This window comes from Nomascus leucogenys, chromosome 20 (genome assembly GCF_006542625.1).
Source record: "Nomascus leucogenys isolate Asia chromosome 20, Asia_NLE_v1, whole genome shotgun sequence".
Lineage (NCBI taxonomy): Eukaryota > Metazoa > Chordata > Mammalia > Primates > Hylobatidae > Nomascus > Nomascus leucogenys.
Genome location: NC_044400.1, coordinates 75660862 through 75732950, shown reverse-complemented (window position 1 = coordinate 75732950; position 72089 = coordinate 75660862). Strand labels below are relative to the sequence as shown.

General features: G+C 46.1%; 1 long non-coding RNA gene across 1 annotated transcript; it reads right to left on the bottom strand.

The window, feature by feature from the left end:
• Positions 1-17590: 17590 nt before the first annotated feature.
• Positions 17591-54270, bottom strand: LOC115831911. The gene is made up of 3 exons (XR_004027405.1): positions 54086-54270; positions 44476-44645; positions 17591-17759 (listed from the first exon to the last, which is right to left on the bottom strand). It is a non-coding gene; the product is annotated as an uncharacterized LOC115831911 (long non-coding RNA).
• Between the last annotated feature and the right edge of the window lie 17819 nt (positions 54271-72089).

Below are 72089 nucleotides of genomic sequence, written 5' to 3'. Positions count from 1 at the left end.
CCCTTTGGTTTCTAAGATTTATCTAAGGAAAAGAAACAAAAATTTTTAAAGAATCTATATTCCCAAGCCCCACCCCAGGCCTTCTGAATCTCAGCCTCCAAATATAAGAGTTCCAAAGCTAGGCTTTTACAGACTCTCCAGGAAGCTCTCAGAAGAGACCAACTCTGCTCCTGTAGACACCCAACACTGGAGAATGCTGTGCTCGGAGTTCTTTCCAGCCCTGAGATTCTAGGATAAGGCTGCCAATATGGTGATCCATGGGCTCAGTCTTGGGCTGGTGTTTGATTTAACAAAGCAGAGTTGAAGCAAGAAAATAAAAATGAAAAAGAAGATCAGAATTCATTCAGCTAGCAAGAGGAGCACCAGCTTTCTCTTTAGCTGGAGTCTCTCTTTCTGACCGCAGGAGATTGTATAATTCTTTAATTCAGATTGGGGCGGAAATAGCTTTCTCTAATGGTGTGGGTGCTTTGAAGAGCAATTAAGAGCTATGGTACATCTTTTTTTATTATTATTTTAGATTTAGGGGATACAGGTTTGTCACATGGGTATATTGCATGATGCTGAGGTTTGGGTTTCTATTGATCCTGTCACCCAAATAACGAACATAGTACCCAATAGGAAGTGAGCCATTGTTCATCTTTAACTGGTAGAATAAGACAGAGGGTTTATATTCAGGAGGGGTTTCTGCCTGGTACCCCTCACCTAATTTAAATGCATCCAGAAAAAAAAAAAAAGAAAAGAAAAAAACAGAAGCAAGCAGCTTAGATGATCTCCTTTTTGTTCAAGAGCTCCAACACAGTGGATATCTCATCACAACCCACAGCAAACCCACTCCAGACCACCTGCGGGTCTCTATATGTACCTGTGCTGTCTCACATCTCTGGCTTTTGCATGGACTTCTGCTCTGCTTACAGTGTTCTCATGCTCTCTCTGTCCTTTCATTCCCTCCACCTGTTACACCAGCATTCATCCACCCACGTGTACCTAGTGATTACAGGCTCATCCTTCAAGGGCACCATTTCCACAAGGAGCTAATGACTCCTCATCATTTTTCCCACTGTCCCTCAAGCCTTCTCATTGATAAATCAAAGCCCAAATGTGTGGCAGGTGTCTTTGGGGATATGTGATTACTTTCTCCTCTGGACTCAGTCCTCTGAATGCTCCATGGGCTTCCTTTGTGGCTCTAGACAGACTCCTTACCTCTGCCATGCTGCCCTGTGCCCAGGGGATTGCCTCCATCATCTGTGTCAATTGATTTCCCTTGTCCTCTGGCTTCCAGCTGGGTTCAGGCAACAGGAAGCATTAGCAAGATCTGCAAAGGAAGGATGAGGAAGGCCCCGTCCTTCTGGGCCTCAGATGCACAAAGTCTGTGCTGCTGTAGAGAAGGGTGCAGCTCATGTTAGGTGGCCCTGCCCAGAGCTTTGGCTACAGCTAATACTGGGTCCCGTAACTCTCTTGCCCCAGCCCTTTAAGTCAAGTGAGAAGGTCTCCCAGTGTTGCTAGTCTCCGGGTGCTTTGTCACATCTTGCTGGTTTCCTTTGAAACAGTCCCTTGGGCTGCCCTGTGTAGATGTGCCTTCCATTTCCTGGTAAGATCCTGATACAAGAATATGTAGCTTTGAGGAAGGAGGGCACCTTGATACTTCTCAGCTGGGGTTTCAATTCTACCTCTAGTCTGAGAATTTTTAACTCTGTTTCTGACCCTCTACTAGTAGAATATTGGGAAATAATCTTCTTGATTGTCTTGGAAGTGAGTCACTGAGGTTCCTCTGTTTAAGACTAGCTTGTTGATGTGGGTAAAGAAACAGCCTGAGACTATAGAGTGTCTTCTTCCAGAACAAAGGGTGGATTTGCTCACAGTCTTGGAAGATAAAGATAGTGTTGCTTTCCAAAACAAAGAGGATGAAAGTTTACTGCAGATTATTAAAGATTTCAGTTGCCTAAGCTCAAGGCTCCTCACCTAAAATGCAACCTGTGTAGGCATCACCTGCCCTTCCTCATGTCACCTTATGGAAATCAGGGCTTGGGGAATTACACAAGAAAATGAGGATATTCTGCCTGCTTCTATCTCATCAGTAGTATACTGTCCTTTGTCTCTGATCCAAGAGTCTCATGTCTTCTGCAAGCATCCAGGAAACTGTAATGGGCTCACTTGTTAGCTTGCAAGTAGGGAGAAATCCCAGACCCTATATAGTTCTTTACACAGGTGAACTCATAATGCTGGTAAAAGGCTAAAAGGCATAAACTGTAATCTCTCCACCCCTTCCTTTAATCAACGCCTAAGAATAGAGAGATACCTGTCTCTCCAGTGCCCTCAGTGGACTAGGTATAATGAAAATCATACCCCTTCCAGCTTTTGCCTGTCCTCTAAGTTCAAGAGACACTATGAGGGTGACATGAGTTAATATACATAGTGGATATAAATTATAGTCCACAAAAACATCACTCTCTTGGGTGTCATCAAGGAAGGAGGTATAGATTCCCAGTCTTTTATAATTCACTACCTCTGCCCCTTTCCCAGCTTCAAGGTCTCTCTCTTCCCTCCAAATGCTTCCAAAAGCACTTCTTTCTCTCACCTTCCCATCAGAGTTCAAGCTTCTAGAAAAAAAAAACAAAAAACACTGAGTCAAAACTTTTCAAGGTGATGAATATGTTCATTATTTTGATTGTGGATATCACAGGTATATACATATGTCAAAACTTATCAAATTGTACACTTTACCTATATGCAGTTCATTCTATGTCAATTATACTTCAATAAACCTGTTGTAAAAGGCAGCAAATCCAGTAGTCTGGGGGACAGCTTCTGCATTCAGGCTTATAACACAACCATCTACAAAAGCAACAAAGAGCAGACACATATACCTTGTTAGTGTGTGAAGGCTAGGCTGCTCTAGTCCAAGCTTCCCAAAATACAGTGGTTCAAATAAGATAGAAGCTTTTTCTTCTGTCTCATGATAGTCCAGGGGAAATCAGGCAGCCCAGGGTGGGCAAAGGCCTCTGCTCCACAGGTCACTCAGGTCCCCAGCTTCCTTCCATTTTGTTCCATGCCCACATGAAGAAAGCTGATCATCCATGGCTATCCATGATTACATTCCAGGCTGCAACCAGGGGAAAGAGAGAGAATTTGGAAGGCAAACAATTTGCATTTAGGAAAATGTTGCTGAAATTGGCACACGACATTTCCACTCATATTCCACTGGTGAGAACATAGTCTCATGGCCGTATCTTACTGCAAGGCAAGCCAGGAAACGTAGTCTCTGGCTATTAAAATCAGGGAGGCGGTTTCTCTTAATAAAAGGAAATAGAATGTGTACTGGAGAGCGGTTAGCCATCTCTGCTCTAGAATGTTTGGGACAGAGAGAGAACACAAGTCTCCATAAATTCTATTGCCACACACTCAATAAATTGTATTGTCTTAAGAACTACAATGTGTTTACCATGATGAGTGGTAGATTCATTTCTTGGGCTGCTGTAACAAAGAACCATAGACCAGGTGGCTTAAACAGTGGCAATTTATTGTCTTATAGCTCTGGAGGCTAAGAGTTGGAAAGCAAGGTGTTGGGAGGGTTGGTTCCTTCTGGAGGCTGTGAGGGAGGATCCACTCCACACCTCTCTTCACCTCCTGGTAGCTGCAGGAGTTCCTTGGCTTGTAAATGACCATCCATCTTCTCCCTGTGTCTTTATGTTGTCTTCTTTCTGTATGTGTCTCTGTCTCTCCATGTGGCTTTTATTAGGTAGAGTCTTGCTGTGTTACCCGAGCTGATCTCAAACTCCTGGGTCTCAGTGATCCTCCCACCTCAGCCTCCTAAGTAGCTGAGACCACAGGTGCCCATCATTGTGCCCAGCTTGGCTTTTTGAAAAAATAAGGACACCAATCTCAGGAGGCTGAGGCAGGAGGATTGCTCTAGCCCAGAAGTTTGAGGCTGCAGTGAGCTGTAATTATGCCACTGCACTCCAGCCTGGGCAACAAAGCAAGACTCTATCTCTAAAAGAGTTCTAAGAAGAACACCAGTCATTAGATTTAGAGCCCACACTACTCTGGTATGACCTGATCTTAATTATTAATAATTACATCTGCTATGAACCTATTTCCAAATAAGGTCACATTCTGAGGTACTGGAGGTTAGGACTATAGCATATAACTTTTTGAGAAACACAACAAGTGGGAAAAGAACTGAATTTGAAGGCAAGAACCTCGACTTCCTGTCCAAGCCCTGCATGGCTGGCTGTGGAACCTTGGACAATCACATGAAGTCTGATCTCATTCGCCCCACTTGCTGATGATGAAATAACCACACATTCTTCAAGGGCTGAGGTTAGAGACAGAGGAAATGATGTCTGCAACAGCAGAGAGCCAGCCGTAAAGGGCGTGTGGCTCTCGCTGGTCTGTCTTCCACTCTTCTCTCATTAAAAGGTCAACTCCAAAGGAAGACAGAGCTTCAGGCACTAGCCTCTCCTCTCTTCCTGGAGCACAGTCTTCTGAATTAAATCTGGAAGAAGATTCTCCACACTACTCAAGTCAGAAGGGGCCTCTTAAGAGAGAAACTACCACAGGGCAAAATACCTTCGATTCCCTTCAAGGGGAAAAAAAATCCCTTTTGGTCTGCAGATGGGTAATTGTATTCACTGTTTCCAAATGTCAGAATGCCAGCCTGGGCCAGCTTTCCACTAAGATCAAACATGCTCCTCAGGGCCTCCCCTCTACTGGTGTGGATGCGCCTTTAGCCATGGTGGAAAAGGCTGATTGCTGAGTGGAGTGGCCTTGGTGGACTGCACTGCTCACACAGCAAAGGAGAGATTGGACGTCGACCTTCCTGCTAGGTCACACTCCAAGGAGTCACACCCAAACCCAGGAAAACCCTTCAAGCTACCAAAAATATACAGTCTTCATTGCCCAATATGAAGAAGTAAAAACTGGAATATCTCAGGGAAATAAGGCAAGCAAGGTTGTCCAGTCTACATTCTTAGTTTTGTGATTAAAGATCAGACTAATTGTATTAGTTGTTTTCACACTGATGATAAAGACATACCTGAGATTAGGCAATTTACAGAAAAAAGAGGTTTAATAAACTCACAGTTCCACATAGCTGGGAGGCCTCACAATCATGGCAGAAGGTGAAAGGCACGTCTCACATGGCAGCAGACGAGAGAAGAGAGCTTGTGCAGGGGAACTCCCCTTTATAAAACCATCAGATCTCATGAGACTTATTTACTATCATGAGAATAGCACAGGAAAGACCAGCCCCCATGATTCAATTGCCTCCCACCAGGTCCCTCCCACAGCATGTGGGAATTGTGGGAGTTACAATTCAAGATGAGATTTGGGTAGGGACATGGCCAAACCATATCACTGACTCTTTCCATGAATTGATATTTGTTATTAGTTTTAGAAATTAAATTAGTTAGTAGCCTAGTGTTGATGATGGTGGAGGGCCCCAGTGTATGCTCCTGGAGGGTGTGAAGGTGGTATGAACTTTCTAGAAGGCACCCTGCAAATGGGCTATCAAAGCCTTTTGTGCCTTCAGGCTAAGGGAAGAATCAGACCAGCCTACAAAGTGGAAGGTGGTTTGTTCTGACTGCTTATAACAGCAAGGAATGGAAACACCTAAACGTCCAGGGATGGATGGCCCTTCGGGGCTCATCTCCAGTGGGAGCTCACGTGGGAAGGCTTGCTGACAGCCCCAGCAGGTTCAGGCTCCTTCTTCTCTGGTTCCGAAATCTCTCGCACACCTCCACCCTAGCAACTGCTTGCATTAGGATCCTTTCTGGCATGTTCTTTTAGCTTCACCAGGGGTGGGCAAACCACAGGTGAGCCAGGCCATCACCTGTTTCTTCCTTCCTTTCTTTCTTTCTTTCTTTCTTTCTTTTGAGACAGGGTCTGGCTGTGTCACCCAGGCTGGAGTGCAGATTATAACCCTGGAGAAGAGTGGGTTAGAAGAACCTCCCACTGGCCCCAGCAGCTGCCCAACAAGCTGGTCTCTCTCAACTGTATCATCCTTTAAGAATTCACTGGGCGCTGTGGCTCACGCCTGTAATCCCAGCACTTTGGGAGGCCGAGGCGGGCAGATCACAAGGTCAGGAGATCAAGACCATCCTGGCTAACATGGTGAAACCCTGTCTCTACTAAAAATACAAAAAATTAGCCAGGCGTGGTGGCAGGTAACTGCAGTCCCAGCTACTCATGTGGCTGGGGCAGGAGAATGGTGTGAACACGGGAGGCAGAGCTTGCAGTGAGCTGAGATCATGCCACCGCACTCCAGCATTTGAGCAAGTCTCAAAAAAAAAAAAAAAGAATTCACATCCACTGAATGTAAACTAGCACAACCACTATGGAAAACGGTGTGGAGATTCCTTAAAGAACTAAAAGTAGAACTACCATTCAATCCAGCAATCCCATTACTGGGTATCTACCCCAAGGAAAAGAAGTCATTATATGAAAAAGATACTAGCACATGCATGTTTATAGCAGCACAATTCACAGTTGCAAAAATATGGAACCAACCTAAGTGTCCGTACACCAACAAGTGGACAAAGAAAATGTCATATATATATACATATATATATATATATATGTATATATATATGTGTGTGTATATATATATGTGTGTATATATATATATGTGTATATATATATGTGTGTATATATATGTGTATATATATATGTGTGTATATATATATGTGTATATATATATGTGTGTATATATGTGTATATATATATGTGTGTATATATATATGTGTATATATATATATGACAGAGTACTACTCAGTCATAAAAAGAAATGAATTAATGGCATTTGCAGCAACCTGGATGAGATTGGTGACTGTTATTCTAAGTGAAATAACTCAGGAATGGAAAACCAAACATCATATGTTCTCACTCGTAAGTGGGAGCTAGGCTATGAGAATGCAAAGGCATATGCATAACATAATGGACTTTGAGAACTCAGGGGGAAATGGGGTGAGGGATAAAAGACTACAAATTGGGTGCAGTGTATACTTCTTGGGTGATGGGTGCAACAAAATCTCACAAATCACCACTAAAGAACTTACTCATGTAACCAAATGCCACTTGTTCTCCAATAACCTATGAAAATAAAAAAAAAATTAGAAAAAATATTTCACACCCATAGCTTGTCTCCATTCATATTTACTGTTAGCATTGATACTTCCCATGCAGCTGAAAGAACCTTGAAGCAGAGAAATCTACCTAAAAGGCCAGATTCGTCTCATGAATCAATATTTGTTGATTGTTTACCAAATTAAGGTAGTAGCCCAGTGTTGATGAGGATGAGTGTCTGAGATGCCCAGAAGAAGTATATGCAAAATTTCCTTGGAGATGTATCTCTCAACCTTAGCTGCAAGGTATGTCTGCTGAAGATAAGCTCACACACCACAATCACAAAACAGTGGGAACAAGCTGACAGACGCAACCAAGTGCAAATAACAGAACTATCATAACCTACTGTTTCTCACCACTTTCCTGACAACACCTGATTCCAGCCACCACCTCCTCTACCTGGGATGACTGATTTTGCCCTTGTTGTCACTGCAGTGTCTTCACTTTGGCCATCAGAGTGATTCTGTTAAAACATAATCTGATCATGTCTCTCCTCTGCTCAAAATCTTCCAAAGCCTTTTCCATCTGATGCAGAGTAAAAGCCATGAGACTTTGCATCCCCCAACCCCTCACTGTCTTTCAGTCCTCATTTTTTATAGTCCCACTCTCTCTCACTCTAGACTCAAGGGCATCCTGTGTTACCCAATTACTCCAGGACTTTACTATTTGTTTTACTTATTCCATCTTGTTTATTCATCTTGCTTGTTGTCTGTTTTCTCTGTTATATTGTAAGTTCAAAACAGATACTTTGTTTTGTTCCTTTGTCTCTGGTATCTAAAACAGTGCCTAGCACATACTAGATGCTCAGTAAATGTTGAATAAGTGAATGAATGAATGAATGAAGACAAAACAAAACCACTGCAGAATTTGAATAAAAGATAGAACTTGCTCATACTAATGCTTTAGAAAAATCACTCTTCACATTAGGACTGCAATTATTGCTCACCTACTGTATACATGTATGGATTTAATTGCCATGGTTACCATGTGAGGTCAAGGGGAAGGAAACTATTTTTATCCCTACTTTGTAGATGAGTACAAAATGCTTCCATGATTTAATGGCTCACCCAACTTCATACAATTGGTGGGTCTGAATTGGACCTATGCTTTAAGATTCCTCATTCTGACTCTTACTTTTGTATTTACCACCCTTCCCCTAGATTCAAGTTTCAGTGTGAAATACCTCTTGAATATGAAGGATTTAGAGCTCGAAACCTCAAATCAAATGTTACTTAAACACCAATCCCAGGGATGAAATGTCATTTAATGAGGTGTCTCATGGCAGGATTATCTGTGCAGATATTTCACCAAGGAAGGATGGGAGGTGGGAAGTGGCTGCCTCCGGAAGGTCAATTTTGATGTGGTTGAGGTGAGGTGGGAAGCTCACCCAATGGGACATAGAAATCCTACCCTCCAGCCCAGCTCCACCCCCAACTAGCTGTATAGCAGCTGGCAGTTTCCCTGACCACCCTGGGTCTGTTTCCTCATCAACAAATAGACAGAAGCTCAAACTAAAGTAGTATTATGTCTTTCCCAGCCCTAAAGGCTGTGCTTAAGGAATTGATGGCTGAGTTTGGGAGACCAAAGTGCTGGTTCACTTTCTCTATTAAACACTTCATTGACAATTTTCCTGTGTGTGAAATAAACCTAAACATACTTCTCAGGCTCTCCAGCAACCCTCATAACTCTTAACCACTCACATTGTTTGACTGACCTGATACAGAGCGCCATGCTTAAAGCTCAGGGTTGGAGACCTGGGCTTGAATCCTTACTCCACCTCTCAAGCTAGACATCCCTCAGTGAGTGAGTTAACCTTCCCTCATCTGGAAAGGGGAGATCATCCCAGCTCCACCTGTGTGGAGGGGAACTCAATGGAATTAGTGCCATAAAGTACTGGGGACCCACCCATTAGAAGAAATTGCTTTCCATCATTGAGAATCATCAGACCCTCGGTTGGGGAGGGAACATGATTCCAGGACTCACAGTGTTGTGATGGGAAGACCTTCATCAGTTCATCTCCCTGCTCTGAGCCAGAGTCCACCAGGAACACATTACATTTGTGCTTTTGGCATGAAATATCTGGCTTTAACAACACAGACTTGCAGAGAAATGAAAGGACAATTTGCAAACATCAACATCCAAAGGCCCAAGGGGATATTGCCAGCCACACAATCCATCAAAAATAAACAGTGATGGATTTTATTGGGAAGATGTGATTTGTTAGCAGAGTTTTATCCTGAGAATGCTTCCTGAGGCTTGGAGGCAGGCCATGTGGGGAAAGGGCTGCAGAATCCCTACCCACTTCCCCAGCTCTTTCTCACACCCTTTGCTTCTCTGCCCCACTGCACTGCATCACACCTACACTCTGTCACTTCCAGCACCACACAGGTCATTCTCTCTGGTGGACTGCTCCCCTACCCCATCGGGGCAAATTCTCCAAAATCAGTAGATCAGTCTCTGTTTAAAACTGACCTCTGGCCAGGTACAGTGGATCATGCCCGTAACCCTAGCACTTTGAGAGGCTGAGGTGGGATGGTAACTTAAGGCAAGGAGTCCAAGACCAGCCTAGGCAACATAGCAAGACCCTGTCTCTACAAAAAAACATTTTTTAATTAGCTGAGTGTGGTGGCACATGCCTGTAGTCCCTGCTACTCAGGAGGCTGAGGTGGGAGGATCACTTGAGCTGAGGAGGTCATGAGCTGCAGTCCTGCCATTGCACTCCTGCCTGGGCAACAGAGTGAGTCGATAAATGATAGATAGATAGATAGATAGATAGATAGATAGATAGATAGATAGATAGAATAGACAGATAGGTAGATGATAGATTAGATAGATAGATAGATAGATAGATAGATAGATAGATAGATGATAGATAGATAGATAGATAGATAGATAGATAGATAGATAGATCGATCGATCGATCGATCTGACCTCCCACAGGACAGGCCCCATCAGGTTGGCGCCCTCTGGGTTGGCTCTCTTATCTGCCTGTGGATGCTGCCTCGTAGCACTTTTCACACTGATGGTTCATAAATGATGTGTATAATTCACTGTTTGGTGTCCACCACTCCCATGAGATAATAGAGAAGGGAAGAGCCGACAGAACAGGTGACTGTCCAGTTTACTGCTGTCACTGAGCCTGACATTTAGTAAGTTCCAAGTTGTCACATGAACAAATGAGAAGGAAGAAAACCAATATTTTTTGAGTTCCTCTTACAAGCTATTGTCTCATTTCTTCCTCCTTACCTTCAGGGAGGTAGAGCTTTCAGATGAGAAAACAGACTCACAGAGACAAGAAAGTAGTCCAAGGTCTCCCAGCCAAGAAGAGAGGGAGTCAGGAATCAACTCCAGCGTGACACAAAACCTTTCCATGACCCTTGCAGTTCCATCCTCTGGGATTCCAAGTGATCCTCTGTAGTCTGTGAAGTCACTCTGTTAGGGGCCTCCACATTCTGGATATTAAGTGGGTATCAAGTCACTGGCATAAGGAAACATTCATGGAACACAAGTCTCCCTTTTCTTCTCAGTCCTGTGCAACTTTGAGAGTTTCACAATTTGCTTGAATACATCTTGGCAATTTCAGGGTGTGGAAAGGCTTCATCCCACTTTGCCTGACCCAGGAGTGGAGGATGGAGGAGGCTGAGAGGGGTTGGAAATGCCTGACCAGACTGAGCACAGAGGGGTGATCTGTGGGGCTCTCATGAAAGCAGACAGGGCTTAGTGAGGCAAGGCTTCCGTCGGGCACGGGCAATTCGGTGGGGTCACTGAGGCTTCAGTGCCAGCACAATGGCGTTCCGGGAGGCCAGCTGGAGGGAAAACAAGATTACACAAATCCCCCGGCTCATGGACTCATCAGGGTAATGAGGCTTGATGCCTGCTGCTTGGTGGTAAAAGAAATTAATTGTGGCTCCCGTGCCTGCCTCCCACTGCAGAAGATGGAGCCTCTGGCTGCACATTTGTGGACCTGCTCCTAACACACTGGCCTTAACTGTGGCCTTGAGAGAAAGTCTTCCTCCTTCCTTCCACCCTCCATCCATCAAATATTATGAAGCAGTCAGTCCTCCCTTTGAAATTTACCTTCTACCTCTCTGACCTTGACAGGAAGCATATACTATGTATAATGATCGTGATGACCAACATTTGGGTGTTTACAATGTGCCATTCACATGCCATATGCCATATAATGCCCACAACAATCTGATGAGATGGGGACTGTTATTATCCCATTTCACAGTTGAGGAAACAGAGACTTGGGGAAGGAAGTAACTTTCCCAAGATGCAGAGCCAAGATCTGAACCAGGCATCAGAATTGCAGTGGGAGCACAGGACAGATGTCACAAATGAGGCCCTGGACTAAGCTCTCTGTCTCTCAGAGCTTCAGTCTTCTCCTCTCTTAAGTAAGTAGAGAAAGCCCCATGTCACAAGATTGGCATGAGCGTGTGAAGTGGAAATGCATGTGGAGTGGGATCCCTGCATGGGACACAGAGTAGGACAGAAGAATGGTTTATGGTCCGACAGTTCATGGAAGCAGGAAGGGTCCAAAGGTCAAGGTACCTTAAAGCCTAGTGGCTTCAGGGTTCAGGCAGCTTTGGGATGGAATCCTGGCCCACTGACCTTGGACAAAACTGTAAGCTCCTCAACTGTGGAGACCTAGCTATAGGCTTCTTAATCTGTTTTCTGATGCACACCCCGGGGGATGGCACATAGGATGGGTAGGTGAGTTAATGGATGGGTAGGTGAATGGATAGAAAGAGAGATGGATGGAAGGATAGATGAGTGGATGGAGAGATGGATGAGCAGATGGATGGATGCATGTATACATGCATGGATGGGTGGGTGGATGGATTGATGGATGGATGGATGCATGGATGGATGGGTAGATGGATGGAAATATGCATGGATGGAAAGATGGTTGAGTGGATGAATGGATGGATGGGTGGATGGATGCCTGGATACATACATGGAAGGGTGGATGGATGGATGGATGGATGGATGGATGGATGGATGGATACATGCATGGATGGAAGGATGGAGAGAACTCCAGAACTACAAGGAGGTGGCTAGCTCAATCCACCCATTCCTCTTCAAGTGACCAGAAGCCTGAAGTGGGGAAGTGACTTGTTCAAGATCACACAGTTAATTAGGTCCAAGACTGCGAGATTCTGGCCCATTTCACTATGCTCCTCCCTCTTTTTAAGTTCCCTGGTGTCATTTATTGCTTCCTAGACTTGTAGCACAGAAACTAGATTATACCACCCACAGTCCCTGCCCTTTGCTTGGCGATCTGGAGTAGGGAAGGGAGGGAACACCTTTGTTTCTGGCTTGAGCTACACGTGGTGCTGCCTCAGTCAGTCCTCATCTTATGAATCCTCAAAAGATAGGAAGGTCGGTTCAGGTGAGTCTTGCCCTCACCTGGACTCTAACACAACCCAGATACTGGAAGACTTGAAGTCAGCAAACTTGGGGTCTAGCCCTGATTCTGTCACTAACTGGTTGTGCAACTGGGCAAAAGTCACTTAATCTCTCTAAGCCTCCAAAATAACATGTGAGGGCCATTCTGTCTCTTCTATGGTTTATGGTTTATGGATGTTGGTGAGACATAACATTCCAGGGCAAAGGTTTTCCAAAGCCATCCTGGGGGCTCAGGAGCCCAAAAAGGCAATTCAAAAGAAAACTGCCTACAAAAAAAGGGAGGGCACAGAGAGCCCTGGTGCCTTCTGGAAGGTTCCTCACCTATAAAGCTTCTTCAGGAGCTGAGGGAAGCTTTGCACGCAGCTCCAGATGATGGGCTTCCAGGCGCCAGGCTGCCCAGTCACAGGAGAGGTAATGAGGCAAAGGCCCAGTTCCACCGTGCCTCTTATTAAAACAGTACAAGAAACTGTCTAAACACTGGCCAGCTGCCAAGGCCACTGAGGCCTCCTGCAAGTTTGTCATTCCATGAGCTGAGAAGAGAGAACCATACTGCCGCAAAACGGCAGGGAATTCTGCCAGTCAGGGCACTTCAAAGACACTGATGTCCTTATCCAGCAGATGCGGTGATTCCTACAGCCTGCACAGAATGGACTTTTTACCCTGGAAGGCCCACTTTAAACAGACGCGAAGGAAGGAGAGTTAGAGCTGAGCGGGAGCAGGAGCTGGGAATTGGGGGAAGCCCTCAGGCTAAGGTCAGGGCTAGCAGGGGGAAGCCACTGAGTCAGCAGAATCCTCCAATCCCTGTCGCTATTCATCAACCACCACTAGGGGACAGGGTCTGATGGGGATCCATTGTCATTCTCACAAACGGCCTGTAGAGCAGGTGCTCAGCCTAGCCCCACCTCACACAGGAGAAAACCGAGGCTCCAAAAATAAGGAAATTGCAACAGGCTTTCCAGAGGTGATTCCAGAATTTAAATCTAGGTCTGTCAACTCAAAGCTAGTGAGTCCTCTTCTCAGCCTGCACTATTCCTGCTCCTGGCCATGGCAGGACCCCAGAAGCCATTTAGTGACCCGAGGAGAAGAAGTGTGCCCCCCCTCACTTCCCACCATCCAGGTTGAGTAGGTAGGCATTCCCACAGACTGGTTGCACCAAAGGGAAGGCGGCCAGCCTTTAGGAGCAATCAATGCCTGGCCCACAGCATCCCACAGCCCAGAGCTCACTGCAGATCACTCTCAAACAAGCCCATGAGCTCCCCTCTCTCTGGCTGCAGGGGCTTGTTTGGCTTGGCACACAGAGCAAGTCGGGAGTGCCAGGAAGTGAACATCCTAGGAGTGACCCTCAACCAATGAGGGACAAGAGTTGGGGGATAAACACGCCATGCTCCTCACTCTGCATGGGACAGCTCTGAGCTGCACCTCCACGTCCTCCTGCAGGGGCTCCCAGGGGGCTAAGCCCCAGTTGCCCTCAGCGAAGACTGAAGACCTGACCATCTCCGCCCTTGATTGACTTTCCCTCCCTTCCTGCCTCACTTTCCTTTCCTTCCCTGTGCTTCCTGGATCATCACCAAATAAATTGCTTGAACCAATCCTTGTCTCAGGATCTGTTTGGGGGGAATTTAAATTTAGATACCATCCTGTGAGTAACAGGTGCCATGCAAAAGAGGAACCCCCAAAAGAAAGAGGCAGGGGTAGCTCCAGGCCACACTGTCACTCAAAGCCTCACCTCTGACTCATTCTCAACTTCTTCCTGCCACTGGATTGCACTTTTTTTTTTTTTTTTTTGAGACAGAGTTTTCCTCTTGTTGCCCAGGTTGGAGTTCAATGGCACCATCTCGGCTCACTGCAACCTCTGCTTCCCGGATTCAAGCAATTCTCATGCCTCAGCCTCCCAAGTAGCTGGGATTACAGGCGTGTGCCACCATGCCAGGCTAATGTTGTATTTTCAGTAGAGATAGGATTTCTCCTTGTTGGTCAGACTGGTCTTGAACTCCTGACCTCAAGTGGTCCATCTGCCTCGACCTTCCGAAATGCTGGGATTACAGACATGAGCCACTGCGCCTGGCCTGCACCTCTTTCAATTATCTGGGTACCCACCTGGTGACATGTTTCCACTTTCCTTCCCACTTTGTGTGATGGTTAATTTTTCTTTTTTTTTTTGAGACAAAGTCTCGCTCTGTCACCCAGGTTGGAGTGCAGTAGCACAATCTTGGCTCACTGCAACCTCCACCTCCTGGATTCAATTGATTCTCACGCTTCTCAGCCTCTCGAGTAGCTGGGATTACAGGCGCATGTCACCACGCCCGGCTAATTTTTGTATTTTTTGTAGAGACAAGGTTTTGCTATGTTGGCCAGGCTGGTCTTGAACTCCTGACCTCAGATAATCCACCTGCCTTGGCCTCCCAAAGTGCTGGCATTACAGACGTGAGCCACTGCGCCTGGCCATGATGGTTAATTTTATGTGTCTGCTTAACTAGATCAAGGGGTGTCCAAACATTCTGCTAAACGTTATTTTTTGTGTGCCTGCCAGGTTGTTTCTGGATGAGATGAGCATTTAAATGGGTGAACCGAGAAAGGCAGGCGGGCCTCCTCAGTGCGGGTGGGCCTTGTCCAATCTGTTGCAGGCTCAAATAGAACAAAAGGTGGAAGAAGGGAGAATGTGTCCCTTTTCTTTGCCTGACGGGTTGAGCTGGGACTTGGGTTTTTCTTGCCCTCAGGCTGAGACTTGCACCATCAGCCCTCCTGGTTCTTGGGCCTCTGGACTGCACTGAACTCCACTGCCAGCTTTCTTGGGTCTCCAGTGTGGGGGATTTCTCAGCCTCCATAATCTCGTGAGCCAATTCCTCATAATAAATTTTGTGTGTGTGTCTGCGTGTGTGTATGTGTGTGTGTGCGCATCCTATGAATTCTGTTTCTCTGGAGAGCCCTGACTAATACACCTTGCCACAGAGATCAGACTTTGGGGCCAGTTCCAAGGTCCCTACATCATGTTTTCTGCCCGGAGTCACTCAGGTAGGTGCTATCCCTCGGGCCCTGAGCCCAGCCACGCCTTCCCCTGGGCCAGCCTTCTGGCGATAGGATTGCCAAATGTGCCTCATTCTCACTTATTTTCCTCAACACTCCCGGGCATTTTACTCCACAGAGCAGCATATGTCTGCCTTGGGCCACTGGGTGGACAGTGATATCATTTAACAAAGGGGACACCCAGGGTGACGAGCCAGTTTAGGGAAGGAAAAAGTGTTGAGTGGGAAGTCCCGAGGGACTGCTGGGAGAAATGCCTTAGGGTGGCTCAAGCCATAAAGCTCAGGCTTAGCTGACTGAATGGATCTGAGAGGTTTTTGCCCAAACAGCTGGTGGGCAAAGCCATCAGAGTGGGTGAGGGTCCCCAGAGGCCAAACCTGAGACAGATTTTGAGGGGTCCGGAGTTTATACAATTTGGAGAATGGGGAAGTGCTTATTAAGAAACAAGGCCAGGTGTGGTGGCTGACACCTGTAATCCCAGCACTTTGGGAGGCCAAGGTGGGCAGATCACCTGAGGTCAGGAGTTCAAGACCAACCTGACCAACATGGTAAAACCCTGTCTCTACTAAAAATACAACAAAATTAGCCAGGCTTGGTGGCAGGTGCCTGTAATCCCAGCTACTCAGCAGGCTGAGGCAGGAGAATCGCTTGAACCCGGGAGGTGGAGGTTGCAGTGAGCCTAGATTGCATCTCTATACTTCAGCCTGGGTGACAGATAGAGACTCTCTCAAAACAAACAAACAAAAAAAAACAGAAAGAGAAACAAAACCCAGAAAATTGTGAAAACAAAATTGCAAGGCCTTTCTCAGACCTGGGTAGAGACCCATGCAAGTGAGGGACACTGAAGCTTAAGCTTCACGCTTCACTGTATACTTACCTCTGAGTGAGGTCTAACAGACAGGTACATTGTAGTGACATTACTTTCTAACTTTCTGTCTCCATCACTAGAGTGTGAGTGTCTTGTGTTATGGAATTAATTATGTCAGGTTCACCTGTAGCCCCAGGGCTTTGCACAGTGAATGGCTCTATCAGCAGAGTTCAGTCAAGGAAACAGAAATGTGTCTAGGTATTTTTGGCAGCAAGGTATTCAGTATGAGGAAATAAATAGGTGCTAGAAAACTGTTGGATGAGCTGGAGGAGTGAAAGTGATAAGGCTGTTACTGGGCTTTAGGCTTCAAGGTCACTTTGCTTTGATTCTGAACTCAGGATACTGTAGGCAATCCCAGCTGATGCCCCACTAGTCCCTTACCCATGAACTGATAGAGAGTATGACCACTGCAAAGCTCACTCCTGCCAGAGCCTGCCCACCAGCTGCCACTGCCAGAGCAAATTCTTTCCAAATGTGCACACGTGCTTCTCATTGGCAGAGCCTAATTTTTTTTTTTTTTTTTTTTTTTTTTAGACAGTGTCTCACTCTGTCACCCAGGCTGGAGTGTAGTGGTGTGGTCTCGGCTCCCTGCTACCTCCACCTCCTGGGTTCAAGCAATTCTCCTGCCTCAGCCTCCCAAGTAGCTGGGACTACAGGTGTGCACCACCATGCCCAGATAATTTTTGCATTTTTAGTAGATACAAGGTTTCACCATGTTGACCAGGATGGTCTCAATCTCCTGACCTCGTGATCTGCCCACCTCGGCCTCCCAAAGTGCTGGGATTACAGGTGTGAGCCACTGCGCCGGGCTGGCAGAGCCTAAATTTTATCCAGAAACTTAGCAGCAAGGGAACATAGGAAATACATTTCATCCCCTATGAATTAGCAGGGTTGGGAAGTTCATAGGAAGGGATACAAATAGATGCAAATTGTCCAAAGAAGACATTTAGAACAATGGCACAGAGTGGGTGCTGTATGAGTTATTGATCATGGTGTAGGAGATTACCCCAAAACTTAGTGGCTTGAAACAACAGTTATTATCTCATGGTTTCTGTGGGTCAGAAATCCAGGCACAGCTTATCTGGGTGCTCTGCTTCACAGTCTCTGGCTGATGCCATCAAGGTGTGTCAGTCCAGGGGCTGTGATGTCATGGGAAGACTCCAAGGGGGAAGGGTCTACTCACTCAGTGGCTGTTGGCAGTGTTCAGTTCCATGTGGCTGCTGACTGGGGGCCCCGGTTCCTCACTGATTTTTGGCTGAAAGTCACCTTCAGTTTCTTGCCACACAGCCTCCTGCTGGTTTCATCAAAGGACACAAGCCAAGAAGTCAACAGAAAGAATCTGCTAGCAAGACAGAAACCATGGTCTTTTTAGAACCTAACCACAGAAGTGACATCCCATCATTTTTGCCATATTCTATGGTTAGAAATGATTCGCTAGGTCCAGCCCACAGTGAAGGGCAGGTGCTTACACAAGGGTGTGAGTACCAGGAGGAGGAAATCATTGGGGTCATCTTTGGAAGCTCTCTGTAATACTTGGTGAACACCTGAGTGAGGAAAGACCAAGAGCGAGAGGCAATGGAGTCTGGTGCTCCAGGGGGAGGCCTCTGGCTGTCCACACACAGCTTCACATGGTCATGGTGTCCCAGTGGCACCACCTGGAAAAGGGTTCCCAGAGGTGGCCAGGCTGGAGAATGGAGGAAGACTGCTCCACTGGGACCAATGCATATGACATGGATGGATAAACTGCATGTCAAATTCTCTTCTGTTTTGTTTGTTTGTTTTGAGACAGGGTCACGCCCTCTTGCCCAGGCTGGAGTGCAGTGGTGTGATCTCAGCTCACTGCAGCCTCAAACTCCAAGGCTCAAGTGATCCTCCCATCTCAGCCTCACAAGTAGTTGAGACTACAGGCGCACACTGCCATGCTTGGCTAATTATTTTATTTTTATTTTCTGTAGAGATGAGGTCTTGCTATGTTGCCCAGACTGGTCTTGAACTCCTGGGCTCAACTGATCCACCCTCCTTGGCCTTCCAAAGTGCTGGGACTGCAGGTGTGAGCCACCACATCTGGCCCCAAGTACCCTTTTACAATGAGAAAGGTAACTGGCACGGGGTCCAGAAGGTGGAGTCAGCCAGATGTCTTGTGTATGAATCACTGTCTCAATTTGATTTAATCTTGCCTTCTCCTCTCCTAAAGTTCCTATCTCCCCTTGTCTCTTTTATCATTTTATGTCACAAAAATCCACATGGTAGATAGCTGTGACTGAGGGGCTTCATTTGGACACACTCGTGTGCTCAGCATCCCCCAGGCACTGTGCTAGGCAACGGGAATACAGACACGACACGAGTAGGACATTTCTCCTCCTGTTTTCACGGTCTTTGCCGACCCTGGTGGAGACGTGAGCACAGACAGGAGGATTGAATATGGGCAGAGCCAACCAAGGGAGAGGCCCTGAACTCCAACTCGGAGAGGATAAAAGGCCTCCAGAGGAAGCGACCTGGGAGAGGAGTCTCAGAGGTTAAGAATTTAGTCAGGGAAAAAGGAGAAAGGACTCTAGGGAGAGGAGACAGCTGGACAACAGCAGGAATGGGGATGAGAAATGGGGAGATAGGGAAGCAGACATCGGAGGCAGTGGGAGAGCTCACATTGCAACAAACCAGGGAGCTGCCTCTCTAGAGGTTGACTGGGCTGCCCTCTTGAAATCATTAGAAAGAATGCAGTGTTCGGGGGCACTTTATTTTAGGCTTTGTTTAGACTGAAAGGAAAAGCAAAGATGGTGGTGTGATCCTTAATGAAAGCCTAGCAGACCGGGCACCAGCCAACTGGAAAGCAACAGTCCACTCCTTGGGAAAAGCAAACAGTCGCTCTGGGCCTTGGTGTTTCCATCCATAAATGGGGCTTCCTATGTTATACAGTTACTCACTTGATGGAAGCACTAGGGATGAATAAAGACGAAGTTCCCAGGCAAGGTAAGTCTCCAGGGAGCTGTCTCCATCTTTCAAAAGGCCTTTGAGGTCCTCAAGATGAAAGAATCTGTGGACATGAAATTCTGTGATTCTCCAAGAACAAAGTGCCCGGACCAATTTGTAAGCTATGGAAGAAGTGACTCTGGCTTGAAGGGAGAGATGTTGATGGAGCGTGGAGCCAGGGAGGAGGGAAGACAGGAACACGATGGGAACCCACAGGTGGTTTATGAAGGGAGCCCTCAGAAACAGAGAGGGGAAAATCAACGATATCACAAAGAACAGAATGTGCAGCTGTCATGGAAGTTGGTGTTTACAAATGTATTTTAATGGCATGAGAATGTGTTTGATAAGAAGTGAAGAAAAGGAAAAAGAGGCAAAATTGCATATGTAGTTAGGTGATTATTATCACAAATATATATACTTACATACATGCACATGTGTACACACATACATATATGCATTATATAGATATAGATACAAATGTAGATATAGCTGTATAGACACACACACACACAGGGGAAAATGATTGGATGGAACTTTGTGTAAAGGAAAACATCCAGGTAGTGGGATCACAGATTTTTATTTTACATGTGATTTTTTTTTCAAATTTGCCAATTTTTTAAGGAAGGGCATGGTATGCTTTGAAATCAGAAAAATGTTTAGAAATGCAGAAAGAAAAAATGGGGCGGGGGAGATAAGGGATGAAAGCTGGAAGTGAAAGGAAAAAGTATTTTGGAAAATAAGAAATTCAGTCCATTTCCCCAAACATTTCACTTAACCACACGCTGCATGCCCAGTATAGCACAAGCAGAATAAGATAAAAAATCATGCCCACCCAGGAGCTTCAGTCTGGGAGAGGCTGAAAAGTAACAGGCTGTCTAGTACCTGTGGTGTGTGCTAGGGCTAACAGGAAGCTGTGCAAAAACAAAGGTGACCACTCAGTCCAGGAAAACCCAGGAAGCCTTCCTGTTAAGAGGCAACACTTGAACTGAGACTCAAACAAGCAGTGGGAGATGGCCCAATACAGCAAGGATGATGGGGAGGGATGGACAAGGGGAGATAGACATCTAAAGGAGGGCTAACTTGTGAATTCTGTCAGGAGACAATTAAAGAGTGTCCTTCCAGCCGAGCCAGCCAATATGTGGTCCCCAGCGTCAACCCACATGTCTTCAATCTCTGGGGGTTAGGAGGTTTATTTGTTTAATATCTTCACATATCAATAGCGTCCTATTGTTTTAAAAGGCCTTTGGATGTTGTCTCATTTTATCCTCTGACAGCTCTCTGATGTAGATATCATCACAATTATCTTTTTATACATGATAAAATTGAAACTTGGGAGCCTGGAGGGAAGCAAATGAAGCCATAAGGGCGAGGCCCTGATGCAATAGAATTGGTGTCCTTGGGAGAATAGGAAGATGCCAGGAGTGTGATGCACAGGAGAAGGGCCATGTGAGAATGCAGCAAGAAGGTGGCCTTCTGTAAGCCAAGGAAAGAGACCTCAGGAGACACCAACTCTGCCGACACCTTGATCTTGGACTTTCCAGTCTCCAGAACTGTGAGAAAATAAATTTCTGATTGTTTAAGCCACCCAGTCTGTGACACTTTGTTACGGCAGCCCAAGTAGATTGATACAGGTTCCCATATCAGCTTTATCACTATTAGCTGTGTGACCTTGAACAAGTTGCTTAACCTCTCTGTGCCTCCATTTCCTCAACTGTAAAATGAAGTGGCCAACTTCATAGTGCTGTTGTAAAGAGTATGTGAGTTAATATCTCTATATAAAAAGCACTAAACACCCCTGGCACACAGTAGGTAGTAATAAATAAGGGTTATTTACTATTTTAGTGACCTGCCCAGGGTCATCACACTCTAGCCAGTGCATGGAACAGAAGCTCAGACTTGAACCTGGGACAACACCTGCTTCCCATTGCTCCCCTTAGGTGGATGTCATAAAACCCTTTTGTTTTACAACTATAGAAGCTGAGTCAGACAGACACTCAGTGGTGGAGCTGAGATCTGTCTGGACCTTCCTCTCGAGGCTCCGCTTTCTTCCTCATGGAAGAAAGTTTTGGTTCATTTTTGCCCAAGGGAAGAAGCACACCCGAGCACTGAGGCAAGTCCTGCCAGAAGGCACCTGCCACCCACCCAGGCCTCCACCTTAGAGGCATCCAGACCCAGGAGCCAGTCAGTAGACCCCACAACTGACCAGCCTCCCAGCAGCCTGCATGTTCCTTACAGTCCCAAGAGACCGAAGCATGTGGTTGAGATACCAAGTGTTAATTTACAACGAGAAATGAACTCTCCCATGGCTGGACATCTAGGCTGCCCCTGTTTTTATCCACTCACTCGGTAAACGCTGCCGAGCATCTGCTATGCTCCAGGCCCTGGGGATGAAATGGGGAGCGATGCAGACTTAACCCCTGCCCCCACGGAGCAGGGAGCCTGAAGAAGGACATGCATTTTAATGAAAGACCTGTGCACGTTCATGTAAATTATGTAACCAGAGTTTTGAACACAGAGGATTCCTGTGGTGTAATCAGAAAAGCAGCTGCAGTTTTGTTTCTCGAAGTCCCTGCCTGCCTGCCCTTGATCCTCTGCCCCGGTGAAAACACCATAATTCCACAACTCTCCCGCGCCTTCTTAGGCAATAGAAAGTTCTGCCATCACTCTAAGCCATAATCCTGGTTTCAATTCGGCATGAAATAGCCAATCCCAGGTAATAGCCAAAACTCAGAGCTCAATTTAAACTTGGAATTTTCTTCTCCCTAGCCCAGGCTGGCTCCAGATGGGGCACCTGCCCAGGAAGGGCAATCCATCCTCCTTTGCCCTCTCACTTTCTCCCATGCTGGCTGTTCTTCCTGACCTCACCAGGGTCAAAGTGGGGGAGGGGTAGGCACAGTGGTTCACGCTTGTAATCCCAGCACTTTGGGAGGCCAAGGAGGATGGATCACTTGAGGTCAGGAGTTTGAGACCAGCCTAGGCAAACATAGTGAAAACTCATCTTAGCAAAACAAAAATAATAATAATAATAATGACATTTAAGTTAAAAGAAGGAAATAAAAAATATAAAGGTCTTTGCCCTGTCTCTGGAAATGGATGGCTGGGAGTTAAGTCTGCAGCTGGGTCCTCGGCCCCTAGCTCTCCTGCCTTCCCATCCATTGCACTCCATTCCTGCTCCTGAAACAGGCATAGCTGGGAGAGTCTGGCTGGGAAGGAGAGTGGCAGCTGTCACAGAGGTCAACCGACCACCACCCTCACTTGTCACCTAGACCACCTGACCTGACCTCAGATGTCCCTTCCAGCCAGAGCATGCAGAAGCGACAGCCCCAACTGAAACATGGCAGAAAAAAGACAGCTGCCCCTCTGCTCACGATGAGCTGCTTGAAGGACATCCTTGTTTTGCTTGAAGCTACAGGACTTCCTTGAGCCTCCTCCACTGAAGGCCCCTAGGATCAATCCCACCTCCCTGATGAGGAAACTGAGACCCAGTAGCAGAAAGGACTTGATCAAGGATGTGGCTACTAAAGGGCCAGGGTGGAGCTCATGACTTCACATCACCTGCTGTGAGGGGATGACTTGTGTTCCCCAAAAAATCTATGTGTTGAAGTCCTAACCCCCAGGGCTTCAGAATGTGGGTGTATTTGGAAATAGAGCCTTTACAGAGGTAATTAAAGTTAAATTAGGTCATTAGGATGGGCCCTAATCTAATCTGATCAGTGTCCTTATAAGGAGAGGATTTTAGGACACAGACACACAGAGGGAAGAACATGTGAGGACACAGGGAGAAGGGGGTTGTCTGCAAGTCAAGGAGACAGGCCTCAAAAGAAACCAACCCTGTCGACACCTTGATCTCAGACTTTTAGCTTCCAGAATTGTAAGAAAACACATTTCCATTGCTTAAGCCCCCAAGTCTATAGTACTTTGTCATGGCAGCCCCAGCAGACTACTATCCCCATCCTGCCCTGGGCATACATCGTCTTATTTTATCTTCACAAGAAGCCCTTGGGGTAGATATGCTATTCCCATTCTATGAGTAAGCCAGCTGAGTGAAGTTACTCTTGAGTTAACTTAGCCAATGAAACTATTAAGAGGGAGAATCAACAGAAATCAAAGGAAAGGCTGGACACAGGGGCTCGCACCTATGATCCTAGCATTTAGGGAGGCAGAAGCAGAAGGATAGCTTGAGCCCAGGGGTTTGAGACCAGCCTGGGCAACATAGCGAAATCCTGTTCTCCACAAAGAGAAAAAACAAAAACAAAACAAAAGACAAAGAAAGAGAATGAAAAGGAAATAAAAAGTGTAAAACTTTAAAGAAATAGGCACAGTACTTTGTTCTACTGTTAGAGTAACCCCGTCAGCTAACACATCACTTAGATAAAAATTAACATAGGATGCTCAAGTCTGCAGGACTTTTTTCAGCCATGCTGTCAAAGTCAAATTTCTCAGCTTGGAACAGCCATACAGTCTCCCAGATGAAACATAAGTGCAAAGAGCTTTAAATGCCAAAGACCATGCTCCGTCCACAGTACCTCCCATGGCCGCCCCCTGCTCAGATAATTCTGGGTACTTTCACATCCAGCAATTTTATGGAAACACAGACATTCATAGGTGTATGTATGTAATAAGTATATATAAAAATTATATATTTATTAATGTAATAATATATAAATGTATGTAATGTGACCACCTCTGTCCTGGATGCCGTCTAAGGATCATACTCCACCTAAGCAAGGCAGCACGATGTGGAGTTTTCTACAGCATTGGAGTCCAACAGACGTGGGTATGATTCTGGCCCTGGCAGTTCCTAGCTCTGCCTCCTTGAGCAAGTCACTTGCAAGTTCCAGGCAAGGCCTGAAGATGTATCATGGGTTTGCACTTCCTCTCTATGCATTTCTGCCATCACCCTGAGAAGAGAGTCCCCAAGTGGTTGATGTTCCTTCAGAGATAACAAAAAATGAGTATACACAGAGCAAAGCCATCCCAGCCAAGCTCAGCCACCAGACTCCCAGCTTGAAGGAGAACCGCCCAGCTGAGGCCAGCCCAAATGCACTGCCCCAGATGACTTCTACCCCCATAAGAAGTAAATATTGATTGTTGAATGCTTCCGAATATTGTGGTTGTTTGTTACACCGCATTACCAGGCAATAGTTGACTAAAACAGGCTATCAATGGGACTTAAAAATAGTTGTACATCATCACACACAGCTTTAAATTGGTAATCAGTTGCTCCTGGTATATAGCTTGAGAGAGGAAGATAGGCCCTTTGCCTTTATAACTAAAATCCTAGTAATGACAAAACCAACAGTGAAAGTCAGGTGGCATAGACTCGGAGTCCAAAACCAAGTGTCATCACCCAGTAACTAAGTGACCTGGGCCAAGTTACTCAACCTCTCTGTCTTTCAGTTAATAAGCTGGATAATAATTGTTCCTAAAGAATAGGACTGTGTGGGAATTGTATGAGTTCTTATATGTGCAGCATTTAACACAGTATCTGGCACATATTGCTAGTTACTGCTATGCATTGAGCACCTACTTCATTCTAGGCCCCAGGCTGGGCACCCTGCCTTGTTATTGCTCATCTTCTCTACAAATCTATGAGCCCCATGTACCAATGAGCTCAGCGAGGCTGATCCATACAAATCTCTCCACCTTCATTTCTACCCCTAGTCCAAACTCTGGAATGCTCTTCCTTTGGGGCCCCTACCTATCTTCTTGAGACCTCAGCTTTGCTTTCACATCTTCAGAGATATTTTTCTACCCTGCCAGCAGCACATCCGCCCTCTGATAGCCTTTTACAACACCAGGTACCTGCCTGTCTTGCAGCTGCATCACTCAGGATAGGCCAGGCTCTGCTGCAGTAACAAACAAGCTCTGAATCTCAGTGGTTTAACAAAGGTTTATTTCCCCTCATGCTATGTGTTCATTGTGGGATGCCAGGGGGTGGGAGTGTAATTCATCGGAGCCACTCTGGGACCCAAGCCTAGAAGAGGCTTAATTTAATACCCGCTTCCACACTCACTGCCGCAGTGGAAAGGGAATGTGGCAAACGGTGCACTGGCTTGTAAAGCTTCTACCCATCACTGAGACACATGGCCCTTATGCTTGCATTTCATGGGCCAAACAAGTCATGGACATGCCTAACTTCAAATGGGGTGGGAAAGTACAATCATACCATGTGTCCAACAAGAAATGAGGGGACAAGCTGGGTGCAGTGGCTCACGCCTGTAATCTCAGCACTTTGGGAGGCTGAGGCAGGTGGATCACTTGAAGTCAGGAGTTTGAGACAGCCGGGCCAACATGGTAAAACCCTGTCTCTACTAAAAATACAAAAAGAAAAAAAAAAAAAGAAAAAACCTGTCTCTACTAAAAATACCAAAAAAAAAAAAAATTAGCCAGGCATGGTGGCGCACACCTGTAGTTCCAGCTACTCTACTCAGGAGTCTAAGGCAGGAGAATCACTTGAACCCGGGAGGCGGAGGTTACAGTGAGCCAAGATCATGTCACTGCACTCCAGCCTGGGTGACAGAGTGAGACTCCACCTCCAAAAAAGAAAAAAAGAAGGAAATGAGGGGACATCCCTGGTAACTGCCATGATGGTTTTGAATGTCCACATATTTGTGTGACTCTGATGAATATCTACCCCTCCGCTAGACTATGGCTCCTAGGAACAGGGCCCATCTGGTTTAGCTCATCTTTGCATCCCTTGTGCTTTGCACACAGTAGGTACTCAATAAAATTTGTTGAGTACATTATTGAAAAGTGACTATTCCAAAGTCACCTTGTGGGAAGATCTGAACTTCAACCCATATCTATATAATATAAAAACTTTTATCCACATTGCTATACCAGTGTTTACTTCATTGGTCTGAATTTTATTAACAATGATTAAATGTGGTACCCTCTTTTGAACTGTTAAGTGTGTGTGTGTGTGTGTGTGTGTGTGTGTGTGTTTAGAGATAGGCTATCACTCTGCTGGAGTGCAGAGGTGCAATTATAGCTCACTGTAGCCTCAAACTCTTGGGCTCAAGTGATCCTCCAGCCTCAGCCTCCGGAGTAGCTACAGGCACATAGCACCACACTGAGCTAATTTTTTAGTTTTCTATAGAGAGAGGGTCTCGATATGTTGTCCAGAATGGAAATCCTGGCTTCAAGCAATCCTCCTGCCTCAGCCTCCCAAAGCACTGGGATTTCAGGCATGAGCCACTGTGCCTGGCCCTGAACTGTTTTGGGTTTTTTTGTTTGTTTGTTTTTAATTCTGAAAAGAGTTTAGGTAGGAATGGAAGGATTAGTTCATGTCTCGGTGGGAATTATTAATAATTCAGCCATACATTTTTTCTCAAAATCTGGCTTAGCTCTACCTGAGAAGCTATATGTGGGGTGCAGGTGCTGGTATGGATCATGGGTTTAATTAATGAGATAAGGACGAAAAACAGGAAGGGGATAGTGCTCATTTAGAACCTTTACCACCTGCATAACAGTTTGAGATGAGATGACTTTTGAAGGACAACCTTTGAACATTCCCTGGTTTTGCCCACAGTAGACTCTGCTCGAAAAAGTGACACAACCTCAGTTGGATAATCCATGTCCCTTCCTTAGAAGGCACTGTCATTAAGAAACTAAGTCATCTATGCAAGTTGAGCACACAAGTAAAACAAGGACTCTGTAGAAATATAACTTTCCCTTTTCTTAATTGTGGCTGGAAGTAATTTTGCCAAAAGTAAGCAGGCCGTGGATATGAAATACTTTTACGAAAGTTACCACCACAGCACCCTGTCATTCTCAGGGTCTTGTGCAAGGGGATACCAAAGTGCCCTCTTGTGTAGAACCGGAGAACTACAAGCCCACTGCGGTCATCGCTGCTCAAAGGCATCCTTTATTTACATCTTGCAAAGGGGAATACATGTTTTGCAAAGTATGTTTCCTAATACTTCTTCTTTGTTGTCAACCACAAGTATCTCAAACAACATCGGGTGGCTAAAAGATGTGTATTAACTGCTGGATTGTTAGCGGTGTGGGAAAAGTGAGAAAAGATGGCTGTAAACTGATATACGGTACTGACAGTAACATGTCCACGGTAATGAAGCTATTCAGATATTTTCAGTAATTACAGCCTTTGCTAACTGCCGGCTTGAATTGCATAATGGGAAAAAGGGAAGAATGTTTTGTTTTTAAGGAAAAGAGAAGACACACTTGGAAAGCGGCTGGAGCTAAAGGTGGGGGCGGGGAGTGTTAATGCAGCACAGACATTTTGGCTCCGAGAAGCTAAAGAATTCAGCGGAGAGACTTTTTCCAAGATGAATAAACGTATTTTAAAGTGATCTGCGATTCATTTCACATATCGATTTTCAAAAGCCTCACTGAGAAGCGCACTCAGGTAGAGCATTTAAATTTAGCCTGGAGATTTCCTGAGTCTGAAAATACATTTCTGCAGACTTTACTACTTGTGGCTCAGAAGTAGCCATATCAACACAAGAGATTTTTTAACCTCAAAGACACGGCATCGCTGGCACTTTTACTGGCTTCATACTTGAGGTCGATGTAAATCAGGAGCTCCCAGGAAAACGCCCACACCCCAGCCCTGCTTGCACCCTAAGCTGGGTGGGAGACCTCCTGACGGCAATATCCCTCTGAATGAGGTTTCCCAGCTCAAAATGTCAAAGAATTTCTTATCAAGTCGGAGCCTTTTTTTTTTTTTTTGGTGGGGAGGAAGGCAAGGCACTGGGAAAGACTCACAACCTCACAACAGATATGATCCTAGTCATAAAGAATCAGTAACTGCCAGTAACGCTACATATTTAAGAACAGGAAAAGACAGACAAGAAAAGAGGGAATTTTTAAAAAAACATTACTAAAGAATATGACAGAGAAGAGTGAAATTGAGAAGGTAAGGAGGAGGGGGAAGGATATAAAAACTATGACAATACACGCGTTATTCAAAAAGTAGCCTTTCTTCTGCATGAGGCCGCCATGCTGAGTGCCACTTACTTGAGAATGGCTGTGACACTGGTGCTCATGGGAAGCTGTGGGAAATAAGTTTGCTCCCTTAGAGAAGAAATGGCTGTGAAAATTCTCTGAAGGGGTAAGTGAAGACCTTTCTGGAAATGTCCTCCTGAAGCCGACTCTTCCATATGGATTTGGGGGAAGATGTGAATTCTCATTCGTGCACACTTGGGTGTGTTTCTCCATCATCTTTTATAGTGGCACCCCCACTCTCTCAGTTGTTTACTTTGAGGCAAACACTGTCCTACCTCAGCTCGCCCCCTCTTTTCTCCAAATGTCATTTGAAAATTTGAAAAAAGTAAATTTAAATGAACTTTTTTTTTTTTTTTTGGTCGGAGGGCCCAAAAGAACTGAAGTAGCCCCAGGAAACCCAACTACAAGAGAGTCCTTAGGAAAGGGAGTAGGAAAGGGGGTGGTTTGCTTCTAAAATAACAACTGTGCCCTGTTTCCAATCTCCTCAATGCTCGACGGTGATCAATGCTGGCTTCTTGGAAATGGACGGTATTAGCCATGAACTCCCCACAGCAGGTGGAAGCCGAGAGCCTTGTGCATGGATACACACACAGGTAGTGATTCGAACGGGAATCTTTCCCCACATGGTGGTATTTTTGGCTTAATCGTAAGCTAAATTTTATAAAAGGGCTTCTCTCTCTCAAGTACCTATTGGACTGATATGGAAATTGCCCTGGAAGTAAACAACTGGGGAAGTGGGGGTGCTGCTATAAAAGATGATGGAGAAGCACACTGAAGTGTGCATGAATCATGTGCCCTCCATTACAACTCCTGTCTGAAGTCAGTGCAGACTCCAGCTGGGGAGCAGCACACCCTCCAGCAGAGTCTGAAATGACCTGCTTTGTAAAATGTGAACTCTATGACAGTACACCTTTCTCTCTATTTTCTTTTTAGCTGAGAAACTCATTTGTAAAAGATCAAAGCATTTGTTAAGCCAACTTTAGCATCCTCTTGTTATCCCTCACTTTGTTTTGGATGCTAATTTGGCCTCATTCTAAAATGCTTTTTTTGCTTATTATTTATTTCATTTATTTGAGATAGCCTCTCTTCTTAAATCCATCCTAGAGTGATTTCTAGGCAATTAATAGAGATATAAATATTATAGTTCTTTTCTACTTTATATAGAAATGCCCCCATATAATATGCCTATCATTATGCTTACATTAAAACACACACATACCAGATCTTGATTTACAAATTTCAGGAAAAGTGAGACTGTAACATAGTATAACATTTGCTGTAAATCATTGTAAATACCTCTTAATTCTCTTAGCTCCAGGCCCAAGATGCTATCTGCAAAAGGAGATATTTCAGAGCTCAGAAACTCCTCCTCTGCCAAAGGCCCCCATAAAAGCCACTAGAATCACAGGCAGCCACCTCACCAACCCACCTGCTTAGGAAAGAACAAAAGCAGGGGAGGCTCCTTGGTGAAACTGCAACTCCACAGTAACAATTGAAAGTATCTTCATAACATGGTGCAAACTAGGAGGTGGGAGGAGGCAGAGAAATTTGATCTTTATTAAAAAGATTCAAAGATTCAATGGAGGAATTTCAAAGAGACTGGGGGCCCAAGGTGGGGAGCAGGGGAATGACTTAGAAAGGTAATAAAGTGTGATCTTTCAGATGCCCCTGCAGGAATAAAGGACAGAGAGAGAACGATTCTTAGATATTCTCATCTTCTTATTCTGTTGTGTTGTAAACAAATAAGAAAGTAGCTTCAAGAAGATGGAGCTGGAAATGACAGAAAAGATGGGTGGATGGGTGGATGAATGGATGGGTGGATAGATGGATGGGTGGATAACCGGATGGGTGAATGGGTGGATGGGTAGATGGATAGGTGGGTGGATGAATGGCTGGATAGGTGGGTGGATGGGTGGATAGATGATGGATGGATGGATGGATGGATGGACTGATGGATGGGTAGGTGGATTAAATGTACAAGACCAGTAGACAGATGGGTGGATAGCTGTACAGGTGAGTGAGTGGGTAGATGGGTGAGTAAGTGGGTGGGTGATAGGTAGATGGATAGGTGGATGGAAGAAAGGGTGGGTAAGTGAGCAGGTGGATGGATAGGTGGATGGGTAGGTGTTTGGAAGGAAGAAGGGTAGGTGGGTGGGTAAAGAGAATAAGCCCTTTCCTGTTCTTACATGTAATTTCAGTACAGCATGTCCCCCTCAATATTCACAGGTCTTCCATTTTGAAAATGGCTGTCAAGTGCTGAATATAGTAAAATAGGCACTCACACACCCACTGCTAGTGGACATGGAAATTGGTACAACTTTTCCAGATTATAAAGCTTATTAAGAATCTTTAAAAGGCTGGTGCACCCACATGTTCATAACTGCATTATTCACGATAGCCAAAAGGTGGGAACAGCCCAAATGTCCACGACAGATGAATTGATAAATAAAATGTAATACATATGAGATTGCGCCACTGCACTGCAACCTGGGTGACAGAGTGAGACTTGGTCTCAAAAAAAAAAAAAAAAAAAAAAAAGGTAATACATACACATGCAATGGAATATTATTCAGCCTCAAAAAGGAAGGGAATACTGATACATGCCACAACATGGATGGAGCTCGAGGACATTATGCCAAATGAAATAATCATCACAAAAAGACAAATACCGTACTTGTCTGAAGTCCCTAGAGGGGACTGACTAGGCTTAAATCTCATCTTACAAGAAGTTGATAAAAGCAGTATCACCTCCTCTGGAAGGGGCTGGAAAGTAACTGGAAGCCCAGCAGACCCCTCACTCCCAATCCCCCACCCATAAGGAGCCTGCCCTCTCCCAGCCCAGTTGACAGTACGTATTTATGCTCTGAGACCCAGAGATGCTGTTCTGTGTATGATGACCCTAATGGCTGGCAAGCCAAGATGCTGTTTGGAGGAGGACATAAATTAGACCTGGAATTTTCAGGATAAACATCTTCAAGATTTATTCCTGCAACCACTCCCATGAGCACTGGTTTCAGAGTAATCACAAGGCTTCTAGGAAAAAAGGCTTCTGCACATTTTTTCTGGAGCCAAGGTGCTGGGAAAAGGTCACAGGCCCATCCTCAAAGCTCACCAGAGAGAAAGGTCCCTTCTGAATGGCAGGAGCTCTCACCCTGGTCGGGAGACTGCTCTGAGAATGAAGCAGTTAGGAGGCCTCCAAGCTTGGAGTTTTCCCCTGGTCAACTCCTTAGCAAAGGCTTTTTTTTATTCCACCAACTTCTGCTTCAAGAATTAGCTTTAGCCATGTCCAGGGTAGCACAAAGTGCTTGGGTTTTGTAAGCTAGAGGTAGGTTTGGGAGCCAGCAGGAGGATACAGAACACACTTCCTCTTTTGTAGAGACAGGGTTTCCCCATGTTGCTCAGGCTGTTGTTGAACTCCTGGGCTCAAGCAATCCATCGGCCTTGGCCTCCCAAAGTGTTGAGATTACAGGCATTAGCCACCGTGCCAGGTGGGAATCATTATTTAACAATGGCAGCCTGAGGCTCAGGACACCAAAGTAAGTTGACCAAGACCACAATGCTAAGCAGAGGAAGAACCAGGATTTGAACTCAGATCTGCCTGACTGTTAAGCCCTTGGTTTTTCATTGTTCTATGCTGCCTGCCTCTTGAACACAACCGATCACACTGAGGTGCAATTCTGCCTCTCCAGGGCTGCCTCCGTGGCAGGGCTCAGGCCTGGGCCTGGAAGGAGCCAGCACTAGGATCTGGCTAGATCTCCCAGATGCCCATGGCCAGAGCCAACTGGGAAGATGCTGAGTGACACTCATGCAGCCAGTCTGTTACTGGAAACAGGTCCTGATCCAGAACCCAAGAGAGGGTTCTTGGGTCTTGCTGGAGAAAGAATTTGAGTTGAATCCATAAAGTGAAAGCAAGTTTATTAAGAAAGCAAAGGAATAAAGAATGGGTACTCCATAGGCATAGCAGCCCTGAGGGCTGCTGGCTGTCCACTTTTATGGTCATTTCCTGATTATATGCTAAACAAGGGGTGAATTATTCATGAGTTTTCCAGGGGGTGGGCAGTTCCCAGAGCTGAGGATTCCTTCCATTTTTAGACCATATAGGGTAACTTCCTGACGTTGCCAAGGCATTTGTAAACTGTCCTGGTGCTGGGGTGAGTGTCTTTTAGCATGCTAATGCAATATAACTAGCATATAATGAGCCATAAGGATGACCAAAGGTCACTTTCATCACCATCTTGGTTTTGGAGGGATTTGGCTGGCTTCTTCACTGCCACTTGTTTTATCAGCAAGGTCTTTATGATCGGTTTCTTGTGCTGACTTCCTATCTCATCCAGTGATTTAGAATGCCTAACCTCGTCACCCAGGTGTGGTGGCTCACGCCTGTAATCCCAGCACTTCGGGAGGCCGAGGCGGGCAGATCACGAGGTCAGGAGATCAAGACCATCCTGGCTAACATGGTGAAATCCCGTCTCTACTAAAAATACAAAAAATTAGCCAGGCATGGTGGCACATGCCTGTAATCCCAGCTACTCTGGAGGCTGAGGTAGGAGAATGGCGTGAACCTGGGAGGCGGAGCTTGCAGTGAGCCGAGATTGCACCACTGCACTCCAGCCTGGGTGACATAGCGAGACTCTGTCTCAAAAAAAAAAAAAAAAAAAAAAAAAAAAAAATGCCTAACCTCCTGGGAATGCGGCCCAGCAGGTCTCAGCCTTATTTTACCCAGCCCCTATTCAAGATGGAGTTGCTCTGTTTCCAGCACCTCTGACCAAATCCAGCCTCATTCATTCATTCAACAACAAATGTTCATTGAGTGCCTGCAGTGAGCCAGGTGCTGTTGTAGGCACCGGGAAAACAGTGGAGAAAAAGTACAATTGTCGCAGCCCTCATGAAGCTTGTATCCTACTGGGCAGAGCCAGACCACGAAAATAAAACAGGAATCATGTCAGCTGGCTGGTCATGAGTTCTATGAAGGAAAGTAAAATGGGGGAGGGCGAAGGTAAGGGGCGGGGTCACCGTTGCCCATAAGCTGGTCAGGAAAGGCCTTTCTGCTCAGAGACTTAGAGGAAGCTAGAAATAGTGGGGAAGGGAGAACGGCCTTCCAAAATCCCAAAGGCGGTGGGAAGAACATGTTGAGAATGGAGCCAAGGCTGCTTCGGAGGAACGGAGACGGGCGAGCAGAGCGCCCACTAGCGTCGAGGAACGGAAATGCCACAGCTGTGAAGTCCGGAAAATGCTGAGCCCTCCCGAAATGAAGGCGGGCTTCCTCACTGAGGGGTGTCTAGGGCCTCAGGAAGGAGGCAGAGGATACCAAGCTCCCAAGCCTAGCCAACCCCAGAATTTTTGGGGAGGGAACACACATCCAGGATGAACACTCCTCAGAAAACACATTGGAACCTCAGAAAAGGGGTTTCTGCGATTTTCGGCAGGAGCTGTTTTCTAAGCTAGAAAAGACAGTGAGGTCTCTCGTCCTCGAGCTGTGCGCCTGGGGAAAGGAGACCAAATCCTCAATGAGCACAGCTCCCGCCTCTGCCTCGTGGAGGCAACGAGGTTAAAAAAGGGCCGCGTGTCAACGTGGGTTAGCGCCGGCACCTCTCTGAGCCTCAACTTGATAGTACTTGCTAGGCTGGACTTTTGTGAGGATTAAATGACTTAACTTGTGGCAAAATTGTCAGGCAAACTGCAAAGTGCTGAAGACATATGAGTCATATTTGTATCTCCCCCAATGGCTTAACATCTTCAAAATATGTTTTATGTCAACTGGGGCAAAACCTTCATCAAATTAGTGACTTTAAGGATAAAAATATTGACCTTGAGGACAATAATAAAAATTCACACTAAAAATATCAAAACAACAAAAGCTTCATCTACGACTTGTCTGTGCCTGGTCCATTTACATATATTAGAACTAGTCACAGCAACCCTGTGGGGTAGACATTACCATTTTCACTTTATAGATAGGAAACCCAAGCATCAGAGAGGTTCAATAACCTGTCCAAGGACACACTGCAGGCGAAGATGCCACTGGGAAGATATTTGTTCATTCATTTAAGAAATATCTGCTTGCTACTTTCTCTGTCCTGTTCTCTGAGGTTTGGGAGAGGACCTCCCGCACCATCTATTACCTGCAAATAAGTCACTGTGGTGAAATGAAGTGATGATACAGACCTACAAAATGTACTGCAGAAACAAACTCAGGCCTGGAGGAAAAGAAGGCTCTCTGGAGGAGGTGATGCCAGCGCTGAGCTTTGGAAATGAGTGGGAGGCAATTTGGAGACAGAGGAAGAAAAGGGGCCTTCCAGGGTAAGCGAACAGCTCCAGAAAATACATCCAATGGAGAACGGCAGCCTAGACCTTCTCAGTCAAACCCCGTCTTCTGCCCTCAAGCAGAGCCATTCCTGGTGCCTGGAGAGTAGGGAACCTCATGGGAAAACGCGCTCACTTCTTCTCAGGGCATTGGTTTTGGACAGTGGTTTTGAAAGTGTTCTCTGCAAACCAGCAACATCAGCGTGACCTGGGAGCTTACTAGAGACACAAATCCTCAGGTTCCACCCGAGACTTGTGGAACGAGAGCCTCTGCAGGAGGGGCCCCGCGATCTGCATTTTAACGAGCCCCGATTCTGATGCGCTGGAAGGGAAGGTCTGAGAACGTCATGTATGGGACTCTGATCAGCCCAATCAGCGAGAATGTTAGAATCTCAGGCCCCACCCCGGACCCACTGATTCAGAATCTACATTTCACGAGATCCCCAGGAAATCGTATGCATATTAACATTCGAAAAGCTGGGTAACACCCAAATTCGGAATGACGCCTCCTTGCAGCTGTAAAACTCCAACAGAAACTCTTGGGAAAATCACCCAACCTTTTATTTCTTCTTCTGAGAAAACTCCCAGGTGGGAGGGAAGCCCGTCAGGCTCAATTAGGGCCGTGAGACCCTTTGATTCTTTCCAATCTCCCGATAAGAACGCGGAGCCAAGGGGCGCTGGGGGCAGACCTCTCCCAATAAGGGGAAAGTGCTTCCCTCCAGGAGGCAGAAAGCCAAACAGTGCTCTTCTGCCAGCTCGGCCATGGAACGTCCCCATCGTGTAGCCTCTGGAATTGGGAAGAAAATTCCTTGCAAATTCCACGGCCATCTCAAGCCAGTGCGAAAACGCAAGGGCAGCCCAACGTGGTGCAGCCCAGCTCAAAATGAGTTCAAAACAATTACCAGCCAACATGTGTTTCCTATGAATGGTGCAAGTGTTAAAACGGATTTAATTTTCTTTTGTAAATAAAGAGGCCCATCCAGACCGGCCTGTTTATCTCCCTGGGAGAGATGAAAGTGTTTCATCTGCCAGTAGCCTCTGCCCGCTGCGGAGGTTGGGGGCAGCTCTCTGGACCCCATGTGTTCTCTATCTTGTAATCCAAAGTCATCTTTCCCATGTGGAACTGTTTGAGCACCATGAGGTCTTTTCTCGAAGTCTTACTTTTACTTATCTAAAATAGTACTCCCTTTTTTTTCTTAAACATATTAGTGATTCATAAACAGTAAAATTAGTCTGCTAGAAGCTGATGGAGGTATTCATCCTGGTGGCGCCTGCTTTCCTGGGTTAGTAGTTAAAATAAATCATTGCTGTCACAATGGAATTCAGGCCTAAAAATCACCTGTAGGAATCCTCACCATCCCCCCTTTCACCTCCCCCAGGCCTCCAGAGCATCTAGGATCAAAGCTATCTTCCTCACTCCAGCTGAGGGGGGAGAGAAGGGAGGAGAAGGAGGAGGAGGCACAAAAGGAAAATCCCAGAAGTTATACCAAACCAGGAAATTAATGTCTTTGCTCTATTGTTGAAACTGGAAGCACAAAAGTATGAGGCCAATTTATGATATTAGTGTTTCTAAAGCAAAATATGATTAACCACTTCATTATGTAAAGTTGTTTCCACTTAACCTCTTTGTGCTGGCAACCAGAACTTTTTTTTTTTTAACTGCAAATTTAATAAATTCCAACATGCCCAAACTTCCTGACTTCCACTGTCCACCACTGGTTTCTTTGGAAACTTCAATAGCGAGAGATAACTGGCAAGGTCTGCTCTGCCTACCTTCGCGGCACATGCCATAATCCAGGATCAGGCAAATAAGCTTTCATCTTCGAAGCACTTAAGTTAATTACGTGGAGGCCGGTGGAGGCCCCGGAGCGGGTTCTGCGCACAGCCCTCCTGAAGCCAAACATCATAGGATCCAGATGCAAACCCTTGGCAACTTAAGCCCAACAAATTTCCTTTGTCAAGAAATGCAAACAGCCAAACATTGAAGCATAGGCTACTTCAGTGAGTCGGCCTCCTTGGGCGCTAAGGTCTGCAGAGCCCAGGCCAGAAACCCAGATCAGAAATGATTCAAATGCGCAAGTGGTCAGGACCTAGCTGGTTCTCAGGAGGACCTTGGGTTGTTCAATTTCATTTTGGATGGGTTACCGACCGTGCGTGCTTGCCTCCTTTTGACATTTTGACAATTTGAAAAGAACACATCCCAGAAGTGAGGATGTGAGGGGAATGTGTTGTGGGGTGCAGGGGGAGTGCTATTCCCCCATCCAGCGGAGTTCTCACTGCAGGGTTTCTGCCAAGACTCCTGAGCCCTTCCACTCCTTCTGACTCCTTCCTATCTGTCCCATCTACAATCATCTCTTTTCCTGGACCCCTCTACAGACCCAAGCACCGTGTTTGGGGGTGTCTGCGTCTGTCCTCTCTTCCCACTGGGCACTGCACAGCCCATGCTCATCATCTGGAATTTTCAAGATAGGGCAACCTCCTGCCCTGGCTGCATGCTCCAGGTTCCATGAGAGGGACATTCATAGCCGTCTTCGTCCCTCCTGCCTTGCAGTTTGGCTTGGACTGTGTGGGTGAACCTGCCTGATTCTGGGGTGGCCAGAGGAGGTGCACTGGTGCAGCACTTATCCGACACAGTCACCAGCTTCTAGACACAGCACAGTGGATACTCGGGTGCTGTCCACCCGACTTCAGTGGATTTAGAGCTCAGGCAGATTCAGAGGAGAGGGGTGTGCTTGGTTAGCATCTTACTGCAGGTTGAATTGTGTCTCCACAAAAGATATGTTCAAATCCTAGCCTGTAGTGCCTGTGAATGTCACCTTACTTGGAAATAGGCCCTTTGCAGATGCAATCAAGGTAAAATGAGGTCACATCAATTAGGATGGGTCCTAATCCCATGATTGGTGTCCTGATAAGAAGAGGAAGATTTGGACACAGAAACAGACAGAGAAGGAGGCATGTGAAGAAAGAGGCAGAGATGACAGCCACAAGCCAAGGAAGGCCAAGGATTATAAGCAATCACAGAGGCTGGAAGAGGAGAGAAAGGATCCCCCACCCCCAAGAGCTTCAGAGGGAACATGGACTCGAGGACATGTGGATTTCACTTCCAGCTCCCAGAACTAGGGGGGAATCATTTCTGTTGTTTTAAGCCACCCAGTTTGTGGCACTTTGTACAGCAGCCACAGGAAACTAACGCACCTCCTAAAGCCTCAATGATAATCACCTGCTTATGGTTTCCCAAGTGGACTCTGAGCATTGCAGGGGGAGAAAACTATACCATTTCCTCCCTCATGGGACACTCCTATAACAAAAGACATATTAACAAGAGAAAAGTGCGATGCATTGATTCCATCTAAGTTTTATGTGACATGCGAACCTCCAGAAATCAAGACTCAAAGACAAAGGAAAACGATGCATTTTTCTGCCTAGGTTTGCGGGAGAGTGGACAGTCGTGTGACTGGAGAGAGGTGGTGTGATCTCAGGGTCAGAAACTGGAGGTGCTCAGCAAGGTCCTGTTTGTTCAGATGCTTCTTGGCATTTCTGTGTCTTCATTCCTTTCCTCTGGGTACAGGTCAGGAAACCTGTCACATGAGGGTCTCTACTTTCAGGGGAGTGGGTCAGAGAATCCTTCCATGCCAGTGGTCATATAGCAAGGCCTGGGAAAGGCAGACAGTGGCCTTCCTGCTTCTGCTGTTTTCTCCGTTTCTGAGGTGCTATGTCTTGGGGTGGCATGTCCTGCACACTGTCAGCAACAGGGGGAGTGGGGACCAGGTTGTCCACAGCTTTGCCTGCTCTCTTTACTGGCACATAGTAGGGCTTCAGTATGAGCAGTGAAGCCTGCACTCACTCAGCTGGACATATGAGCCCTGCCCACGAGTGTCCAGCTGCCTCTTGCATTTCATCACCGGCCCCCAGGCCCCATCCGCTCAGCCTCAGCTACCCTGGGTCTTTGCATGTTCCTGGACTGGGACTGGGATGCCTTGCCAGCCCCCAGCCCTCAACTAGTCTGTTCTCCCTCCCTGTCTAATCCATCCTGCTTCTACACCTGGCCAGCTCTCACTCAACTGGCAAGACCCAACTCAACCCTGCTTCAAGGCTCCAACAGAGCTTCCCCAAGCCCCATCCAGCCTGGCTCAGGGCCTCCCTCTGTGTCCCCACAGCCCCTCACACAGCACCTGTCATACAGTACTGTCATTGTCCATTCACAGGACTCACCCACAACCACCTGAGGGCAGGGGTCGTGCACCACTCACCTCCGGGCCCCCAGCCCTCTGCCAGCCAATGATGCATGGGATGCGTGTTGAGTGAATAAATGCCTAAAATGAATAAATGCTCCATAAATAACTGAGTAAATCTCAACAGTCTCCCCAAACGTGCATCCATATGAATCCCAACTTCACCTCAAAGGTCATATCCCCACATAGGAACAGAAATAGGAGAAAAGGAAACCAGCAAGGCCTTCTGTCCCCTAAAAGAGCAAAGATAAATAAAGGGGAAAATCCCTGTAAATTCTCTATGTTGGGCTCCCTTTAAGCTGGACATGAAACATGCCTCATGAGCCCTTGCTTTTTGGTATGTGCATGTAAGAAAATTATATATTTTTTTCCTTTTTTTTTTTTTTGAGACGGAGTTTCGCTCTTGTTGCCCAGGCTGGAGTACAACGGCGCAATCTCAGCTCACCGCAATCTCTGCATCCCCAATTCCCCAGTTCAAGCGATTCTCCTGCCTCAGCTAATTTTGTATTTTCAGCAGAGACAGGGTTTCTCCATGTTGGTCAGGCTGGTCTCGAACTCCTGACCTCAGGTGACCTGCCCGCCTCAGCCTCCCAAAGTGCTGGGATTACAGGTGTGAGCCACCATGCCTGGCGAGAAAATTATAATTTGTCTAGCTGTAGAAAGTTCTCTTCTTCATGAGCTTCCAAACCCATCTTATCAGTGTGCAATTTTGACTGTTTGCTTTCTCCTGAATGAATATTGTTGCTGGCAGGAACAGCGATATGATTAATTCCATGTGGGTGGTTAGCTTGGGATGACCAAGAGGGGCCCACTGGATAACTGTGTAACATTGACGCTGGGAAGAAAAGTTCCAGATGCAGGTTGGTGTTTAATTTCTCACGGGGTCCCGAATCTAGGAAGAATCTTTCTAAGTTAAATGACCGATCACTAAATATTTCCCAATGACCACAACCCACCCAGAAGGGGAAGTTAGGGCAGGCTGTGTTCTCTTCGTGTGAGAGTTTTTATCCTAAACTTTGTCCTGGACAAAGTGGCCGGCGACACAGCAGCCATGATTGTGTCACTGCACTCTCCACTTCCATCCACAACTTCTTGCCAAGCCGCAAATTTGCCATTCTCTGTTTCCTCTGCCTGACACTATACTCCCTTCCTGCGTTGGCCCTGCCACCTACTCCTCCTGCAGGTCTCAGCTTAAGTGTTTCCTCCTCAGGAGACCTTTGAGCCCCATTCCAGCTCAGCCCCTCCTGCAGGCCCTTGTGTGATGGTCCCCAGGTAAAGTGACTGCATCTGCCCTGGTCACACCACACTCCACCACCCAGGACCACACCTGGCACAGAGTGAGATCTCAATATCCAGAAAGTAAAAACAGCTTGGCTGTCTCTTTGCAGCCTCTGGCTTAGTGAAAGGCACACACTGGCAGGAGGACAGAAACTGTCATTCATGTATAGTGACTCTAAGAGAGACCCAGAATAATCGTGGCTTAACAAGAGAGAGGTTTGTTTCTCTCTCACCAGGGACCCAAGCTTCCTCTGTCTTCTTGTTCTGTCTAACAGGAAACTCCCACTCATGGCCCAATATGGTTCCTCTGGCTCCTGCCCTCACATCTGCACTCCAGCCAGTGAGAAGAAAAGGGGCAGAGGAAGGACATGCCCTGCAACTTGCACACATCACTTTGGTTCACAGCTCATTGGCTGGAACCTGATCCCATGGCCACACCTGGCTGCAAGGGGGTCTGGGAAAGTAGGCATCAGCTAGGCAGCCACATGCCAGCTGAGAACTCAATTACTGTAGAAGCAGGAGAGAATGGACAGTGGGGGACAGTGGGGTACTGCCACCTCCAGGGATCATCCTGAGTAACTCTCACCATCCTCTCCTCACAGTCTCTAACCAGTCACCATGTCCTTGTCCCTTGGGTTTAACCTTCCAAGTGTCCTCATCCCTCAGCTGGAATGCCACAGTAGTCCCCTCCCCCACCAGCCCTGCCACCCCACCACAGCCACACTGGCCCCAATCTATCCTCCATATCTGAGAGTCCATGTGGTACAACCCTGTGGTGGGCAATTTGGAAATATATATCAAAATTGCAAATTCCCATGGAGCCCTTGACCCAGCAATTGTATATCTAGGAATGTGTCCTACTATGCTGCTTATGTGCAGGCAAAATGCTGCTATCCATTGTGGTCCAGCGCTATTAATAGTGCAGGGCTGTGTATAACAGAGAACAACTAGAAACAACCCAATAGCCGTCCTTATGGGATTGTGAATAAATCATAGTATACCTGCGCATTGAGACCCTACCTATTACTCAAAAAAAAAAAAAAAGGAAAGGCTAGGTAGGTGTGGTGTCTCACTCCTGTAATTCCAGCACTTTGGGAGGCCAAGGTGGGAGAATGCCTTAAGCCTAGGAGTTCAAGACCAGCCTGAGCAACATAAGGAGATCCATGTCTCTACCAAAAATTTAAAACTTAGCCAGGCGTGGTGGCATGCACATGAAGTTTCAGCTTCTTGGAAGGCTGAAGCAGGAGGACCACTTGAGCCAGGAAGGTCAAGGAGAGTGCAGGGAGCTGTGATTGTGCCACCGCACTCCAGTCTGGGTAAGACAGCAAGACCCTGTCTCCAAAAAAAAAAAAAAAAAAAAAAAAAAAAACAAAAAAAAAACGTGTTCTGTGTTCTGATATGCAAAGATCTTCAAGATAAACTATTAGAAAAGAGATTCATGGTTGCCAGGGCAATAAAGGAAATAGAAAGATCTGGGCATGATGACTCATACCTGTAATCCCAGCACTTTGGGAGGCTGGGGTGGCAGATCACTTCAGATCAGGAGTTCCAGACCAGCTGAGCCAACATGGTGAAACCCTGTCTCTACTAAAAATACAAAAATTGGGCTGGGTGTGATGGCTCATGCCTGTAATCCCAGCGCTTTGGGAGGCCAAAGAGGGTGGGTCATGAGATCAGGAGCTCAAGACCAGCCTGGCCAAGATGGTGAAACACGGTCTCTATTAAAAATACAAAAATTAGCCAGGCATGGTGGCAGGTGCCTGTAATCCCAGCTACTCGGGAGGCTGAGGCAGAGAACTGCTTGAACTTGGGAGGTGGAGGTTGCAGTGAGCCCATATCGCGCCACTGCACTCCAGCCTAGGTAACAGAGCAAGACTCTCTAAAAAAAAAAAACAAAAAAAAAAAACCACAAAAATTAGTTGGGAGTAGTGGTCGGCGCCTATAATCCCAGCCACTGGAGAGGCTGAGTCAGGAGAATCGCTTGAACCCAGGAGGCAGAGTTTGTAGTGAGCCAAGATTGTGCCACTGCACTCCAGCCTGGGCAACAGAGTGAGACTCTATCTCAAAAAAAAAAAAAAAAAAAAAAAAAAAAAAAAAGGAAGTAGAAAGTCAGGATTCTTTCTGGGGTGATGAGAGTATTTTAGAATGAGATAGTGGTCACAGTTACACAACTCTGTAAACATACTGAAAAACCACTGAACTATACACTTTAAAGGGTAAATTTTTCATCACTAAGCAAAAAAAACCAGGTGCAGAATGACACCATAATATTTTGTGCAAACAGGAAACATAAGAATCTTCATTCACCATTGTTTCACTTAGACTCTGAAAGGCGACACAGAAAACTAACCTGGGAGACTAATGAAAATGGGAGTGGGGACGTCAAAGGGAAACTTTTCCATTTCCCTCACATATTTGTTGGTTTGTGAGCCATGCGACTGTACTGTTGATTGAAACGTTTTAATTAAAGAAACGGACCCTGAAGTGGCTCCCTGCTGCCTCCAGGGTCAAGTACAAGATTTTGAGGCTGCAAAACAGCCTGGTCTCTGACTCACATCCTGCACAACCCCTGTTCCCCGCCCCAGCCTCTCTGTGTCATCATTCTGTGTATCCTTGCTCTGGCTGTTCCTTCTACCAAAAACGCTGTTCCCCAAGCTGTTAACCTACTCACTCCCCAATATAGCTATAGCCACAAAGCAGGTGGGTAAGGCGTCGACCTTCATGGGTCCAAAGCCAGGCTCAAACTCTTCCTAGCTGGACAATCTGGGTAATTACCATGTGCAAAATGGGAGCCACAAATACCACCTGCCTTGTGCAAGAAGCTGTGCGTGCCTGGCACATAGGGCCCAGTGGGTGGTGGATGTTTTTATTCGGTTCAATCACAAAAGTAAAGAGAAGCAGGGGCACCTGGTGGGAGGAGCCTCTCCTTTACCTCCATTTATCTCGGGGCTGGAAAAACTAAACACTTGTTTTCTTAACCTCCTTTTAGGTCAGGCATGGCCAAGTGGAGGTTCCAGTGATCTACTGCTGCCAGTTATCTTTCGGCCAGTGTGGAGGTTCTAGTACCCACCGCTGTCCAACCAAACACCTCTTAACTTAGGAGCCTAGGACAACCTCTGTATTTTGCTGATGGTTTTGTGGGTCAGGCAGTCGGGAAGAGCCAGCTGGGTGGCTGTCTCTGCTCTACGTGGGCCCAGTTAAGGTGGCTGGGGCTGAAGGGCCCACCTCCAGGATGGCCTCCTCACCCCGTGTCTGGAGCCTCAGACCCTTGAGCTCCGCCATCTCTCCAGGTGGCTCTTCCTTCTCCAGAGTTTCTCCTAACATGGCAGCCTCTGAGTTATCTGACTTCTTGCAGAGTGGAGGGAGGAGGTGGAAGCTCCCAGCCAGTTACAGGCCACACTTGGAGCTGTGCACAGACAATTCTGTTGTGTTCTAAGTAGTCATAGAATCTTCCCAGGTTCAAGACAGTGGAGAAAGAACCCCTACCTTTTTTTTTTTTTTTTTTTTGAGACAGAGTTTCACTCTGTTGCCCAGGCTGAAGTGCAGTGACGTGATCTCTGCTCATTGCAACTTCTGCCTCCTGGGCTCAAGCGATTTTCCTGCCTCAGCCTCCCAAGTAACTGAGATTACAAACACCTACCATCACACCCAGCCAATTTTTGTATTTTTGGTGTAGACAGGTTTTCACCATGTTGGCCAGGCTGGTTTCGATCTCCTGACCTCAGGTGATCCACCTGCCTCAGCCTCCCAAAGTGCTGGGATTACAGGCATGAGCCACCGCTCTCGGCCCAGCCCCTACCTCTTGATGGGGGAGTGGCAAGGGCACCATGCAGAAGAGCATGTGTAATGGGAAATATTGCTGGGACCATCTTTGGAAAATACAATCTGCCATGCTGGGCTACGCAGAAGCCTTTAGCAGATTCCGGAAAGCTTTGACTTTTTCAGTGAAAGGTTCACATGTTGCTGGTACTGCCCCTGTTCCCCTTTCTTTCTTCCTTGAACAGGAATGTCATGGTCAGAGCAGCAGTAGCCATCTTGCAACCAAGAGAAAACAGTGAAGAGAAAAACAGGCATGTCGGTCCTACTCCCTTGAACTGCTAAATCAACACCAGCGATCACCTGCCTTCGGGTTTCCTGTTGCATGAGAAAAATAAACTCACTTTTCCAAACAGAATTCCAACTGATACAAGCAGGAGTTCTGACGTAAGACAGAATGGGTTTGAATCTCGGCCTTTCTGGGGGTAAGAATCTTGCCTCTCTCTCCTTCAGTTTCTTCATCTGTAAAGTGCAGGCAATGATACCCACCATCAGGAATCTCATGAAGACCACATAGAAGACACATGTGAAAGTTCAGGACCCAGACTGCTTCCATCATGCTGTCCCACCAGCTTAGCATGTGGCTTCCAGACCCAAAGTCCTCTCAGGATACAAGAGAGCTGCTAGAGTTCCAGACATCACATCTGCATTCCAGACACCTGGAAGGAGGAAGGAAGGAATGGTCGATAGGGATGAGTCAGCTCCCTTAAGGAAACTTCCTAGAAGACCCTCTGACACTTCTGCTTTCATTCATTGGCCAGAACTTAGCCATATGACCACATCTGCCTTCAAGAGAACCAGGAAATAGCCGGACGCGGTGGCTCACGCTTGTAATCCCAGCACTTTGGGAGGCCGAGGCGGGCGGATCACGAGGTCAAGAGATCGAGACCACGGTGAAACCCCGTCTCTACTAAAAATATAAAAAATTAGCCGGGGGTGGTGGTGGGCGCCTGTAGTCCCAGCTACTCAGAGAGGCTGAGGCAGGAGAATGGCGTGAACCGGGGAGGCGGAACTTGCAGTGAGCCGAGATTGCGCCACTGCACTCCAGCCTGGGCAACAGAGCGAGACTCCGTCTCAAAAAAAAAAAAAAAAAAAAAAAGAGAACCAGGAAATAGAGTCTTTATTTGGGCATATTATAGCCCTGAATTCATTAGGTTTTGTTACTAAGGAAAAGAAAAGAGATGTAGAGTGGGCAGCAGTCTCTGCCCCAGCTCTGTGCCTTTCCTCCGAGGCTGTTCTAGCACCCTAACTTCATCTGCCACTGGTTCCCATCCTGCAAGCTCCACTCCAGGCAGGCCTGTCCTGACTCCCCAGGCTGCCATGCGCTGAGTGGGCATCCTTTCCTTTTCCAGGCCCCAGGGTCCTCCTCTATAAAATGACTGGAGAGGCAATGTTGTGTCTAAGCACCCACATCCGTCTGACAGCAGCAGTTCTCTGCTCTGTCTCTCTCACCCCCACTGTCATCTCTACCTCTGAGACACAGCACAGACCTTTCTCACCTGCTCAGTTCCCACCTCAGAACAGCCAACACTGAAATACACCCACAGCTCATCCGCTCCCTGCTTTGTCATTGGAGACCAGCCCCACAGGAGAAGCCGAGACCGCCAGCTAGATGCTCGTATTCCCAGCCTCCCTGACAACTAGGAGTGGCCCCTTGTCCTAGGTCTGCTAAGTGAGACATCAGTGATGTCTTTCAGGGCAGGGAAGCTTCTGGGACAGTTTTTCCTCACTGAGGAAGGAGAGAGGAGCGTTCCCTGTCACTCCCTTCCTGCTGTGCTATTGTTGGGTGAGGAGATGATGCTCAGAGCCAGGCTGACACCTTGTGACTGTGTGGGAAAGGTCAGAAGAATCTTAGAGAGGCCAACCAAGGGCCCTAAAGTGGTTCAGCTCTCAGCAGTTTCCTTGTAAAGTTCTTGGATAAGTTAGGATCAGGGTCTCCTGAGTATGAGGATTAAATGATCCCGCTCAGTGTAATCTTCATGACATCCATGAAGTAGGTAACACTGTGACCCCACTTCACAGATGGAGAAACTGAGGCTCAGTAAGTAGGTAACACTGTGACCCCACTTCACAGGTGGAGAAACTGAGGCTCACTAAGTGCCCCACACAGCCCATGAATAGAAGTGAGACCCAAGTTTGCCAAACACCCAAGCTTAATAGTCATTGAACAATTCTGCGAAATGGAGATTTAAAAACACAAATGCATGAAATGATAGGCCTGGCCCCCTGTCAGTGTGCAGATTGTAGTTACTGTTGTTATTGACAGCACATGGCTTCCATGGCCAGGAGGAATGGCAGGTGGGAGGGTTGCATCCATTCTAAGCCTTCTGCGTTAGTCAGTTCTGATGCTATCACAAACTACCTGAGACTAGGGAATTTATAAAGAGCAAAATTGTATTTTTCAAAGCTCTGGAGGCTGGGAACCCAAAATCAAGGCACTAGCAGGTTCAGTTCTGGTGAGGGCTGCTCTGTTTCCAAGACGGTGCCTTCTTGCTGCATCCTCTGGAGGGGATAAATGCTGTGTCCTCACATGGTGGGAGGAAGACAAGGGCAAAGGGACGTATGCAATGAAGCCTCTTTCATAAGGTGATAAGCTTTGGATCTGTGTCCCCACCCAAATCTAATGCTGAATTGTAACCCTCAATGCTGAAGGTGGGGCCTGCTGGGAAGTGATTGGATCATGTGGGCAGTTTCTAATAGTTTAACACCATCCCACTAGAGCTGTCTCATGATAGAGTTCTCAGATCTGGTTGTTTAACAGTGTGTGGCGCCTTCCCTGTCTCTCTCTTCCTCCTGCTCCAGCCATGTAATGTCCCTGCTTCCCCTTCACCTTCCACCATGTTTGAAACTTTCCTGAGGCCTCCCCAGAAGCCATCATGCTTCCTGTACAGCCTATGGAACCATGAGCCAGTTCAACCTTTTTTCTTTGTAAATTATCCAGTCTCAGGTATTTCCTTATAGCAGTGGGAGAACTGACTAAAACATAAGGCATTAGTCCCATGCATGAGAGTGGAACCCTCAAGACCTAACCATCTCCTAAAGGCCTCACCTCTTAATACCATTACATTGGCCATTAAATTTCAACATACGAATCTGGGGGACACATTCAGACCATAGCGTCTTCTAAGACTGGAGGACCATGTGGTTTTTATTAAAACTCACATTGCTTTGCATTTTTCCTTCCCTTCCCTACATCCTCTGCTATTATATCTACCCTGAAAAGTTCAGCCTGCTCCCCCTTTTATTTTGTTGAGATGGAGTTTCGCTCTTCTTGCCCAGGCTGCAGCGCAATGGTGCAATCTCGGCTCACCACAACCTCCACCTCCCAGGTTCAAGCGATTCTCCTGCCTCATCCTCCCGAGTAGCTAGGATTATAGGCATGTGCCACCATGCCTGGCTAATTTTGTATTTTTAGTAGAGATGAGGTTTCTACATGTTGGTCAGGCTGGTCTCGAACTCCCAACCTCAGGTGATCCACCCACCTTGGCCACCCAAAGTGCTGGGATTACAGGTGGGAGCCACCTGCTCCCCTACTAAGCTCATGCATGTCTCCCTGCCTTTGCCCATGCTTATTCCCTGTGCTACCTGCAGTGCCCTTCCTGTTTGTTCGTTCGTTCTTTCTTTCTTTCTTTCTTTTTTAATATTAAAACTCCTATTCATCCTTAAATGCCTAGGTCAAATGGCACCCCTGTTCATAGCTTTCCTTCATGGTCCCTTCTACTCCTGATAAAGGAATCATTGCTCCTACCACTACCCTAGAGGGCCTGGAAAGGGCCTAAAATGTAAGCACTTACAGATCAAAATGTGGTTACTATCAACTCCTAATTATCCATAGGTTGAGAACTGCTTTTCTGATTATAGAAGTGACAGGCCATTGCAAACCTGGGACCAACCACCTCCCCAAGCAGGTTCACGAGTTAAGCCAAAGAGGAACCCAGACACCTTGTGAGTTGATCTGCTTGACAAGAACCAGGGACCCAGAGCCCCACCCTTCTTGCCTCCTCCTCATCAGTCCTGCAGCCCAAGGCTATGGATTGGCCTCCTCCTGTCAATAAAAGCTTACTGTTGCCTTGGAGCTGAGATTCCAGGGGCAGGATAAACTTAAAAACCAGTTACCATACCCAAACATACATGGTCATCTGCTTATGTCAAAGATAGCATTGCAGTGATCAGTCAATTGAATGTCTATGTGGGGAAAAAACAAAGCTGAATTCCATCTCACGCCATACACAAAAATCAATTCCAGATAGCTTACAGATCCAAATATGAAATGAAAGGTAGGCTGGGCGTGGTGGCTCACGCCTATAATCCCAGCACTTCGGGAGGCCGAGGTGGGCAGATCACCTGAGGTCAGGAGTTCGAGACCAGCCTGAACAATATGGAGAAACCCCATCTCTACTAAAAATACAAAATTAGCCAGGCATGATGGCGCATGCCTGTAATCTCAGCTACTCAGGAGGCTGAGGCAGGAGAATCTCTTGAACCTGGGAGGTGGAAGTTGCAGTGAGCCGAGAGCCATTGCACTGCAGCCTGGGCAACAAGAGGGAAACTGTCTCAAAAATTAATTAATTAATTAATTAATTAAAATGAAAGGTAAACAATAATGTTTTAGAGGAAACATAGAATAACATCTTCATGATCTCACTCAGAGTAAGCTGAGATTTCTTTTTTGTTTGTTTGTTTTCTGAGATGGAGTCTCACTCTGTCGCCCAGGCTGGAGTGCAGTGGCACGATCTTGGCTCACTGCAACCTCCACGTTCCAGGCTTAAGCGATTCTCCTGCCTCAGTCTCCTGAGTAGCTGGGACTACAGGCATGTGCCATCATGCCCAGCTAATTTTTTTGTATTTTTAGTAGAGACGGTAGATTCACCGTCTTAGCCAGGATGGTCTCCACCTCCTGACCTCGTGATCCACCTGCCTCGACCTCCCAAAGTGCTGGGATTACAGGCGCGAGCCACTGCGCCCGGCCTGAGATTTCTTAAATAGGACAAAAAAGGGGGCTAACTACAAGATTAAAAACTAATAAAGTGGGATATATTAAAATTAAGCACTTTATCCAAAAACACCATTAAAAGAGTGTAGCAGCAGCCCACAGAACAGGAGAATATATTCACAATATATACACCTGACAAAAGAGTAGTATCCAGAATACATAAAGAATGCCCATAAACCAATAAGCAAAAGAAACAATCTTATTTTTTAAATGGGCAAAAGACTTGAGCAGATACAAAAAAAAAGGGAATATTCAAATAGCAATAGGCATATGAAGGTACTCTTCATCAGGAAAATGCAATTCTTTATTCTAAGGGAGATGAGAGCCACTGGGCTTTAGCACGGGACAGACGTGTTGAAAAATGGACTAAATTCGGCTGTGTGAGTTTCCTGGAGCTGCTATAACAAATAACCACAATCTGCGTGGCTTCAAACAACTGAAATTTACTTCCTCACTGTTCCAGAGTCCAGCAGTTTAAAATCAAGGTGATTGGCTGGGCACAGTGGCTCAGGCCTGTAATCCCAGCACTTTGGGAGGCTGATGCAGGCGGATCACTTGAGGTCAGGAGTTCAAGACCAGCCTGGCCAACATGATGAAATCCCATCTCTATCAAAAAATACAAAAATTAGCAGGGTATGGTGGCAAGCACCTGTAATTCCAAATACTCAGGATGCTGAGGCACAAGTATCGCTTGAACCTGGAAGGCGGAGGTTGCATTGAGCCGAGATCACACCCCTGCACTCCAGCCTGAGTGACAGAGCGAGACTCCATCTCAAAATAAATAAATTAATTAATTAAATAAATAAAATAAAATCAAAGTGATGGGCAGGCTCACTCCTCCAGGGGGCTCTGAGGGAGGATTTGCCCATCCTGTCTCCTGGCTTCTGGTGGTTCCCAGCCATTCCTGGTGCTCCTTGGCCTGTACACACATCACTCACCTCAGCATCCATCTTCTCATGGCTTCCCCTCTGTGGGTCTTCTCCTCTTGTCCTCTGAGAAGGACACTTCTCATTGGATTGAGGGCCCACCTAGGTCATCCAGGAAGTTCTTGTCTCAAGATCCTTAACTCAATTACATCTGCAAAGGCCCTTTTTCCACATAAGGTTACATTCCTAGGTTCGGGATAAATGGATCTTTTGGAGACCACCATTCCACCCCCCTCAGTGGGCCAGGGTGGACAAGGGAGGATCACTTAAGAGGTGCATGACAGTGGTGGCCTGGACTGGACAGGGGGAAGCAGAGTCATGGGCAGGTTTCAGAGGTACCAGGAGGTGGAATCCAAGCACTTCACCAGTGTCGACGTACACAGAATTGAGGAAGATGGAGATGTTAAGTGTGTCTGTCAGGCATTGGCTTAAGCAACTGGGTGGATCATGATTTTTTTAAAAATATTTATTTATCCAATTCTATACCACAAAGCTTACCTGTCTCCCCAAACCCAATTGCCCTAGTTCCTTGGGTTACCCCCGGGGCAAACCCAACTTCTTCAAATCCAGGTCTGGTTCTCTACAGAACTCCAGGAAACATGAGAAGTCCTTCATGTGATTGCTAAGTAATTGCTTTTCAACTATAAAAGTAATTAAGAAATGGCACCAATTTCCCTAAGTGTATAATATAATTAAATCCACTGGCTTGGAAAATCATTTGTGATAAACTGAAACAGCCAAAGATCAAGCCACGGGGAATTAGGGAAACGTCTGACGTGAGGACAGAGAGCTCTCTGGGGCCTTTTCCTGGAGGGGCCTTGGTGGGCGTGGAATGTGGCTGGGAAAGGCAGGGAGAGTGGAGGATGGGAAAACCAGATCCCCAGCTGGCTGGGCCTGGACAGGGAAGAGGCGGTGGGAAGCCACCTGCCAGGGCTTGGGCTGTGGGAGAGAGCTCAGGGCCCAGGCCAGGCGGGGTAGAAGTGTTGCCGGTGAGGGTCTTGACTGTAAGTTGCCCAGGTTCTTGGCGTTTTGAACAAAGAATTGGACAAAAGCCCAGCAAAGCAAAGAAAGAATGAAGCAACGAAAGAACCAAAGCAGGGATTTATTGAAAACAAAAGTACCCTCCACAGTGTGGGAGGGGCCCAACCAGCGGCTCAAGAGCCCGGATACAGAATCTTCTCGGGTCCAAATACCCCCTACAGGTTTCCCATTGGCCCCCTCATGTAAATGAAGTGGTGGCCTGCAATCCTTGTGATTGGCTGCAGAAAACAACCAATCAGAAGCTGAAGTGAAGTTACAAAAGTCACACTCCTCTGCAAACACCTGATTGGCTGCAAAAAGCAACCAATCAAAGGCTAAGGTGAAGTTACAAAGTTCCACTTCTATGCAAAGGAAGACTCCGCCCTCAATCCATCTGATTGGCTGCAGACAGCCAATTTCCCATCTGCCTGGCGGAAAAGGGATTTGCAAAAGGAGTAGCCTCTAGTCCTTTTGTTACTTAGGCGTGGAAAGTTAGGATTTTCCTTTCTTTTTTTTTTTTTTTTTCTTTTGAGATGGGGTTTCACTCTTGTCACCTAGGCTGGAGTGCAATGGCAGGCCCTCGGCTCACTGCAACCTCCGACTCCTGGGTTCAAGCTATTCTCCTGCCTCAGACTCCCCAGTAGCTGGGATTACAGGCACCCACCACCATGCCCAGCTAATTTTTGTATTTTTAGTAGAGACGGGGTTTCACCATGTTGGCCGGGCTGGTCTGGAACTCCTGACCTCAGGTGATCCACCCTCTTTGACCTTCCAAAGTGCTGGGATTACAGGCGTGAGCCACCGCGCCTGGCCCGGGTTTTTCTTTCAATTTAGTTCTAGGAAGTCGGCCTGAAACTACCTTAGGTTTCCTGCCTCCAGACCCTATTCTCCTGTCTCAGAAGCATTACCCCAGGAGGTCAAAGGTAGCTCAGACTCAGTCAAGAAGGCAGCTAAGGAAGCAGGATGGATGGTGGGGCACAAGGAATGAACAGAATTGGTTGAAATCAGGGTCAGGTTGGGCCACGAAATTCCTAACAGTTCAGGCAAGCCGTTCAAGACTAAGATTCGGCCAAAAGGTAGGGGTCAATAACCTCTTTTTATTTCTTTACTTAATTTTTTTTTTTTTTTTAGAGATTGGGTCTCACTCTGTGGTACAGGCTGGAGTGTAGTGGTGTGATCATGGCTCACTGCAGCCTCAGACTCCTGGGCTCAAGCAATCCTCCCGCCTCAGCCTCCTGAGTAGCTGGGACTACAGACATGAGCCACCACACCTGGCTAATTTTTTTAAAATTTTCCAGGTCTTGCTGTGTTGCTCTTTTTAAGTGGTTTAGCTGCTAACACAAAGTCTGTTGGCTTAAGGGAGCCAAGGGGTCAAACAGACAGATTTCCAATACACACTGAAACTAGCCCCCTTTTTTTGGCTGGGTATGGCAGAGATAGAAGCTGAGTCAGGCACAGAGCGCTGTGTTCAAATCCCAATTCTCACCGTTGTTATCTTGAGCAAGCTGCCTAACCTCTCTGAGTCTGTTTCCTTTCCCATAAAATAGCAATCGTAATTCCTAACAAGCGCATTTTAAGAGCGAACGTACAGGGTGTGCTTTATAAACTGTAAAGGTCGATGCGTGCATCCCCTGGGATTTCTGAGGCCTTTCCCTCCTCACTCCCTAACTCCTACGTCCAGCTAGGACGTCCCCTCTCTCAGATCCTCATTGTCACCTCTCTTTCCACTGCTGCTCTCCCCTAGACATAGGCTCCTGCTCTCTGAATCTCAGTTTCCTCAAATATAAAAAGAAGAAAATTAAAGTCCCTCCCTCATGGAGGACGATGAGGATTTAAATACATGAATTAACACTGAGAATGAGGCTGGCACCGAGCTCTGTGGGCCCTCAGGAGTGCTTAGCTATTATTATTATTAGTGTTGCTACTACTACTACTACCAGCTTAGAAAATAGCAAGCAAAAGAAGAAAGAAAAATCATCCTAAAAACTCCCCCCTAGCAGTAACTATTATTAACAATTGGAGAATCACCTTCTTGGCTTTTAAATAAAATGCATGGAGTGAATTTTCAGGAAGTCATCATATTGTGCAAACTGTTTGGAGACCTATTTTTGTCATATAACAATATACCGTGAGCAGCTTGACATGTTATCACGCTGTCTTGTGCATCATTGCTTCAGTGGCTTCCAAATCATCCACAGTATTAGCACACCACTGTTTAATGCAATAGTGATTCCATGGACCATTGCCGAAGCTGGTCTCCAAACCTCCTTTCCAAGCAATTCCCACTCCCTAGGGCTCCAATTCTGGCCCAGACTTCCTCCTCTCCAGTTCTGCCTACAGATCTCCATCAAGGCAAAATCCAGTACCAAACACATCACTCATCCACTCAAACACCTTCTATGGCTCCCCAGTGCTTAACAGTTGAAATTGTATCTTGACTGCCTGGCAGCCAAAGCTCTTTACAAAACATTGCTCTAACCCTGCTTAGCCCCTACATCTTCCTTGTTATACTCCACATGCCACCTCAAGGACACTTCTCACTCTTGCTGTTCCCAGCACCTATAAGGAACTTCTTCCCCCATTCCTGTCTCAGTCCTACCCATCTTTCAAAGTCCAACCCAAGTTCATTCTCCTTCTCTCAGTTGACCCATTGTATCACTTGGGATCACATTCAACTGGCAAGAAACAAGACCCAGTATCACAGTGACGTTAACACAATATGAGTTCATTCACTCTTGCATAGAAGATGATCAGAAATAGAAGATCTAGGGGCAGGTATGGTAGCTCTGCAGCCTTCAGAGACCAAGTCTTTTTCTGGCTTTCCTCTCTTCCATTCCTGGGATGTACATTCATCCTTGTGGTCTGATATGGTTGCTAGAGCTCCAGACATCATATCCACATTCCTGCTAGAAGGTTTTTGAGGAAAATGGGATATATTCGCTCTCTTTCAGAAAGCTTCCCAGAAGTACTACACAAGACTTCTATGTACATCCCATTAGACAGAAAGTGTTCACTTGGTCACCTTGCTGCAAAAGAGGCTGGGGAACACAGTAACGTGCCCATTACTAAGAAAGAAGGGAGCGTGGACACGGGAGACATCCCAGCCCTCCATGATGACATAGAAAAGCTCCTTTTTCCAAGCATAATGTTGAGCTCTTACCCCAGGCAGCAGCAGTGTGTGCTGGAAGACACAGGCTTTGGAGTCAGACAGACCTGGGGTAGATCCTGGCTCAGTTACCGGAATTCCAGCTAGATGATTTGGAAAAGTTGCTTAGACTCTCTGAATCTCTGCATCTAAAAAATAGAAAGGGCGGGGTGGGGGGAGCAGTTGTGAAAAGGTAATCGACTAGAATCTGTGTATAGAGAACCCAGGAGGGGGCCCAGTACAAGCCTGATGGTCATGAGTTGTCATCCCCATCAGCATTGTGTCATCTATATCCACGTATTCTATATTCTACAACACTGTGTGTTATTTAAATTCTTTCATTATAATAATCTTTTTATTTTATTTTAAAGACAAGATCTTGCTCTGTCACCCAGGCTGAATTGCAGTGGTGTGATCATGATTCAGTGCAGCCTCAAACTTCTGGGCTCAAGTGATCCTCAAGCCTTAGCCTCCTGAATAGCTGAGGGAAGTCCAGGCACCTGGCATGTAGTCAGAGCTGTCAGTAATATTTGCTGCATTAAATGGAATCACATTGTCCTGACCCTTCTCCTGGGCTTGGCCTGACCCTGCCTTCGCCATTGGGATGCTGTGCATGATGTGGTCTCAGCAGGTTTGGGATGGGGTCTGGAAACTTACATTCTTCATCTCTCCAGTATTGTAAATCTCTCTTTCAGAAGGCTTCCCAGGAGTACTAACTACACAAGACTTCTGTGTAGGCTGGGCACGGTGGCTCATGCCTATCATCTCAGCACTTTGGGAGGCCAAGGCAGGGGGATCACTTGGGGTCGGGAGTTTGAGACTAGCCTGGCCAACATGGTGAAACCGTCTTTACTAAAAATTCAAAATTAGCCAGGCATGGTGGGGCATGCCTGTAGTCCCAGGTACTCAGGAGGCTGAGGCATGAGAATTGCTTGAACCCAGGAGGTGGAGGTTACAGTGAGCTGAGATCGTGCCATTGCATTCCAGCCTACCAAAACAAACAAACAAACAAACAACAACAACAACAAACAAACAAACAAAAACTTCTGTATATCACTACTGTAGCCTCAACCTCCTGGGCTCAAGCGGATCCTCCCACTTCAGTCTCTCAAGTAGCTGGAACTACAGGCACACACCACCATGTCCAGCTAATTTTTTTATTTTATTTTTATTTATTTTTATTTTTATTTATTTATTTTTTTTGCAGAGACAGGGTCTTGCCACGTTGCTCAGGCTGGTCTTGAACACTTAGGCTCAAGTTATCCACCTGTTTTGGCCTCCCAAAGTGCTGGGATTACAGGCATAAGCCACTGAGCCCAGCCCATTATCACATTTTTTTTTTTTTTTTTTTTTTTTTTTTTTGAGACAGTCTCACTGTGTTGCCCAGGCTCCAGTGCAGTGGCGCAATCTCTGCTCACTGCAATCTCTGCCTCTTGGATTGAGGAGATTCTCCGGCCTCAGCTTCCCAGAGTAGCTAGGATCACAGGCACACACCACTACGCCCAGCTAATTTTTGTACTTTTAGTAGAGATAAGGTTTCACCATATTGGCCAGGTTGATCTTGAATTCCTGACCTCAAGTGATCCACCCGCCTCAAAGTGTTAGGATTACACAACCTCCCAAAGTGTTAGGATTACAGGCGTGAGCCACTGCGCCCAGCCTCATTATCACTTCTTTACAAGTGGAAGAAGCTGAGTTTCAAAGCTCCTTCTTCCTCTGACTATATAAGCTCTTAACACAGTGCTGAGCACACAGCAAGTACTTGGTCAATGTTAGCCCTTATTCAATGGTTGTTGTATTTGCTCTACATACTGTTGCTAAGTAACAAATGAACCCTAAAATGCAGTGGCATTGCGCAGCCATTTTATTACATTCATGATTCTCTGGGTCAGGAATTTGGGCAGAGACAGTTTGACTTTGTTCCCCAACATCTAGCACACAGGAGACTCTCTTTGTTGGGGGTGACTCAGAGGTGGGAGCCATTCTGAGGTGTCTTCATTCCCATGTCTGGCAACTGATGCTGCCTTTCAGCTAGGACCTCAGCTGGGCTCTTGGTTAGAACACATGCTCTCTCCATGTGGGCTAGATTGGGCTTCCTGACAGCATGGCCGCTGGGTTCCAAGAGAGACCCAAGAGAGTAAGGTAGGTATGCATGGCATTTTATAATCTAATAAGATTTTTTGGAAGTTTCATAGTGTCACTTCTGCCATAGTCACAAGCCTGCCCAGGTTCAAAGGGAGGGAATATACAGGCACCCCCACCACTCAGTGGAAGGAGTGTCAAAGTCACATTATAAGAACATGTGGAATGGGAGATATTGTCACAGCCATCTTTAGAAAATATTATCTGTATAATAATAAGTGATAGTAGTTGTCATCATCATTGTCATGATCTGTGATCCCCCAGGCCACTACAACTCAGTTCTTTGGAGTCAGACAAATCTCAGATCTCTTACTTTTCAGCCATGTGATCATGAATGAGACCCTTCTTGTCTCTTCCCCTAGGTTGTAAATTTAGAACATGGGAGTGAGACTTCTTCTCTTCAGAACTATTATGACTCTTAAAGAGAGAGAAGTGTAGAAAGTTCCTAGGACCTGGTGCAGGCTCACTACATGGGTTTTCTTCTCAGTCCTGCCTCCCAGGCCCGAATTAGAGCCAGTCCTGCCCACAGACATTTTTGCAGCTCTGTGAGGCTTTTGGTCAGGGTCAGGGACAATGGATGTCAGACCAACAATGTGTGTCCGGGCCACCTTTAAAGGGCTGTCATGGGCTTTTTAAATTTCAGCTTTCTAGAGGACCGTCCTTTGAAGTTACCCGCAGTGGCCTGAATCTCTTTGGGAGTGCATTTCAACTTTCCCCTAAGAGTCCAGTGAGATATTTGGTTGGTGATAGGGCCGGAAAGATCCACAGGAGAGCCATGCAATATCTTTCTTCCCAAATTTCCCAGTCCTCGAAGGAAAGGCCATGTTTGGTTTGAAAACAGAGCTGCTTTATCACCAACCAGGGCCCTGGATGAAATCTTTCCCCCTAAAGCTGAATAAACAGCTCCAGGCTCAGCTCACACCCTGCTCTTAGCTCCTGAAACTCAGTTATCTAGGTCCTGCCTACTCCCCGGCACCCCCACACCTACCCCAGGCCTGCCCAGACACCTTCTTATTTGAGGCATACCCTGAGCCCCAGAATGACCTCATAGTGCTGTGAGACCTGTGTTCAGCTCTGCCTCCTCCTTGTAGGAGGAAAAAGGGGCAGCTGGATTCAAGTCTTCTCCAACTGTGAGCCCCAGTCTCCTCATCTGCAAAATGGGGATGATACTGCCTGCCTCGCCAAACTGTGCCAGGGCAGGATGATACTATTTTACTGGAATGTGCTGGCATAGAAGGTGCTCAGGGAACCCTGGCTCAGCTGAGGAGTGGGATCCAGACTCAGGCTTGGACCCATGCCCACCAACATTACCTCTTATGTGCTGGGTGATCTTGGGCAAGTTTTAACCTCTTTGAAGCTCAGTTTTTTCCACTTGTAAAGAAGTGATAATGGGCTGGGCGTAGTGGCTCACACATTTAGTCCCAGCACTTGGGGAGGTGGAAAGAGGCGGATTCCTTGAACCCAAGAGTTCAAGACCAGCCTGAGCAACATAGCGAGACCCTGTCTCTACAAAAAAAAAAAAAAATTACAAAAATTATCTGAACGTGGTGGTGCATGCCTGTAGTCCCAGCTACTTGAGAGGCTGAGGTGGGAGGATTGCTTGAGCCCAGGAGGTTGAGGCTGCAGTGAGCCTTGATTGTTCCATTGCACTCCAGCAGCCTGGGCAACAGAGCAAGACCCTGTCTCAAAAAAAAAAAAAAAAAGATTGCTGCGGAAATTAATACAGCACTTCAAGATTGTGTCTGACACATGGTCACTCAATAAATCGTAGTCATTTAAAAATTATTACTATTATGATGATTATCAATTCAGTACATTCCTCTAGGGCAAGAACCAGGTCTTATGTTTGTTCCAAACATTTCACATAAACACAATAAAGTTACTCGGTGTGTTTATAGATAGAATCTTGTATATTTTTTAGTTTATTTATTTATTTATTTATTTTTGAGACAGGGTCTGGCTCTGTCACCCAGGTTGGAGTGAAGTGGCATAATCTCAGCTCACTGTAACCTCCGCCTCCTGGGTTCAAGTGATCCTCCTACCTCAGCCTCCCAAGTAGCTGGGACCACAGGCATACACCACTATGCCTGGCTAATTTTTTTGTATTTTTTGTAGAGGCAGCATTTTTCCATGTTGCCCAGGCTGGTCTCAAACTCCTCAGCTCAAGCAATCTGCCTGCCTTGGCCTCTGAAAATACTGGGATTATAGGCATGAGCCAGCGTGCCCAACCCATTTCTATTTTTTAAATTGATGTATTGATTGAGATTATTGTGGATTCATGTGAAGTTGTAAGAAATAATACAGAAAGACTCCTTATGCACTTTGCTCACCCATGTAACATTTTTCAAAACCATAGCATAATATCACAATCAGGATATTGGCATTGATTTAATCTACCAATCTTATTCAGACTTTCCCAATTTTACTTGTATTAGTGTCTGTGTATTAAATTCTATACAATTTCATCAAGATAGATTTGTGTATTTACCACCACAGTCAAGATACTGAATAGATCTAACACAATAACACCCACCTCCCAACCCTGCCCCACCCCCCATAGAAATCCTATTTATTTAAAGCTACAGACCAGGCGTAGTGGCTCACGCCTGTAATCCCAGCACTTTGGGAGACCGAGGCAGGCAGATCACCTGAGGTCAGGAGTCCGAGACCAGCCTGGCCAACATGGTGAAACCCCATCTCTGCTGAAAATACAAAAATTAGCCAGGCGTGGTGGTGCACACCTGTAGTCCCAGCTACTCTGGAGGCTGAGGCAGGAGAATCACTTGAACTCGGGAGACAGAGGTGGCAATGGGCTGAGACTGCACCACTGCACTCAAGCCTGGGTGACAGAGCAATGCAAAAAGTAGAGTAGAGTTTCCTCTTCAAAGGCTTTCCTCCCCATCTAATTAAGAATAAATAGTCACTTCTCTTAGAAGCAAAATTTATTCAAAGACCTGTGCTAACATTCTTAAATATCTGCTAGCCGTAATAAAGAAATTAATGTACTTTATGTTCTTGGCTCCCACAATTTAGCCTAAATATTTGCCCTGGCATGCTTTTACTGGTCCAAGCAAGCATTAGGTCATAGCCTGTTACTCTTCCTTATTTGAAGGTGTTTTTACCTCTCTCAGCATTCATTGCACAAAACAATCAGGGCAAATACAGAATGTGAAGCCCGGTTCCAGCCAATGGAAACTGGACACAGCAGTAAGGTGGACATGTCAGGTTACAAATCACAAAGGTGCACTCTTGTGGCAAAACTGCTGACGAGTGTACCCTTTCTACAGAAAGTAAAAAAATGGCCTTGCTGAAGAAATTAAACTTATGTTCAAGTGCTATTTCTTTATGGCACCAAGGAACAAGCATTTCTAACAGCAAGACTCTGTCTCAAAAAAAAAAAAAAAGACAAAAAAAATATTTAAAGCTAGAAATGCCCCTAGTTGGATTTTGTGAGTCAACAGATCATAAAGATTAAGAAAAGGCTCAGCATCTGCTGATTTGCGTTCAAATCCCAGCTCCACAACTCACGGCGTGTGAGCCTGGCAGGGCCTCTAAGATCTCAGTTTCCTCATCTGTAAAATGGGGAAACAACAGCACCAACATTCAACAAAGCATTCCATAAATGCAAGCTGTTAGCCCAGAGCGGAGACTGATATTCTGGAAGTTGGTAACGAAGAAACTGAGGCCCGAGAGGCACAGACACTTGTCCAAGTTTGCACACGAAGCTGGGGACACAGCTGAGATGGGAGCCCAGACAGACGGGTTACAGCAAGATTCCTGACCAACCATGCAGGCGGGCCGTGCAGCCCAGCAGCCAAGCGAACAGGCTCTGGAGGCCACCTGCCTGGATGAGTATCCCGAATATTAACTGAGATAAGCTACCTCAGTTTCCCCATGGCTCAATTGCCTCATCTGCAATGTGGGGGTGACAATCAGGCTGTGGTATGGATTTGATGACATAATACAGGTCAAGTAGTTAATTATCAGATGAAGAGCACAGTGTGTGTTTATTATTCATATTAAGCCAGTTTCTGTAACTACTTGTCTTCACTGATTTTTTTTTAATTAAAATTATTGTAAGGGACCCTCCGGGCTAGAATGGCAAGGGGCAGACACGTCCAACAACATGAGAATGTTATGACAGAATCCGAGTATATTCCCTTAGAACCATAATAAACAATCAAACTAAAGGAGACCTCAGACAACCCATCTGGCCCAATCTTGTGTTTCCAGGCAAGCGCAGTGCCTTGTTCCTCTACACAGAATTTCCTTCTTTTTGTGGCTGGATTAACTCTTGAATACCAAAAAATTCTGATCCTGTACTTGGAGCCTGTTGTTAAAATGTCATTTCCAAACAAACATAGGTTACAATCTTTTCTTCTCTCTCTCTTTTTTTCTTTTCCCCAAGATCAAAGAAGGCATTTGGGCCTTTAAGATAACATTCATTTGGAAGGAGATGGTAATATATAAGATTAATGAAAATTAACATAATCCCTCTGAGTAGAAGAGAGCCTTTGTTCAATCGCTTGTCCTGCTGTTAATTATGCGTTAGGTGGTGATAAATGCTTTAAATCAAGCGATGCTGTGAAAACCATTTAAATGATTTTCACCTAATTAGGTTCCTTGCCTTGTTCTGAGCCAGGGATCCCTCCCCAGTGCACCCGCCTCCTTTTGATATGTAATGTACCAGGGGGAATCAGGGAACCCTGAGCTGGAGAAGGAACCTTTTCTGTCTTCTCTGGCTTTGACCAACCACCGTGGGACCACTGTTGCGATTTATTTTTTCTGAGCGGCTTTGCAGATCCGAGATCAAAAGAAAATTTATCAGTTTCTGTCTCCCTTCAGCCTATTCCAGCCAGACTTTGTGACAAGACCCTATCGGCCTTAAAGTTGAGAAGGCCCCAGCACGGAGAAGAGAGAGAGAGCGAGAGAAGGTCCCAGTGAACTGTCACTGTCAGATTCGGCAGCGGAAATTGCTGCGTGGCACCCAGCCGGCCTTTGAAGGGGGCTGGGGCTGGCAGCGGCTGGACCGGCGGGGGGGGGGGGGGGGGGGAGGGGAGAGCTAGTTTGTGCAACTCAAAGAGCCGGGGGTCACAGATCCATAAAGGCCCCCCAACTCTGTCGCTCCCTCTGAAGTTGAAATACTATCTGCGCGCCTGAAAGAAACTGGTTAAAGGTGAACTGAGTACTCTGGAGGGGAGGGGCGGGGTGGAGGAGTGAGAAACAGGCAAACAACCCAGACAGCTCCCAGGTCCTCAACAGGAGGTGTCCTGGGCTGAGGACTCTGGCCACCACGGTGAAAGTTTGGGGAGCAAATGAACGCCTCCTCCTGGGAGACTCGGGGATTGAAATTCAGCATGACTCATGTCTTTCTTGCAGCCAAATGCGGACATCAGAAAATTCATTTGGAGGCAAATCAGCCACCACTATGGACTGGCCCTTAGTAGCCAGGTGGCCCTGGATAAGGTGCTCAAGCTTCCTGGGCCTTGCTTTCCTCTCGGGAAACCTGTAAAGCGCCGCAGGCCCCATGGCCCCACACACCGATATGATTCCCAGATTCCGCGAGGAATCCCAGCCAAGACCCCATGTCTACATCACCTCAGTAGATTCCTGGTATCTTTCTGTTTCCAGCAGGCTGAAAAATCACAAAGGCAGCCTCTCTCACTGTGTTTTAACCTCTCGCCATCCCCTTTGAAGCCCAAAGATACAAAAGGGAAAAGGAAACAAAAATTCCTACAATAGACACCCCTTCTGGCTTAAAAAAGAGCCAGTTCACTTGTGAAGTTGGGATCACCAGAGTTTCTTCTCTCCTTTTATCCCAAACAATTTGTCTGTTTACAATGGAGAGCTTTACAGATCCCCCTGAAGTTGCAATGATTCGAACATTTTTGGAACTTGTCTGTTGATTTTTGATCCCACGGACTGATTTTGAATTAATTCCTTTTCCTAAAGGACAGTTGGTTTCCCATTAAGGGGCAGAGCCTGAAGGCCATGACTCTGCCGTCGTGCTAAATGAACTTTTTAGAGGTTCCAGATGATGCCTGGCATTGGACAGAGGCCAGCCAGCCAGAGAGGACACTTAGCTGGGATGAGTTCCCCGGACCATCCCCCATGTCACTGTGGCAGGAAGCGGTGCCCTCTGGAGTGAGGCATTTCAGAAATGCCTTTGAGACCTCGGGCCAGGCTGAGCTGGCCTCTGGGGCCCTCAGCAGGAGCAAATGGGACAAAGGTCAGTTCCAGGCTGGTCTTGAACTCCCAGGCTCAAATGATCCTCTCAGCTTAGCCTCCCAAAGTGCTGAGATTACAGGCATGAGCCACGAAGCTTGGCAGATTTTACCCATTTTCAAATGTGCCACTCAGTGGCATTAAGCACATTCACATTGTCTTGGAACTATCACCACCATCCATCTCCAGGGCTTTTCCATCTTCCCAGACTGAAACTCTGTTCTCATTAAACACTAACATTCCCATCTTCACCCCACAAGCCCCTGGCACCCACCATTCTCCTTCCTGTTGCTGTGAATGGACTACTTTAAGTACCTCATGCAGTATTTGTCCTGGCTTATTTTACTTACCATAATGTCCTCAACGTTTAACCAGGTTGTAGGATGTGTTAGAACTTCATTCCTTTTCAAGGCTGAATACTCTTCTATCATAGGTATAAACCACATTTGCTTATCCACTCAGCTGTCATGGACACTGGGTTGCATCCACCTTTTGGTGGAAATTAATGTTAGTGTGAAGAATGCTGCTATGAACAGGGGTGTACAAATATCTGTTTGAGTCCCTGTTTTCAATTATTTTGGGGATACACCCAGAAGTGGAATTGCTGATCCTATGGTGATATGGTTTGGCTGTGTCTCCACCCAAATCTCATCTTGAATTGTACCTCCCATAATTCCCTCGTGTTGTGGGAGGGACCCATTGGGGGAGAACTGAATCATGGGAGTGGTTTCCCCATACTGTTCTGGTGGTAGTGAATAAGCCTCCTGAGATCTGATGGTTTTATAAGGGGAAACCCCTTTTACCTGGCTATCATTCTCTTCTCTTGTCTGCCGCCATGTGAGTCATACCTTTTGCCTTCTGCCATGATTGTAAGGCCTCCCCAGCCATGCAGAACTGTGAGTCCATTACACCTCTTTCTTTTGTAAACTGTGCAATCTCGGGTATGTCTTTATCAGCAGCATGAAAATGAACTAATACATATGGTAATTCTTTAATTTTTTAAGGACCTGCCATTCTGTTTTCCAGTGACTGCACAATTTTACATCCCACAGCAATGCACCAGGGTTCCAATTTCTCCACATCCTCACCAACACTTGCTTTTTTTTTTTGTTTTTTAATAATATCCATCCTAATAGGTGTGATGTAATATCTCATTCTAATTTTAACTTGCATTTTCCTGATGAGCAGTGATGCTGAACATCTTTTCATGTACTTTGCCATTTGTATTATCTTCTTTGGAGAAATGTCTATTCAAGTCCTTTGCCCCACCACCCTCCCCCTTTTTTTTTTGATAGAGACAGGGTTTTCATCATGTTGCCCAATCTAGCAATTCTCCTGCCTCAGCCTGAGTAGCTGAGACTACAGGCAACTGCCATCACACTCAGCTCATTTTTGTATTTTTAGTAGAGACGGGGTTTCGCCATGTTGGCCAGGCTGGTCACGAACTCCTGACCTCAAATGATCCCCTGCCTTGGCCTCCCAAAGTGCTGGGCTTACAGGCGTCAGCCACCGCTCCCAGCCTAGATATTTTTCATTATGAAGACCTTTAACCTAAATTATTTCACAATTATTCACCATGTTTATATTAATTGAGAATATGTATGACAAAAACAGCAAGGTTTTAAAATAAGTGTGCCTCTATTTGGTACCTATAGCACCTACACTCCCTCCATCTACCACAGTGCTGGTTTATAGGGGAATGCTAAGACTCAGAATAACTATGCAGTCCTCTCACCCCTACTGGGATCCACAGGCCACAGATGGGGAATAACCACGTATTTATCAAGGGGAAAATTAAGTCTCAACAGTGGAAAGGGAATTGCCCCGAGACTCTGGCAATGGTAAGTCCCAAAATACCAACTGCAAAACTCCTGCCCTACTGTCTCCATAAGATGGCTAGCTTTGTTGGACTCTCGTCCCGACGTGAGATTTGAAAAATTGGGTGGCTGTGGCACAGACAAGCCTTGAGGCCCACCACTCATTTCTTCTTCCTGGGCACATCCTGGCCAGCATTTCCCAGCCTCCTGTGCAGTTAGTTAGACTGGAGACCATAGCACTGAGTTATGGCCAAAGGAATATGGCAGAGGGGTGAAAGCCACTCAGCCGTGGTGGTCCTTAAAAAGCATCCTGGCTGATCCTCGCTTTCCCTGCACCTTCCAAAGTGACCTTGGCAGCCATGTGTTTAAGACAATGATGACAATGATGTCCCAAGATGGAAGAAGCCTGGACCCCCAAGTCACCACTTGCAGGAGAGCACTGACGTGTGACACAAATGAGGAATATACTTTCAGTGTGTCAAGTCCCTGAGATGTCTGTTAATTTGTCACCTTGGCATGGCCTAGCCTCCCCTGACTAATGCAACTACTCCACAAATGAGTCACGTCTGCTAAGAAGGAGCCTCACCTGCCCGCAGGGTTCAGACTCCCAGCCCAGTGCTCTTTGCAGCACGCAACCTCTCAGTGTTATCCAGTTTGTTCAGTGAAATGTGGAGACAGGTGACACCTTCCCCTGTCCTCAAGCACCTCATAGTCTAATGGGGAGGCTGACAAAGCAAAGGTTTGGGCACAGGGACACAGGTGAACTGAAAGTCAGAGTCATGGCCACATGTGTTACAGTGAGAGGGACAGGCAAGTTACAAGTGACAAACCAAAAGGAGATAAAAACAGCCCAAATACTTGGGTTTTGGAGTCACACTAATCTGAGTTCAGTTCCTCCCTTGGCCACCTGAACAACTCACATCAGGTCCCAGGCCTCAGTTTCCTCATCTGTAAAACAGGAAAATAATAATTACCAGTAATACATACATCCATCACTCTCTGTTTGCCAGAAGAGCTGAACGAGATGTATAAAGCTCTGTAAGTTCTATAGTTCTGCATGCCACCTTCTAATTTTATGTCTCTACTATCTCCCAGCTTAGAGTGCAGGAACCAGACCAAGTGTTAAGGAGCAAGAGATGGATTTTCCCTCAGGAATGAAGAGAACAAACTGTGCTCCATTGGTTTCATTTCTTTTTTTTTTTTTTTTGAGACAGAGTCTCACTCTGTCACCCAGGCTGGAGTGCAACGGCACGATCTCGGCTCACTGCAACCTCCTCCTCCTGGGTTTAAGCAATTCTCTTGCCGCAGTCTCCAGAGTAGCTGGGATTACAGGCGCCTGCCACCATGCCCAGCTAATTTTTGTACTTTTAGTAGAGAGAGGGTTTCACCATGTTGGCCAGGCTGGTCTCGAACTCCTGACCTTAGGTGATCTACCTGCCTTGGCGTCCCAAAGTTCAAGGATTATAGGCGTGAGCCACTGTACCCAGCCTCCAGCAGTTTTTCAAAAGTAGATGTGGTGCGCTCCATTTTATACATAAAGGAACTCTGGCTCAGAAAGGGCCACTCAGTCGGGTGACAGTTGATAAAGAAAGGAGCAGAGATTCAAACCTGATGCTCCTGCTTCCAGCTCAAGGCGTTTCTGCCAGTTGCCCATCTTCCAGGTAGGAGTGTCTGACGCCCAAATCAGAGGTGCTGATGGGGGCGATGGGATCTCTGTGCTCCCCACATGTCCCCCTAGGTCCAGATCAGAGGAAGCTCTTGGAAATGCTGGTCCCAGCTCCCTCTGGCTTCATCTCACTCCCTGCACTCCAGCACATCTGCCTCCCTGCTCCTCCTCCAATATTCCAGGTACACGCCCACCTCAGGGCCTTTGCATTTGCTGAGTCCTTGCCTGGAATGTTCTTCCCCCAGATAACCTCCGGGCTCACCCTCTCACTTCATTCCCAGCTCTGCACAAATGTCGCCTTCCAGAGAGGGGACTTCCCCATCTAGAAGAGCACTCCTTGTTCTCTGGCCTTTACCTGCTTTGTTTCTCTTCATAGCACTTACCACCGTCTCTTACATGGGAGTCATTGTGGATTTGGTTTACTTTCTGCTTCCCTTTCCTGTCATTTCAAATAATGGAGTAGAGAATCGTGGTCTTAGATACACTGTTTCCCTAATATCTAAAACAGTGCCTGTCATGTGGCAGATACTCAGTAAACATTTTCTCAGTGAATGAATAGATGAAATAAGGAATGAGTGAACCAATTGAGAAAGACTCTCGTCATTAGACATGTTCCGAGTTGCCATGCCTGGCTCTAGCTGGCCTCTGTTTGAAAGAAAACCAGCTTGGGAGGCCGAGGCGGGTGGATCACGAGGTCAGGAGATCGAGACCATCCTGGCTAACACAGTGAAACCCCGTCTCTACTAAAAACACAAAAAAGTTAGCCGGGCGTGGTGGCGGGCGCCTGTAGTCCCAGCTACTAGGGAGGCTGTCGCAGGAGAATGGCGTGAACCCGGGAGGCGGAGCTTGCAGTGAGCTGAGATGGCGCCACTGCACTCCAGCCTGGGCAACAGAGCGAGACTCCATCTCAAAAAAAAAAAAAAGAAAGAAAGAAAACCAGCAACTCATCCTCCCTCTGTGTCATGAATGCACTGGGCCTCCTGGCAGACTCCACCCCATTGCCTTTGGCTGGGGGGTCCTGGCCACATCTGATGGCTCACTGCAGCTAAGCTGCTTAATTCTCATCTCTTGTTGCATAAAATTAATTCCCCAAAGTGCCAAGAAGTCTCCTGTGTTGAAGAAACTAGACGGGCATTTTGTTTGGACTTAAGTGCACTAGAAGCATTATTTTACATTATCTGCAGCTTGAAAGGAGAAAAACTAGATTCAGGGATCCAAGATTTTCCGAGAGGAGCTTAAACCATGCATGTAGCAATTGATTCAAGGCTGGGGAGTCTGGTTACAATATAAATGAACAAGCTACATCAGCTATGAAAATATCTAGGCCAGGTGTGGTGGCTCACGCCTGTAATCTCAGCACTTTGGCAGGCTGAGGCAGGTGGATCTCCTGAAGTCAGGAGTTCAAGACCAGCCTGGCCAATATGGCGAAACCTCGTCTCTACTAAAAATACAAAAATTAGGCGGGTATGGTGGTGTGTGCCTGTAATCTCAGTTATTCAGGAGGCTGAGGCAGGAAAATCGCTTCAACCAACCAGGAGACGAAAGTTGCAGTGAGCCGAGATCGTGCCACTGCACTCCAGCCTAGGCAACAAGAGCAAGACTCTGTCAAAATAATAATAATAATAATAATAATGAAAGAAAGAAAAAGAAAGGAAAGAAGGAAAGAAAGAAAAAGAGAAAGAAAGAAAGAAAGAGAAAGAAAGAAAGAAGAGAAAAAATATCTCATAGCTTAAAGTGCAAATAGAATATTTGGTAGCTTAATGTGCAATGATGTACACATGCTTTGAGACTGATGGTGACATTCTGGAGAGATTTAGCAAGAATTCACCATTTATCAATGAATGAGAATCCAAAAAGAACTGAGAATTACTGTGTCTCCAAGAAGTTTTTGCTCCATCTCAGAAAACATGGACAAAAGGCTTTCTATAAAATTAAATGTAAACCAACCTTTTCCCCTCCTAAGGAAAATCTCTGTTTTCTGGGCTCCTGCAGCTGTGGAATGTAAATAGCTCACCTCACCAGCAAGACACTTTGAAACTCTCAAGTGCTCATTATAATCAAATTCTTCTGTCCCAGGCTTATCCAATTAAGTTGTGATCTCGTTCCTTTTCACTTTTTTTTTTTTTTTTTTTTTTTTTTTTTTTGAGACGGAGTCTCACACTCTCGCCCAGGCTGAAGTGCAGTGGCGCCATCTCGGCTCACTGCAAGTTCTGCCTCCCGTGTTCACGCCATTCTCCTGCCTCAGCCTCCCGAGTAGCTGGGACTACAGGCGCCCGCTACCACGTCCGGCTAATTTTTTTGTATTTTTAGTAGAGACTGGGTTTCACCGTGTTAGCCAGGATGGTCTCGATCTCCTGACCTTGTGATCCGCCTGCCTTGGCCTCCCAAAGTGCTGGGATTACAGGCGTGAGCCACCGCGCCTGGCCTGTTCCTTTAACCAAAGTTGAATCAAAGGGTTGGTTCTCCATTTCTATTTCTGTCTTTGAGAAGATCATGTCCACGAATGCTGTCAAGTAGGAAGCTAATGCTTCAACAAACCCAAGGGACGAGATTGTTAACAACGGCATATTGATACAAAATTATTCTGGTAATCTCAATCTCCTACATTTTTACGGGACTTGAACAATGGCACAGAGCTCTCTTTTCCATTCCTGCATTTAACCCACACACTGAGAGAGGTAAGCCAGAGAGGTGAGAGCTCTGCTCATGTTGCAATTTTTTATTTTTATTTTTTGAGACAGCGTCTCACTCTGTTTCCTAGGCTGGAGTGCAGTGGCACGATCACAGCCCACTGTACCCTCGACTTTTTGGGCTCAGGTGATCCTCCCACCTCATCCTCCTGAGTAGCTGGGACTGCAGGTGTATACCACCATGCCAGCTAATTTTTTGTATTTTTTTGTACAGACAAGGTTTTGCCATGTTGCCCAGGCTGGTTTCAAAATCCTGGACTCAAGCAATCCTCCCTCCTTGGCCTCCCAAAGTGCTGGGATTACAGGCATGAGCCACTGCGCCTGGGCCATTTTGCAATTATTAATCCAATTTTACTGCTATTTACTTAGCACCTACTACGTACCAGTTCCCTGCCTAAAGGAGCCACAGTCAAGAGATACATAAACAGACAATGAGGTTGTGGTATGATAGAGGAAAGCCACCATTTGCTGAGCACTTGCATATGGGGCCACCATTCCAAGTGCTGCACATGTGTCATTCATTTAGTCCTCATGACAAATTGACAAGCTATGTCCTATTAGGACCATCTCCATCTGGCATCTGAGGACAGTAAAGTCACTTGAAGTCACTATTTAAATTCTGGAAGTCCATTCTAGAGTCCACACTCTCACTTACCCTAGTGATGGTTCTGATGAAGGAAGCACTGCATGGCCTCTGAGAAGGCAGCTACCCCAAGCTCAGTGGGGAAGGGGCATCCAGGAAGGCTTCCTGGAGGTGGGAGTCCTAAGATGAATTGTGTGGATGGAGTAGGAATCAGCAAGGGAAGGAAGATGCTCTGGGCTGAGGAAATAGTATATGCAATGACAAGGAGGGAAGACGCTTAGCATGGCCACCCCCTTCTAGTGTGACCCCTGATGCTCAGAGGGAGGTGGTGGAATGAGATGTGTTCCTGGGCCCATATACCTAGGTCCACCTTGGGCCAGTGACTTCATATTCCTGGACATCAGTGTTCTCATCAGTTGAATGGGGTAGCTGGTATACCTACTGTATTAGTCAGTGTTCTGTAGAGGAACAGGATGAATAGGATAGATGTATATAAAAAAGGGAGTTTATTAAGGGGTATTGACTCACACGATCACAAGGTGAAGTCTCAGAGTAGGCTGTCTGCAAGCTGAGGAGCAAGGAAACCAGTCCAAGTCTCAAAACCTCAAAAGTAGGGAAGCTGACAGTGCAGCCTTCAGTCAGTGATGGAAGGCCTGAGAGCCCTGGCAAACCACTGGTGGAAGTCCAAGAGCCCAAAAGCTGAAGAACTTGGAGTCTGATGTTCAAAGGCAGGAAGTATCCAGCACAGGAGAAAGATGGAGGTCGGAAGACTCAGCAAGTCAGTGCTTCCACGTCACTCTGCGTGCTTTTATCCTAGCCGCACTGGCAGCTGATTAGATGGTCCCCACCCATATTGAGGGTAGGTCTGCCTGTCCCAGTCCACTGACTCATATGTTAATCTCCTTTGGCAACACTCTCACAGACACACCCAGGAACAATACTTTGCATCCTTCAATCCAATCAAGTTGACTCTCAATATCAACCGTCACACCTACTTCATAGGAATATTATGGGATCAGAAGATAAAAAATAGTAAAAACAATTTTTAAACTCTACCTTGGAGGTTTTTGCAAATGAAAGGATGCTTGTTACCATCTACAGATTTCCACTTTTTGATGCTTTCCCAAAATATTATTTTGTTGTACTCCAGGCAACATTGGGATGAATTAATTCACTCAGTGGACATTTGCTTAACTGTAGGAGAAAAGGGAAAAGGGGAAATCAAAGACATCTTGGAAGTGCCAAGCCAGGAAAGCTTAAAGTGCACTCATTCCAAAAAATTCAACAAGCACCTCTTAGGTATGATACATATTGGTGCTAGAGATTCAGAAATAAGGATGATTGTATCCGTTTTAGTCATATTATCTCCTATAACAAGTAAACTCCCACATTTCAGTGACTTTATGAAATATTTCTTACTCCCTCACAGATACACCTGTCTGCCCTCTTCCTCAGGGTCATTCAGGAGCTCAGCCTGATGGAAATTCTGCCATGTCGCACAGTGGCTTCCATAGTCATCCCGGGAATTGACCTCTGGCTAGGAAGTGGGAGAAGATCATGTGTAGGATTATACCAGGAGGTTGGCAGGCCAGGCCTGGAAGTGGCCACATCATTTCCATTCACATTCCAGTGGCACAGACACAGGGCCCCATGTAGCTGCCTGGGGAAAGGGAAACTAGGTTTGATGCACATCTGGCTGCCTATGCCAACTGACTCTGCCCTCCAGTGGCTCATAACCTCACCCAAAAACTAAGAAAACAATTCCAGTTTTGATACCATCTAAAAGGACAAAATGTTAAAAATAAATTTAGCCAAAGAAGTGCAACACTTGCATACTGAAACTAGAAAACATAGTTGAAAGAAATTAATGACAACCTAAATAATTAAAAAGGCATCCTATGTTCATGGATTAGAAGACTTAATATTATTAAGATGGCAATATTCTTCAATTAATCTACATCTGATATGATGCCTACCAAAATTCCAACTGCCCTTTTTGCAGAAACAAACAAGCTATTAAAATTTATATGAAAAGGTAAGAGACCCAGAAAAGCCAAAACAAACTTTAAAAACACAAAGTCAGAGAACTTAGACTTCCTAATTTCAAAACTTACTATGAAACTACAATAATCAATATGTGATATCTAGAGTAGTCAAATTCATAGAAACAGAAAGTAGAATGGTGGTTGCCGGGGGTGCAGGAGGGAGAACAGGGAGTTATTATTTAAAAAGTACAGAGTTTCAGTTTTGCAAAATGGATGGTGGTGATGGTTACCTAACAGTGTGAATGTACTTAATGCTATTGAACTGTTCACTAAAAAATTATGAAGAGGAAAAATTTTATGTTATGTATACTTCACCACAATTTAAATAAATAATCCAAAAAATGAAAAAAAATACATACAGTAATTATGACTGTGAGACACTAACATAAGGACAGACATATAGACCAGAAATGAACTCTTGCATTTATGGTCAATTTATCTTCAAAAAAAGTGCCAAAACCATTTGCTGAGAATAAAATGATCTTTTCTTTCTTTTTTAAAAACCTTTATTTTAAGTTCAGGGGTACATGTACAGGTTTGTTATGTAAGTAAACTTGTATCACAGGAGTTTGTTGTACAGATTATTTCATCACCCAGGTATTAAGCCTAGTACCCATTAGTTATTTTTCCTGATCCTCTCCCTCCTCCCACGCTCCACCCTCCAATAGGCCCCAATGTGTATTGTTCCCCTCTATGTGTCCATGTGTTCTCATCATTTAGCTTCCACTTATAAGTGAGAACATGCAGTATTTGGTTTTCTGTTCATGTGTTAGTTTGCTAAGGATAATGACCTCCAACTCCATCCATGTCCCTGCAAGGGACATGATCTCATCCTTTTTTATGGTTGCATA